This window comes from Lycorma delicatula, chromosome 10, assembly GCF_047948215.1.
Source record: "Lycorma delicatula isolate Av1 chromosome 10, ASM4794821v1, whole genome shotgun sequence".
In the NCBI taxonomy this organism is placed as follows: domain Eukaryota; kingdom Metazoa; phylum Arthropoda; class Insecta; order Hemiptera; family Fulgoridae; genus Lycorma; species Lycorma delicatula.
In genome coordinates, this window is record NC_134464.1 from 64,844,447 (window position 1) to 64,916,535 (window position 72,089).

General features: G+C 30.5%; 1 long non-coding RNA gene across 1 annotated transcript; it reads right to left on the reverse strand.

The window, feature by feature from the left end:
* Positions 1-37,344: 37,344 nt before the first annotated feature.
* On the reverse strand, positions 37,345-43,050 carry LOC142331202 (uncharacterized). The gene is made up of 3 exons (XR_012757917.1): positions 42,948-43,050; positions 37,551-37,675; positions 37,345-37,460 (listed from the first exon to the last, which is right to left on the reverse strand). It is a non-coding gene; the product is annotated as an uncharacterized LOC142331202 (long non-coding RNA).
* Between the last annotated feature and the right edge of the window lie 29,039 nt (positions 43,051-72,089).

Sequence of the window (72,089 nt, forward strand, 5' to 3'; positions counted from 1 at the left end):
AATGAAAAAAGAGATCGTTATCATTATTTAAGACTATAATTAATTGTGTATTTTATAATTTATAAATGAGAAATTAAAAATTAACGGGTTTTTTAAAAAAGCCAAATTCACGAACACAATTGTAAATCAAACATAAAGTCTTATTTTTATTTTCTTAATAAACGTTTAAGTATAAATTTAAAAAAAAAAATCAGAATTTTTTAATATTTTGGGGCGCTTGATTCAACTGGTCTTTTTATATTATCACGATTACCAAAATAATATTTAAGCATAAAAATGTTCCAATCGAAATTAAAGAAGTTTGATTTTGGGGGATCCCTTACTCTGTGGGGACAATTTAGTACAAATTATTTTAAAAAGAAGTAAACCTTAACAAAAAATAAATACATTTTTTTTTAAATTGTAAAAAAATAACTTTTATGATAATGAAAATAGTTGCTTCTAATTTTGGATCCCAGATATATTACACGGGCAAAAACTACTTTAATTTTAATTCCCCTTAAAAAGGTAAAGAAAAATAATTTTTTTTTTTAATAACAAAAATTTGATGTGGACAACACATGACTTCCTTATACGCCTATTAAATTACATTTACACTTTTTTTTTAAATGAAAAATATATAAATTTTATTTCATTAAAAACTTCTGATATTTTTTTATTATTATTATTGGATTATTATTTATCGTAATATTTTTTTTTACAGTGAGAAGTAAATAATTATTAATAAATCAATATATTAAATTAAAAAAATAAAAATAAAAAAAAGATGAAGTCTGATTCAAACCGATGTGCCTTCCCCTAAGATCCAAATATTTCATTAATTAAAATTTTATTTGGCTATAACTCTGCAACCCATAAAAATAAGTACCACTTACGATATATTGTTGAAAAGGTCTCAATGAGGGCTTTTACTGCAGTTAAGAAAAAGTTCAAAATTAAATTTTTTTTATGCTGGGATTTTTGGACACTTTTGGTTCAGTTAATTGCAATCAACAGTAGAGGTACACAACTAGATGTTACAATAGTGCTAAATCCAAAATTTCAACATCCTACGACTAATCGTTTTTGAGTTATGCGAGATACATACATACATACACGTACGTACAGACGTCCGCCGAAACTAGTCAAAATGGATTCAAGGATGGTCAAAATGGATATTTCCGTTGAAATCTGGTCACCAAAATTTTTCGCGATCACAATACTTCCTTTTCTTCGTACAAGGAAGTAAAGATTAAAAATGTTAGTGCCCTAAAACAAAATATTACATTTTTTTGACGTAGAGAATAATTCTTTTTTAATTTTCTAAAAATATTTATCTATATCTTAACATCAGCAAATCTGCGTAAATAAATTTTCTCTAAATTTAACATTACCTCCAATAAATACTCAAAAAGAAGGACAATTTGCAAAAAAAACTTTATGTGTAAGGTTCGGGGCTTACCATTTTGGAAATTGTAGACAGTTTTTGATGGCCCTACATTTAAAATCTATAAAATACAAAATATATAGATATATGTAATATTAAAACCGAAGGGAGAGAGATAAAATACAAATATATATATATATATATATATATATATATATATATATATATATATATATATATATATATATATAAAAGGAAAAGTATAAAGCTATATTTGCCAAGTAAACGCTAAAAGCTATAAAGGAAAATAAAAGCTATAATACCAAAGAACCAACAAATTTAAAAATCCTGGGAAATGAATTACGTCAAATGTTAAAAAAACTGACGATACAGAATAGATTAAGAAAATAAAAAATAGCTTTTAAATCGATAAATATTTCCGCACATTCAACTGCGAAACCGGATGAACAAATATCACAATTTTTCTGAAAAAATAGAAAGTTAAAAGTGGATATAATTATGCTTAACACAACACGACCTTATGTACTTTTTACTGTCCATAAATTAACTCTAATTTCATTTATAAAAATAAATTTTGACAGGAAAATCTTTTCATTCTTTCTTTCCCAACAATGGATAGTTAAACTATATTGGGTTAATAAGCATACCCATCGGGTTGGTCTAGTGGTATACGTGTCTTCTCAAATCAGTTGGAAGTCGAGAGTTCCAGCGTTCGTGTCCTACTATACGGTATATTTATATAAGGAAAAGTATGCTAATCGAGTTACATTTTGTATGTCGTGGTTTTTGCAATTTTAAGAACTCATTTAACCAAAAGATACTAATTTAGTAACGAAGAATTCCGGAAGGATGTTTGTATGTATGTCGTCCTGTTTTTTGCTTGACGTCTCCAGAATAAAGAGACCGATTTGGATTAAATTTGGCACGATGATTTTTTTTCTGTATGTGAGAGGCTTTGATTTAATTTTGACCGTAATTGGTCAAGGGACCAGGTCGCCATGGGTTTCAGATCTCAAAATTTTACTCAGTAGAATAATTTGTTTTACATAATTCAGGATCTATTAGCAGGCGCATACACTTTCATCGGCAGACCATAAATTCTGGTATATACTAATTTCATCAATATTTCTACGAGGAAAAAATATTATATATATTTTTTTATATTCTGCATAATGATGTTATTGAAGCTATTTAAGGCTTATTAATAATTTTCCTTTTAAGTAGTGTAGTCTGTCAGGAGCCGGGTTTTTTGTGTTTTTTTTTTTATTTATTTCTATTTTTACTCTTTATTAATATAGAAAAACTGCAAAATAAACACATTATTTATCTCTATTAATCTGAGTATGTTTTTCAAAAAATTAAAAACTTAAATAATAATTGGAAAAACTGCCACCTAAACGAATCATAAACATCAACTATATAAATGTTTTCTTTAGTAAAATAACTCAAAAAAAAAAAAAAAACATTTACGATGTAGATAATGTCTTTTGACAAAAGTCGGGAGGAAAATCACAAAGAAATATGAAGATAATGAAAGAAAGAAATATTGAGAGAATTGTAAAGAAAAAGGGGGATGATAGATGCTGATAATCATATTAATCATAAATAGGAAGTTAAATTGCTCAATTTTATCCATCACTGAACACCCTCCATTTTAACCATCATGATTTATTTGAACCAATTAATTAATTAGATTAGATCTGGGAATTCATTAAAGAGAAACGAAACAAAAAAATACTAGCGTATTTTATTTGACTTAATATTGTTATTATGCCAATTTTTTTTTTTTTTTTTAATTTAGTAAATTGAGCCATTAACATTTTAGTGCATAAGTTTATATTTTGTTATGAAAGAACGGGTATCAACAGCTACGGTTATTACCCCGGTGGAAATCGGTAGCATATGAAAAGATGCCGTGCTTGATCAGGATTCGAACTCGGGACCTTCACATGAAATAAGTTTTAATACTATTTAATAATGCATTAATAAAAAAAATCACTTTTAATTTTTTCAGTTATTATAGAATGTAACAAAGGAAAACGTTTTTTAACAGCTGTAATCTGTAGGCCACGTTACATGAGACATGAATCAGCTACAAAAAATGAAGAAACATTCTCAAGAAAACAAATCTCATTGTAATTTATTAGGAAAAGGTAGGAGTGAAGTGGTTTCCAGTCTTTTTAACAAAAAAATAAAATTGATGTGGACACCACATTACTTCCTTGTACGCCTATTAAATTATATGTACGCATTTTTTGCTGCACTTTATTTAGACTTATTTCATTTGAAAGTGAGATACGATCCTCCAAAGTTACAGTTGCTGAAATGTTATTTTTTATTAATATCAAATATTTATACAATTATTAATTCAACAATTCTTACATGAAATATTAGTATAAAGTAAGAGTCCCTTCATTATTCATATTACTAGATCAGTATTATTCGTATCTCCGTGAGTTGCTGATTAACAAAAGTTTCAGATTTCTGGTGTGCCGTATAAATAAAATTAATAATAATTAAACTATTCCGTTTAGTGAACTCCTGTATATTGGTTACAAATGTTAATTTCGACCTTACGGTGTAAAATATTCAATTTTTATTATTGGATTATTTGGTGAATAATGAAAAATGAAAAAGAAACAACCATACAGGAAAAAGAAAGATAACATGAAAAAATATATCTCAAAAAAAACGACAAGAAGATGAATACGAAGAGGAAGAAAATGTTAAGAACAAGGAAAGAATAAAAAAATTAAAAGATGATAAATATAAAGAGAAAGAAAACGTTAAAACCAAGGAAAAAACAAAAAATTAAGATAGGAAAATTTGAAAACTAGAGAACGTGTACACAAATTAAAATCAGAAGAATAATATCAAACCAAAGAGCGATTAAATGATTGGCAACAAAAAACAAATTAACGAAATGATCAACTGCGACTTATGGAGAATATTGTCCGACAATATCAGAGGAGTAATGAACTAAAAGATAAAGATGTTTTGCATTTTATTAAAGATCGGGCATCTATCCCTCACTGTATATGTTGTTCTTGTAAGGGTCTACTTTTCAGTCACTTTGTAGATAACTTTTATATAGATAAAATAAAACAAAAATTCCAGAATAATTAAAATTAAACAGAAATTAAACTAGAAAATCCAAAACAATACGATTCTAAATTATATATAATTTTCAATTAATTTTAAATAATCAAGTGTTTCACCAAATTTTTTACACACACCCATATGTAACAACGTCTATTAAATTACATGAACATGTACATAGAATTTTATTTCACTAATAACTTCTGAATTTTTTAATATATTTTTATTATTATTATTGAATTATTGTAAAAGTTTTTTTACAATCACGGGTTAATAATTATTAATAAATCAATAAATTTAAATTAAAAAAAAAAAAATTAACAAAAGAGAAGGGAAGATGAAGTCTGATTCGAACCGATGTGCCTTCCCTTGTAAGATCCAAATATTTCATTAATTAAAATTTTATTTGGCTATAACTCTGGAACCAGTGAAAATAAGTACCATTTATAATATATCTGAAAAGCTTTCAATGTGGGATTATTACTGCAGTTAATAAGAAATCCAAAATCCAATTTTTTTTTATTTTGGGCTTCTTTGGACACTTTTGGTTCAGTTAAAAGGGAAGTTACTAAGAGTAACTAGATGTTACAACAGTCCTAAATCCAAAATTTCAATATCCTACGGCTATACGTTTTTTAGTTATGCGAGATACATAGGTACGTACGTACAGACGTCACGCCAAAACTAGTCAAACTGGATATTTCCGTTGAAATCTGAAAACCGAAATTGTTCGTGATCACAATACTTTCTTTACTTCGTACAGGGAAGTAATTATATCGTTTTATTTTTTATCAGATACTAATCGATTTCATCTCGTTATATCTGGTTTTATGCGATATTACCTGGTTATATTCGGCTTTAACAAATTCTATCTGGAATCCAGTTTAATCTAAATTTATTCGGTTGTACATACTACTTAAAATTTTCCCTTAAAATTTGATTCCAATCCAAAAATATCTGGTTCAAACCCGATTAAGATGGATTACAAATTATTAATAATAAATGGCTTCCGACAAAACCAGATGTTCATATTAAATTTTAAAAATTCAGATGCTGAATTTTTCTCTTTTCCGTATTTGTATTTCAGTATGTATATTTTCATTTCGTACATAACACAAGATACAATTTATCAGAGGGAAACTTTGGACCGAAAAATTTGTAAGCCTGCAATACACATATATTGGTTTTACTTCCCAACCTCGTAGAAGACACCCGCTTTGTGACGCTTCCGGTCGCCACAACCCCCTCCACCACTGTTCCTAGCCCTGATGGCTTTAACGGGAGTCGTCTTTCGCTTTCTAACTTTTTACATCTCACAGTAATAAGCCAGATCTCGTTGGGATGCCACCGATGTAAATGCCTCGGTAGACATATACATCGGTGATTTTTAAACTTAGCTTTAGCCATCGTAGACCTAGATGCATGTGCATCTTGGTCTACGTTGTCAAACAATGCAAAGTGATACCACATAACGGTTCATTTCCTGCTCTACCATATACATTCACTCTACGATCACCAAAAACAACTACACATCCAGAGGGAAGCGAAATTAATTACTGAACGTCAAGCAATTACGCTTAAAAAACTACGACTTATTGTACCTAAGTAGAAAATTAGGAATTTATATTAAAGTTTACTGATCTAGAAAGAATTACGATACCATTTATGTATCTAGGACAACCTATTCCAAGGAAAAATGAGGAAACTACTAGTAAAGCAGTCAAAAAAGAAGGGAATACATTGCCAAAATTAAAAGCTGTATTAAAGAAAAAACTACCTTTACATGGAAGTGCCTGAATGTAAGAAAAGAAGCGAAGTTTAAGATAGTAAGGTAGTGGAAACAGTTTATTTAAACATAAAGCAGCCCATGCCATATATGATTAAATGTTTAGCGTACTACAGAAATATTAGCCGGCCTATCTAGCCAGAACGTGGATCCTCGGGGTTCAGGTCAATCCAAGCGAATCCCGGAGCCAACTAAGAAGCTCCTCGGGGCCTACTGAGGCCAAGCGGTCTTCTACCCCAGGATAGGATAGCAGAGCTCGCTTCGCTCGTCATTCCCAATTTTTCAGGGGCCACGGATACCAGTAGAGCTTGCTTCGTCGCCATTCCTATCTATCCAGACGGCTCCATCCACTGCACCCCAGCACTGTACGTTATCCTCATGGTTATGAGAATAATACTGATAAATAATAATTATAGTATTCACGCTTTATAGAAACCTGAAAAAAATTAAATTACAAAAGATAGAATAATAGTAACTATGGTAACTAAGTCACACACCTTTGATGACGAAAAGTTCATAACTTATTTCTTTGACATGGTGGCAGAAATATAACAATAAAGTAAAAGGATTAATCTACCGTTTTCTTAATGAATATCTTTAATTCATAACTTCACCCTTTTTGAGGGCGAAGAATAATGAATATTTTTAGCTACTTTCAAGCCAGCTAGTGCCTCGGTCGAGGCCCTGGCTTGAAACCTTCTCTGGGATAACAGGAATGCACCCTGCAAATTTGAAAATAATTGGTCGGTTGGTTCTCGCGTGCTGCGATAGCAAACAGATAAACTTAATTTATATGTATTTCCGAATAACAGTGATCTATTAGATCGAGAGTGTACCTGATGCATGCAAAAGTTAGCCTTCAACCTACGAACAAATACCCCGTTTGGATGTTGAAAATCGGACGATTGATTGCAGAGATATTATAGTAGCACCCCATTACATTTCCAAAAACAGCTCCCCAAAAAGCTCCCCAAGGACACCCCGTTTGTTACCAGTTGATGGTGATGATTGGTCTAGCCTCCCACGAGGTACTCGCATACCACACCACTCTGGTCTCACACGCAGTTCCCAAGGGACGCCTGTTATTATTAAACAGATTTTTTTTAAATTTATTTAATATTATTTTATTTAACGAAAATTTAATTTTATTATTTTTGAAATATTATTCATTCAGTTGATTCGAACCCTTCAGTTCAAACCCAGCTCACACAGTGATAGAGACTCATAGTTCACAGTTCATTAATTTAATTCATTAAAGTTTGTACTTCAACCGACAAATATCCACTACTACATATATATATTATATGTAAATATATGTATATTTTCGAGATGAAATATATCTAAAAACCTTCTCAGTTATCCCAAGAAACATTGGTAAAAATTTGTTTGCGATTGATCAAGTAGTTTTTTTTGTTTATGACCAACAAACAAAAACCCTTTTCCTCTTTATATAGTAGTATAGATATAGAAACCGCTAACATAACTCTTTTGTAAAAACTTTAATAATTTGATTGTAGAGTGATCCATGTGAAATGTTAACAATGTGAATATTCCATTGTATTAGAAATGGGATAATCTAAGTACAGAATTATAAAAAGTTATAAAAGAAGTTAGCTTTAATCGGAGATTTTTCGAAACTTCTGCTATAATTAAGTATATTTTTATTCGGGTTCTTTTGAATAACTTTCTTTCTTTTTCCTGTTTGGCCTTCGGGATTTACCGTTCAGTTATTACTTCAGAGGATGAATGAGGATGATATGTATGACTGTAAATGAAGCGTAATCTTGTGTCTCAGTTCGACCGTTCCTGAGATGTGTAGTTAATTGAAACCCAACCACCAAAGAACACCGGTATCCACGATCTAGTATTCAAATTCGTATAAAAGTAATTGCCTTTACTAGGACTTGAACGCTAGAATTCTCCACTTTTGAATAACTGAGTTAATTTTACAAAATAAAAGGGTTTAGATGATAAGAACAAATGAGAACAACAAAAAAATGCTATTCGTTAACGTAATATCATGTAAATTATGAATTAATACATTATGATTTTAGAAAACAGTTGATAGATGTCTTAATAGTAATCTCGCTTATTTAATATTCGTATGAACCCAGAAAAAAAAACTTGTGTCACGTTTAGCGAAATTTATTAAGAAAATGATTTTGATCATACCGGGTGAGCCACTTAAAAGCAAACCGTGACGAATTGAACAGCAATTATTTGAGGTCACTCCTTTAATGCTGCAACCGTCGCTGGAATCATAATCGGTTATGTATGTTGCTACTCTCGTCTATTGTTTTCAATTGTAAACTGTTCATGTTTCAGTGCAGACTAGTTTCATTCTTTGCAGTTAAATTTTTGTAAAATGTTTTATTCGATCTAGGAAATAGTGCTATAGCAAAAGCTTACGTACGTTGCAAAATCCATCAACGATACATTAATTCAAAATGTAAAAATAAAGCGATTGCTGAAATAAAATTCGATAGACCAGGATAGGATTTTAAGATTACATCATTCATATAGTATGCGATAACGCAAACTAACCAATCGATATCGGTGTTTGGAAGCGAGAGATAAAATATCACGTTGTAGATACCTTTCCTTCTGTTTTTATTCCAATTTATCTGCATGAAAACCATTTAATGGTATACAAATTGAAACAATACAACTAATTGTTTACGGTTTTTTTTTTAGTGATTTTGGTAGAAAATGGTAATTTTTTTTCGTTAATGCATAATTACAAAACAAATTGTGATAATAATTACAAGTAATAATTAATTAATTTGAGTTTCTTCGTACATAAATTTAAAGAAAAATAAGTATGAAAAAAACTGAAAATTGAAAAAAATTTATCACAACTCTTGTGACTCTTGTTTTTGGGAAATCCTGTATTCTATTTTCCTTGCTATAGCTGTATTGCTGCTCCAGCAGCTCAGCTATAAATAATAGCTATCGGCTAAAAAATATTGGGAATCTGGCTTATTGTAATTATAGAAATTTCAAGACCCCCTTAGTAAAAAAATCTCCGGGAGATGTATATTTATGAGTTGGATTGTATTTTGATTACTATCTCCGAATCGGCTCAACATAAATCCTTCGAAATTGCTCAAAAAACTTTTATATGGAGCATTAATGCCTTTAAGTTTTGGACACAATCAAAAAAAATGGGTAGGAATATTTTTCATCAATTTGAATTGACCTTTTGGGTAGTGGTAGTGGAAAATTGAACTGTTATAAGATGAAAATGCTTATTAAGTTAGAGAAAATTCCATAAATTTTAAGTCGATCGGATTTAGAAGGAGGAAGGATATTCAACATAATTACTAAAAATCATTTTTCTTCATATCTAGAAATAACCACAAAAGTTGAAATTTTGCACAAATATTTGGCGCTTTATATATACTATATATCCAATCTTTAGCTAGATTTTCGACTGCATCAGACAAAGGAGAATCTTGGCACCCGTATTTTTTACTTCCTTGTACGAAGTAAAGGAAGTATTGTGATCGCGAAAAATTTCGGTCTTCAAATTTCAACGGAAATATCCATTTTGACTATCCCTAAATATATTTTCTCTAGTTTCGGTGTAACGTCTGTACGTACGTATTTATGTATGTATGTATCTCGCGTAACTAAAAAACGATTAGCCGTAGGATGTTGAAATTTTGGATTTGGGACTGCTGTAACATCTAGGTGTGCACCTCCCTTTTTGATTGCAATCGACTGAACCAAAAATGTCAAAAAAAGGTCAATATCCAAGAAATTTGAATTTTGTACTTTTTCTTAACTGCAGTAATAAGCTCCCTCATTGAAAGCTTTTCGATGATGTATCATAAGTGGTACTTATTTTCATTGGTTCCAGAGTTATAGCCAAATAAAATTTTAATTAATGAAATATTTGGACTTAGAAGAGAAAGGCTCCTTTTCCCTTTGGATTCGAATCAGATTTCATCTCCTTTTTCTTCACTTTTTTTAAAATAAAGATACTGATTTATTAATTATTAACCTCTGACAGTAAAATGTTTTACGATAAATATAAATTCAATAATAACAACAAAAAATACGAAAAAATCAGAAGTTATTAATGATATAAAATTTTATATACTTTTCATTTTAAAAAAATGTGTATAAGTAATTTAATAGGCGTACAAGGAAGTAGTCATGTGATGTCCAATCAGATTTTTTTATTTTTAATAAATTATAATTTTTATTAGCGTTGCACCAAATCGGGACGACTTATTAAAGTACATAAATATTGTAATAAATATTATTTTAACCCTCAAAAAACAAGAAGGCTGAATGAGACCCGTACTTAAAATATCAATTTTTAAAAACTTACATTTTCAAGATTGGAAATCCCACTGTATTTGGTACCAATGTAGACAACGTGGGGATTTTTTTAAAAGAATTGGCTCCAATTAAATTGGATTTTAAAGAATTGGCTCCGAATTAAAAATTTAAAACATATTTTTTTATAATTTCTGATATTAACTTTTAAGTTTTTTCTACTTTTTTAAGTTTTGACATTATTAAAAATGTTACGTGAGGTAGCTTTTGAACAAGAAGGTTAAATGGAACCTAAATACGAGTATTTTGGCAATTACATTCTAAATATAGTACAATTTTTTAGATAAAAAGTGTCATTTGGTCAACCGGATCAAGTAAAACTCAAAATGTTTTACTAAGAATTTGATTTTTTTTTTTAAATTATATTTCAGATTTTTTAAGGTGATAACGTCATTTGATAACGGAGATCAAATCGAATCCAAATTTCTTTAATGAACATTTTCATTATTTTCGGAATTTTCTTTTAAATATTGCATAATTAAGTTGTTAAATTTAAAACCCATATGGAATATTTTAAATAAAAATCTGTCAAGGATAAAAACAGAATAATTATGCAACACTCTACCGCCTTATTTTAGTAAAATACAATTAAACGACCAATTTATTTTATTTTTGACCTTTTTTAGCCTTCTGTACCACTGTTAGGTGTTGCATCAGAGTATAAGATTAAATGGAAATTTTTTTAGAGGGTGAAAAATTCCATGCCTGACCGGGACTCGAACCCGGAACTTCCGAATGAAAGGCTGAGACGCTACCACTCGCGCCACGGAAGCCGGCTTTATTTTTAAATTACCAGAAAAAATAAAATTCTTTTCATTTCAGAAAATTTATTTAATTTTTATAGATATTAGCTATTCTATAATCGATACTTTATGAAGAGAAAGTTTAGTTGAAAATAATAATATGCATAATTTTTAGTGGGATAGATGATATATTATTAAATATTCTTAAACAAAAATTTAATTAAAAAAAAAAAAGATTTACATTTATTCTTCATTAGTTTTTCTAAGGTAAAGATTATTCAAAATGAATAATAATTTAAATCTTACAATAATTAAAATTAAAAGATTATTTTCGTCTTTATTCAAGTTAAATAAATAAACATATCGAGTAATAAATATAGTATCAACTCGTTAAATAAGAATCTGACTTGGAAATTTTGTTGAATTCTCATACATATTCCTTTACAACTTAAAGTAAAAGCCAAAAATTAAAATATTTTACTACCGCAACTTAATAACAGAGATATATTTTCAAACTTATTTTTTCTTTTTATTTCTTTTTAAATATATTTTTTCCTCCTTAAAAAAAATATTAAGTAAAAAAAAAAGTAAAAATTAGTAGAATATTAATTAAACGATTGTATAATGAATCCTTTTTATTTAATACAACCTTATGTTTTTTTACAATCAGTATTAGAATTTTTAGTAGTCTAATCTTAATAGAGCTATAAACGATTTTGGTGACATTTTCTGTTATTTATATACAGCTTAAAATGTATCTCTGATCAATTTTGTTGTCAAGAATCATAATTATTCTTACGAATTTACTCTTTTTTTTATTGTTTAAGTAAAGAATAGTAAAAAAGATCCAAAACTTTTTAAATACTGAAAAACGTATTCAGTTTTTTTTTATAATAAACGTAGTTAAAAAATGCCATACTCAATATCTGTCTGGTTGATCTAACGGTAAACTTGTCGCCTCAAATCAATTTTTTTTAACAGCTTATTTCCGAGTCAGAGATTCTGACGTTTAAATCCTAATAAAGATAACTTAATTTTTTTTTTATTTAAATATTTTAGACAGTGGATACCGGCTATTTTGATGATTGGGGTTCAATTAACCACACATCTTAAGAATGGTCGGTCTGAGTCTGTACAAAAGAACACCTCGTTTATATGTAATTATATTATCCCCATCTCATTGGGCCATCGGGTTGTTTATTGTTCATAAGTTCAACGTACACATTAAATTTTGTTTGTTTTCTGAAGAGGGTGGCAAAGTGAATGGAATGCTATCAACAATAAAAACATTTCATCTAGTTAGGAACACTGCGTCACCGTGGAGCTCTTCATGCAGGAAGACCCGTCGAGAAGAGGTTATTATTTCCCGTCTGCGGAGAGGGAACACTAATTTTATTCATGGAAACCTCATGAATCAGATGTGTTCGCTGCGACTGCTTACTAACAGTACACTACATCTTTATGAACTCCTTATTCGGCACAGCGTCGGAATTTTAAATTAGGAACTAACATCAGAAACATTTTAGGAAGCAATATAACGATTTTATCGAATGTTTATTTCTTAAGAACCTGCGTTGTATAGGAATATTTAATAATTACTTTAATGTGTGTTTTTAGTGTTATTATTTTTATTATTTTATGTGTGTTTACTATTTTGCCTTTGTTATTATGATTTTTGATTTTTATTTTTTATTTTTATTACTGTTATTTAGTTCATATGTCCGTGATATTTAGGGTTTGTGTTGTTGCAATAGTTTGTTTATTGTAGAAGCATTGCTGTCGGGCACTAATAACGAATCTTCGTAATGCGCTCCAAACGAAAAAAAAAAACATTTTTTCGTCATTAACTATAATTAATCAAATGATAATAATAATAACAATAATAATCAATTATTATTTGATTGGTTCGATGCTAATCACCATAACTTTCTGCTGCGTAAAACTTTTTTGCATTCAGAATATTTACACATACGTCTTGGACACCAGTTACATACGAGTATATATTACTTTTCTACAAACAAATTAAAAAAAAAAAATCCTTGATATTTTAATATATGACTCATCAAATTAGTTAAATCTTTACACAAGATTTATTGCTATGGTTCATCGTAATTGCTATGGTTTTTATCAATATTAGTTGTTGAATTATAAAAACAAAAAAAAAGTCCCTTTCGGCACACCGGAAAGAGGAGATAGATTTCACCGGTGCTAAATAGGAGATAAAAAAGATTTCCACCTTAAAGTTAAGAAAAACTTTAAATTTACTCAATACGACAATGGTTGCATGTGAAAAAAGTATCACATGTTTAGCATACGACAGGCCCCTTCTACTTGTAATTGCCAACATTTTGGTCATCCCTTGCCGTAAGGCTTGATCATATCAAAAATCGTTACAAACAAAAGTTGTACATAATGTTTAGAGGACTAACGACCACTTTAAACCGATTCGATATTGTCCCTATTTTTTGTCTTCGAAACCCCATTTTTTCTAACCCCCTGGGCCAATGGTTGGTTATATCAAAAAACTTTACTTAAATAAAATTTAGGCTCTTATCTAAAGAAGAGTAGGAATTTTAAATGAATTCGATATTTTACTTCATAAGAAACTTATAGCGATGTTTTTTTTTTCGAAAAGCACCCCCATGGTCCGATTTTTGCCACTAACGAACTCAACCGAGATTTTGGGTCGTTATATTTTATGTATCAATTTGAAAGTGATTGGCACAAAATTTCGGCAGTTATCAAGTCCACAAGAAAGTGAAAAAATATATATATAAATATATATATACAAATAAGCTATTGAACTGACAGTGATTTTGGGATCTGGGGGGAATGTGAAACGCGAAGATACGTCGAAATTTTCCGGAAGTCGAATTATGGTACCCATTACAATAGGTAGCTTTCTTATGAAATCTACCTAAAAAAAAAAATGACATGCAGAGAGGGGTTTCATTGAAATCCCTCAAAGAACTGTATATGTATATGTCGCAGGGAAATGATGAAAACGGAGATTTGATCAAATCCCTTAGGTAGATGATCAATTCACGGAAGATGTTCAAATTACAACTCTGTGGGGTAATTTCCCTAAAGAAAGTAAGTGATTTGATCAAATCCCTTAACTGTTTTAGTGAAAAGATGAAATAATATAATTAATTTTATAAAATTTAATTTTGTTTAAAGTTTAAAATTAAGTTTAGTTTAAATTAAGTTAAGTTAGTTTTGTTTAAAGTTAATTTTGTAATTAACTTTATAGAAAAAATCAACCACAGAAAATTAACGAGAAGTAATTATTGATATAAAAAAATCAAAATTAATTATAAACAACATTAATAAATAATACAAATTAAAAAAAATTAAATTAATAAATAATACAAAATTAACTTAAAACTAAACTAAACCTAACTTGAAACAAAATTAAATTTTACAAAATTAATTATATTATATCATCTTTTCACTAAAACCACCCCACACAGAGTTGTAATATTAACATCTTCCGTGAATTGATTTGATCAAATCCTCCGTTTTTATCATCTCCCGGCGACATATACATACGATTATACAGTATACATAAATTTATAATAAATATTAATAAGTACATATAAATATGAGTGTAGAAACATTGATAAAGTTCAAAACATAAAAAACAAAGAAAACGCTAGAAAATATTCTTATTAATCACACAAAGAGCAATTAAAACAGAAACAATAAAATAAATTAAAGAAGCAAAAAGAGTAAGTGGCGAAACGAAATGAAGAATTTTAACGATGTACAACAACGCAGGGTAGCTGATTCACCTCAAATCTCAGTGAATTTACAAATCTAGCATATGTAGTTGCTTTAGGCACTTTAAATCCTTACTATTATCCAGGAGGTTAATCGCGAGTCAGTTCACACGTTTGTTCAGTCTCATTTTGTAATCGCCGTATCTCCTCTCAAACGATTAGTAATCCCAGATTAATGGTGTATTTCTGTTTTTCTCCGTTTTTAATGTTATTTTAGAATACTTTAAATTAATTATAATGAATTAAAATCTACAGAATTCTGATAGTAACAACCGATCATTATCCTATGGGAAATAGAAGGTCAAAACTGTATACCGCTACATCAAATGGTCAGCAACAGATTTTTTAACACACGACGTCACATTGACGTAAGATTTATTTTTAAGAATATAACAAAAATAAAAATAGAAGATAAAATAATAGCTGACGCGGATTTTTAGGGATCGTAAAAGTTCATCGCAAACTTACAATTTTTTTTTCCTTTACATCATCTTCTCAACAACTTTTTTTTTCCTTTTACTACTAGTATTACTATTATTATAGTTCATTTAATCGCTCATTCGTCTCTTTTTCCCCTCTTACAATACAGACCTTTTCTTTATCAAATACATAAGATCAGATAATAAATCAGTTCTAACTGTTCTTTTATTTCCATTCCCTTTTTTTCTTTAAAAAATACAAAATTGATATTTTTTATTACTTTCCTCAAAACAATAAAATTTAAAGAATGTCTATTCTTTTTCAATAAAAATAATAAATGAGTTTTTTTTTAACTACGCGGTTCATTAGTTTAAGTGATACCTCTACATTTTTTTAATTTTTATTAACAATGTTTTTTTTTAGCACTTGTTAAACTAATAGAAGTTACTATATATTTTTAATTAGGTGTTTATCTTTGAAAAATCAACATTTCCTGTTGATTTTTCTACTTTGAAAAAATAATAAATGATTATTTATTATAAAAAACAAAAATTATGTATTTGATCTTTTATCAAATTAAAAGCCAAAGTTATGCATTTCACTTGACACCTACTTGAATCAACTCCCAGATTATTTTTCCTAGATGTCATTCTTCAAAATTATTCATTTTCTCATCGTCCATGTGCAATTCAAGTTTTCCAATAGTACGAACTGTTACAATTATATTTATTTCAAATAACAGAGATACTAATCCGCAATTTAAGTTCGTAATAGTTTTTCTGTTTAATGTTATTTCAACTTCTGAAGATTAAGCTTGGCATTGTTCCGGGAGAGAAATAATTCCAGATCTAAATTTTCATATTACTCTTTCCTTATTTCAACATTTAATTTCTAAAAACTTTTGAGCTGCTATGGAGAAAAACCATCTGTTCTTATTTAATTCTTCAATAAGATTATTTTTTGTTATAATTTTTTTAAACATCATACTGATCCCCGGTCACCACACCATTCCCGACGTTCCAAGCCTTGATAGGCTTTATAATTCTGGACCCCGCTGACCGATTTTTTTCAAACTTGGTAAGCAGGTACTAGCTTCGGAAGTAAAAAATTTATAAAATGTTTCCAAAATTGATAAAAAGGATGTGGGTGTTTTGTGTGAAATAAAATTTAAAATCTTTACTGGAGCAATTTAGCAAAATGTTTTGAAGATTTATTTATCGAGACTATAAATTACCAAAAATGTTTATTTAATATTCATCACCAATCGCAAAAAAATGACTTCACATTTTTTCCTTTTTTTATCAATATCTTGCTTAAAAAACTGAGTAAACGGTAGTTTTTGCTATTATTTAAATTTTATCAATAGGACTTTAAACCATTATACCTTCGATTTGTCCATCGCACTCAAACGGTCTATGCTTAAAAAAAATATTTTTTTAGCTTTTATCCCACCAAGCTGATTCTAGGGGTAAACGTGTCATCGCAAATCATTTGTTTAACGGCTAATTTTCGAAGTCGAAGGTTCTCAGATTGAAATCCTAGTAAAGATCGGTTGCATTTATACGGATTTAAATACTTGACAGTGGATAACGGTGTACTTTGGTGATTGGGATTTGATTAACCACACATCTCAAGAATGGACGGCCTGAGTCTGTAGATGGCTACACTTCACGTATATGTCATACATATCATTCTCAACTCAATGCGTCATGGAGGAGGGGTTGCTTATTGTTCACTTTCTTTCTTTTTCCTGTTTTGCCTCCGGTAATTACCGTTCAGAAAAATACTTCAGAGGATGATATGTATGAGTGTAAATGAAGTGTAGTCTTGTACAGTCTCAGTCCGACCATTCCTGAGATGTGTGGTTAATTGAAACCCAACCACCAGAATACACCGGTGTCCAGAAATTAGTATTCAAATCCGTGTAAAAATAACAGACTTTACTAGGATGCTTATTGTTCACTAGTTGAACCGATTACAACATACACATAAGGAAATATAACATTTTTTGAACATTTATAAAATCCATTTTAAATCGTCTCGCAAGTTAGCCATTGCATTTAAAATGTAAAAATCTTATTTTTTAACAGCTTTTACTCTTTAGTTTGTTTTCTCCAACCAATTTTTCAGGTACTGCCGGGTCTGGGTGGGTGTGTGTGTGTGTGTGTATATGTGTTGTTGCACTATCATTCGACTGGCTGTTTAGAAACTTTTAAATATTAATTATTCGAATTGTCTGTATTACAATTGGCGTTTAAATCATGAAAAACATAAATTCCAACCAAATTACACTTAGAGAAAAAAAAATTGTTAGCTGGAAATGGTAAAGAGGTTTATAATAAACGTAAAAAAAATAAATGCGTGATCGGAAGTGGTGGAGGGTTAAAAAGAAATTTCCAACACAAAATTTGTAGATCATTGAAAAATTTACAATTTTTGTAGAGGTCACTTTTTAACATAACCTCAAAATTTACAAAAAAAATGCGAAAAAACGTATTTTTTTCGTTTTTTATTTTTCATTTCCGCAAAAGTTTTGAAGAAACTCTGTGAAAGTATACACCTTTATGTATCTTAAATAACCACAATTTTTTTTGACGTCAACTTTCGCCTCAAATCGCAATAATACCATTTTTCTCCCCTTTTCAACTACTAAAATTAACCCTCCACCTACCCCCAATCAAGCATATACTTTTTTTACGTTTATTATAAGCCAATTTACCATTTCCACTTATAGAAGTCCAGGTAACAATTTTTTCCCCTCTAAATGAGTTATTTCGATCGGTCTGTAATTAAGACTTAAAATTTATTCATGTAATGTCCTATTAATATTGCTGATAGAATTTACGAAGAAAATCTAATTTATATTCTAATCAGTACACCTCCAGCTTACCTTAATGTAATTTCGTATCGTAATGGGTCTTATTTCAAAAGTGGAGACATTTCTTAATTTTCATTTTTTGAATTCCTAACATCGTTATACAAATTACTTATGGATTGAGTAATAATATGTAACATTAAATTGTTTACCGTATATGTCGTTAGTAGTTTTAAATTTCAATCTGTCTTATCATATTTATATCATTAGCTGTAAATTTTACTCATTTCCATTTATATTGGCGGTTTTCCCACCGACTGTCGGTAGCGTCTACTTGCCTTTTCACGCCCACTATGACCCAACTCTCCTACTCCGCGTGACCGTGTACAAGCGCTGCGAAAACAGTGCCGTGTACGTGTCTTATAACTGTGACTAGGAATGTTTCGCTTGACACTCTCTCTGCCTGGGTGTGTGTGTTCTATTGTTAAAAATGTCTAGTTTCACCTGATTTACAAATTAAGAGTAAAAACATAGTTTATAATATTTATTGTTATTTTTAAAGTTTAAAAACATCCAGTGATAGTTTACGTATTTTGCCAACGTTCAATAAGCTACAGCACATTCTTGTATTTCTCTCTTAACTGTTGAACGAATTAATTACTGCAAAGGGTAATGAGAGCGCCACAAAGTAAAACACACGTTGCAAGAGGAAATTAATTACGGCGGTAGCGTATTCTCTTTAAGGAAAATTTTTAAGGATCTAGGATTTCATTCAAAAACTGTTACGGTGGTAGATAGTTTTTAATGGAAAGGCAGGCAAGATATTGTTTCATTACGAGAGGTAATCCATCAAAAAATGTACAATATTCGAAATAAGAAAATCCTCACCCTGTTATTTATTTGGATGAAACTTTGGTAAATCAAAACCACTCGAAAAATTATATTTGCCAAAATTTGTCAAGTACACGCTTGAAGGTTCCTGTTTGTAAAGGTTGCCGTTTAATTTTGTGTCATGCTGGATCGGCCAAGTATGGTTTATTAATAATGCCAAACTATACAACGAGGTTTACAGCAAGTATGGGTCACGGAGTACTACGCCTTCCACCATACCACTGTCAATTTAACCCAATTGAACTTCTGCGGGCTTAGATTAAGAGATGTTACTGATAGAAACAATAATTTTATAATGAAAGGTATTAAAGTGGTTCTGAATGTTGCACTGAACGGTAACCAGTGACGATTGGGTTAGATGAGTTAGTCATGCTGAAAAACTTCAGGAAGACGATTATGTGAAACAAGGGCTGCAAAAATAAAATTAAATCTCCGTTACGACGAAGGTAGTGAGCCTGACGATTTGTCGAAGTTACTTTTTTTTATTTTAAGGTTGCAAAATAAATTTGTATATTTTACTTAAATTTTGTGGAAAAAGTGTTTACTTTTTTCTGTTTTTCATATACAGAACCGTTTGTACATCAGTAACATTGATATTATTGAATGTAATGTAAATTTAAGTGAACATTTATTTAACCACCTTTCAGTGAGTGTGAGTGGTCAACATCGCAGTTCCGAAGATTTACATCGAATTTCCTGATATAAAACAAAACTGTTTTGACTTATCAGTAATTTACTAAACTTATAAAAGTTCTTTAGAATTCTTATTTTACTTGAATTATTTTTAGAACAGGCCAATAAGAAATAAAGTTTGATTAATGTTTTCTTATCGTAACTGATTTCTGGTTGGTTTATCGTTCACGCTATGAAAATATTACATGTGTATCTTTTACAATCCTACATTATAATTAAACCTACAGTAGTATTCATCAAAAACTTACATGGAATAATCACATACTATAACCAAAAATAAACAAAAAAAGTTCGTAATTACAAAATTAGGTAAATAGAAAAATAAACATTGAAAATTATTATTGTAAAAATAATAATGATTATGTTACTTAGATCAGATTATTTTATTGTAACATATTTTTGTACAAAATACAAATATTTTAGCCTTCTCTTAATACTTAGAAGACTACAAGGTCAATAAACAGTTTTGAAATGTATAAATTTTGGGTTGATGAACGTTTCAGTTTCTCCTTTGTTAGAAGGAACCCATACAATGTAGAGGATAGGAGTTTGTCTCGCAATTTGGTCTTGTTAATAGCAACACTAGAAAATACACTTCCTGTTGCAACAGAAGAATGTGGTAAGCAGAGCACTGCCTTCAAAAATTTTGTAAAATTTGGGATGTTCACAGATAACTCTGTGAACTTCGCTAACTGCCATTCCCTGCCTAAATCTTCATAAACACTTCCTTCAATTACATTAGGTGACTCAGTTAATGATTCTCTTGATACTAACAGTTCTTTTGCAATTTTCTGGGCTCAACATAGACAGATTCTTAAAAGAGGATTGCAAAAATTTACCCTCTTCAAAACCTGTTTGCAGAATCAAACACAAAAGGATAGACACTTGACTTAAAATTCCTTATGTTTTTTCAATTTATTCAGTGTTCTTCAGCTGCAGTATAAGCCTACAATCTAACTCCTAAATTTACATTCTCGATATCTAAGAAAATATTACCTGCAAGAATTAAGAGCAACTGGTGAAGCCTAAATGAAGTACCCTGATACACGTGTGTCATGTGGTAGGAAAATTGCAACGAATAAAAAATACCCTTTTACGACAGGATTTTGGAGAGCATGTAAAGTTGACTAGGCTTGCTCTATTCCATCTTCTACAACACAAAAATTAAAATAAGACAGTAATGCATTCCACTGTTCTACAATCCTTTGAACATCATTCATAGACAACCATTGTATTTCAGCTAAAGTTATGACCTTTAAGATTCAATAAATATTGGATCGCTTTAAATTTTTCTTATCTTTTTGGTTTCTTTTGAATGAAATTGGATATGACACTACAGAGCTCTTCAAAAGCATTTGGAAGGTATTAACAGTGCAAGCTTCTGAAGTTTACAAACTAAAGCTGTGATAAATGCAACTAGATATATACATAAATGTTCATTCAACTCTTTAAGCGTAGCTTGAATTCCTATATGCTGTCCCATCATCACAGAGGCATTATAAGTGGTAAATCCTAACAAGTTTGTGAATGGTACTAATTTTTCAAGCAGCAAAATAATTGCTTTTAACAAAAATGAACTACTGACTTTATGTTGGTGATGCTTAGGAATGAGTCTTCTACCATTTTTGAATCATCATAATGCCAAATAGAAACGGTTAATAATTTTGTAAAAGAATTGATTCATCAAAAAGAATTTTTCTTTAGTTTTTCTGATAGATAGTTCTAGCATCAACCATTAAAGCAGTACTTATTAAACATGGAATGCAATAATTAAAATATTAAATGTGGTTAAAAATTGCAAAAATTTAAAAGCACCAACAATAGTAAAGAAAGCTACCCCTAACTTTAAATACCATTTAAATGTAAAAAAAAAAGGGTCCAAACTTACAAAATAATTAACTGATGGTAGTGTATTCATTAATACTAAAGGAAGATTGTGCTCTATAATTCTGCTTCAGTAACTTTATTATGTAATGAGGAACAGATGCCGTCAATAGAATGGTGGCTATACTAGAGATGATGATTGTACATTCTACATTTACTTTATACTAAGGGGTGTTTGCATGTCTAAGAATAAGGCTTCCGTTACTGTTAATTTTGGTATTACGGTATTTACAATACAGCATTTGTTTTTTGTTATCACTAAGCTAAATTCAAGATTTTAATAGGGTTCATCAAACCAAGCACTACTAAACTTTTGTTCTTTAGCTGAGATAGGTGAACTAGTATCTGAGAGTGAATCATTACTATTTACATATTTAGTCACATTACTGCCCTGTGTGTCAAGCAACTCTTTCAGCTAGATGATCACCAACTCTTTGAAATTACAAATATGAACTATATTTTTTCTGTGTTTTTTCCAGCCTGATTATACTGTATATGAATTTTTTATACTCACATAATACAACACTTACCACTAAAAATAATTAGTAATACTATAGAAGTCCTCCTCTATGAATCATGAGACCTTGCCGTTGGTGAGGGGGCTTGAGTGCTCAGGGATACAGAGTAGCTGGACCGAAGGTGCAACCATATCGGAGAGGTATCTGTTGAGAGCCAGACTAAGGAATGATTCCTGAAAGAGGGCAGCAGCTCTTTCAGTAGTTGTTAGGGGCGTGAGTCAGGATGACTTAAACGGCTGTATCAACATCACTCAGTCCTCTGAGTACTGCGCAGCTGAAAGCAATGGAAAACTACAGCTACTTTTTTTCCAAGAAAATGTGGCTCTCTGCATTTTCACATAGCAATAATGGAGGCGCCTTCCTTGGTAAAATATTCCGGAGGTAAAATAGTCCCCCGTTCGGATCTCCGGATGGGGACTACTAAGGAAGGGGTCACCAGAAAATTAAAAAAAAACATTCTACGAGTCGGAGCGTGGAATGTTAGAAGCTTGAAAAAGGTTGGTAGGCTAGAAAATTTAAAAAGGGAAATGGGTAGGACAAATGTGGATATAGTAGGAATTAGTGAGGTTCGGTGGGAAGAGGAAGGCGACTTTTGGTCAGGTGATTTTAGAGTAATTAACTCAGCGTCAAATAATGGGCAGGCAGGAGTAGGTTTCGTGATGAACAAGAAGATAGGGAGGAGAGTGGAGTATTTCAAAACGCATAGCGATAGAATCATTGTAATAAGGATAAAATCAAAACCTAAACCGACAACGATTGTTAACGTCTATATGCCTACAAGCGCCCATGATGATGATGAGGTAGAGTGTGTATACGAAGAGATTGATGAAGCAATTAAACACGTAAAAGGAGATGAAAATTTAATAATAGTTGGAGATTGGAATGCAAGCATTGGAAAAGGCAAGGAAGGAAATATAGTGGGTGAATACGGGCTGGGCAAAAGGAATGAAAGAGGGGACTGACTTATAGAATTTTGCACGAAGTATAATTTAGTAATTGCCAACACCCAATTTAAAAATCATAATAGAAGAATATACACTTGGAAAAAGCCAGGCGATACTAGAAGGTATCAGATAGATTATATCATGGTTAAGCAAAGATTTAGAAATCAACTCGTTGACTGCAAAACTTACCCTGGAGCAGACATTGATAGCGACCATAATTTGGTGATAATGAAATGTAGATTGGGGTTTAAAAACCTGAAGAAAAGGTGTCAGATGAATCGGTGGAATTTAGAGAAGCTTGAGGAAGAGGAGGTAAAGAAGATTTTTGAGGAGGACATCGCAAGAGGTCTGAGTAAAAAAGATAAGGTAGAAAATGTAGAAGAAGAATGGGAGAATGTTAAAAAGGAAATTCTTAAATCAGCAGAAGCAAACTTAGGCGGAATAAAGAGAACCGGTAGAAAACCTTGGGTTTCAGACGATACATTGCAGCTGATGGATGAACGTAGAAAATATAAGAATGCTAGTGATGAAGAAAGTAAAAGGAACTATCGGAAATTAAGAAATGCTATAAACAGGAAGTGCAAACTGGTGAAAGAAGAGTGGATTAAAGAAAAGTGTTCAGAAGTGGAAAGAGAAATGAACATTGGTAAAATAGACGGAGCATACGAAGAAAAGATTAGAAGCTTTTGAAATGTGGTGCTATAGGAGAATGTTAAAAATCAGATGGGTGGATAAAGTGACAAATGAAGAGGTATTGCGGAAAATAGATGAAGAAAGAAGCATTTGGAAAAATATAGTTAAAAGAAGAGACAGACTTATAGGCCACATACTAAGGCATCCTGGAATAGTCGCTTTAATATTGGAAGGACAGGTAGAAGGGAAAAATTGTGTAGGCAGGGCAGGCCACGTTTGGAGTATGTAAAACAAATTGTTGGGGATGTAGGATGTAGAGGGTATACTGAAATGAAACGACTAGCACTAGATAGAGAATCTTGGAGAGCTGCATCAAACCAGTCAAATGACTGAAGACAAAAAAAAAAAACTATAGAAGTAGTTCATCACAATACATATGCAACCCAAACACAGAACATAATGAAATGAAATGAAATGAGCTTGTGAGCGTGAGCTAGCATGAAAAATTTTAAGTTTGGCGATTCCCCTGGCAGGGCATTCATACAGTGGTGTTTAAAATTTACATGATAATCAAGTCGTTAGGAAATAAATTTGCTAATTAAATTTTACTTGTGTTTAGTCAATAAATGACATTTGATTTTTATAAATATAATGCCTCTGAAAAAAGGTACTAGATTTTTATAAAAAATACTGAACTACTAAAATTTTTCATAATTATTCATACAGCTCATGTAAAAATTAAAAAAATAACAGAAATAGTCAATGGACTAATAATGAAGCTAATAAAAGACTTAACATTAAAAGAAAGGCTATTTGCATTTGCACTTTAAGAGAGTGTACGAAGCTTCAGCTGACAGGACTTAAGTCATTAGGTTCAATGTTCAGCCACCACATCTGAAATAAATACCACAAATGATCTACACTTATTATACACTGGCTGTCAAGGTCTCAGTGACCTCAGGTAGAGGTAGAGCATCTGACTTGCATCCACATAACCCATCATCAAGTGAATGAAAAAGATATTGGTAGTAAGTACGACAATCTACCAGTGAAAAAAGCAGTAAGAGGCAATAGCTTCAAAATTAGTTCCAGAGAGCACATGCTCATTATTGGTTTAGAGTAACTTTACCTAGGATGGAAACACCAAAAATAACAATTTTTTTTTACCATATTTAACTAAACTACCTAAGTCATAGTTCATAAATGAATTTTTATCACTCTCCTTCCAAAAATAACAATTTCCGTTTTTTACCGTATTTAACTAAACTACCTAAGTCATAGTTCAAAAATGAATTTTTATCACTCTCCTTCTGCTTTGAACTTAAATAAAAGTACCAGCAAATACATATGCATACCAAAAATATATTTTATCTGAGCCAGACTTCTAGAAGTAATAAATTATTTAACATTTATGTTTCTATCAATAATGGTTTTCCTATGTTTTAATCAGATTCAAGGATATGTGGTGATATCTTGATTACATGGTATCTGAGCGGAGGTTAGTTTGTACATTGCTAAATTCATTTTGAGATAATTTCTGCATATACTTTCTAGATGGATTAAATAACAATATTAAACTTCATGCATAACTTTTACTTTTTAAATAAGATTTTAATAAAATCAACTATAAAGAAAAATAATATAGAAAAATATAGTACTATTCAAAAGTTTTTTACATTCCTAAAGTGTACATTGTAATCTGTTCATCTAATAAACAATAAGCAACCCCCCCATGGCCCAATTATATGAGGATGATATAAGTGACATGTAAATGAAGTGTAGTATTGTACCAGTCTCAGACCTACCAATCCTAAGATATGTGGTTAATTGAACTCTAACCACCAAAGTACACCTGTATCCACTATCTAGTATAAAATCAACTAGCTTTTACCAAGATTCTAATCTCAGAACCTTCGACTTCAAAAATCAGCTGTTAAACAACTGATCTGCGACTGGAAGTTAACCACAAGACTAGTCAGGTGGGCTAACACTACAAAAATGTAATGATAAAATTAAATCTTAATAATTTTAACTTCCCCAGCATGCATGAAAGCCAATTTCTGGCTTATTATGCAAATTCTAGTAAGGAAATACTGTTTCCATATACTACCTCACGTAGAGCTTACATCCAATTTAGTACCAAAAAAGAAGCACCAAATTACAAAAAAAGAAACACCAGAAGTACCAAAAAGATGCACCAGAAGTACCAAAAAAGATAGCTATTGAATCTTCTTAGAAATTGTATTGGCCACAAATATTTGTGAGTGGTTTCCAATCTCTTTCCATGGTTCCTATCTCTTTGTGTTTCCATGGTTCCTACCTCTTCAAGGGAGTAGACAGTGCAAGAGAATGATCAGGAGTAGTTAAAAGTCTTACCCAGGACCAATTAATGTAATCAATGTCAATATAACTTAATATATTTAAAAAAATAAAAGGCTATAGTTGCATACGATGCATACCCTTTCTCTACTCAATTTCACCCTTGGTATCCCTTCATTCTAATATCATAACATGTATACAAAAAATAAAACCTGTAAGAAAATATACTACTAAACTGGGTATTTGATTCTATGAGATCAACCTGTCACTAGAATTAAAAATGGTTAATTAAAAAGGGTACGTAGTATAGGCTACCTAAGAATAAGAATTTCCAGAAAACTCAAATTAAAAATTTATTTACTCTAAAATACGACAGGCCCATACATCTGATCATCATCATCTTCTTTCTTTCTCTTCATAGTACTACATTTTTTAACTGCATGAAATAGTCCTTTACTTATTCTTGCTCTGTTAATTTCTTTGAGGATATTTAGTGCACTATGACTGGGTTCAATTACTAAGTGTTTATATAAACATAATTTCCTAAGCAACATCATTAAAAGACAAGACAGCATCATATACTAAACTTTGAGTGCATCAAGTCCAATGAAAGCAATTTGGGAAGTCTATTTCAGATGACACTATTGAAAGATTCCTAAGGATTTTGGGTACTGCCATAGAAACCTTTTATGGAAATTTTTACATCTGATAGACTTTCAAAGTTCGATTTTATAACTTAAGCTACAGCTGACGGTAAATAGTGTTTTTATTGTTCACCTGTGATTTTGGATCGACTGAATTTGCACTAGAAATTTTTCCCAACAGCAATTTTTCTGCAGTCTTTGATAAATGGATACTTTATTTAAAGCATTTCTTCACATTTTTTCTAAATTGAATAAAAAGACTAAAATAATTCTGCAAGTTATTCTTTAAGCAACCGTCTCAAATGAGATCCCATTCACTTTTGTATGTGCTCAATATATTCCAGCTTTACAATGGGAACATAATCAATGTACAGCTTTCTTTTGAGTACCTAAATGAAGGCTTTGCAATCGCTACCACTATCACCCAAGTACTTTGTATACCTATTATTATTATTACTCACAATCATCAAATATGGCCACTGCACTAGCAACTTCCTTTCGGCCACTAACTCCAGTATAGTTCATCATACAACTGGTAATTTCCAGTTTTTCTTTAACATTTTTTTTAATTTTCACTCACTTGGCAGTACTTTCTAGTATTTCAAAATCTATAACCTTACCTGTGTCAACACTGGTAGTATTTATTGAAAATTAAATATTTATTTAGTAAACTTTTTAACAGAATTATTATTCAGAAATTTTAAATGACCAAATTTGATAACATTGAAAAGGAAATTGTAAAACTGAAAACAAGAAAAAAATGATATAATTAAATCAATTTATAATATTTATGAAATGAAATTCCATAAATTCAAAAATGGAAAAACAAGATGATATAAAATCTTTTTCTAATAAACTGTTGGAAATAAATGATGAAAATTAAAAAATAGAACAAAAAAATTTAAATACTAAAAATAATAATGTAAACCAGTACTCGAGAAAGAATTGTATAAGCTATAATCCAGGATCTCCTTTAAGGAAACTTTGGCATATTTTTGTTATTTTAAATAGAGTATCATCTGTAACTGGGTTTCAGTTAAATGATGTAATGACTGGCAATCATAAAATTTTTTAAAGAAATGCTGACACTTGTAGATTACATCAAATTATAGTCAAATTCAATAGTTTTTGAACTAAAATCGAGTTCAAGTTAAAGTAAAATTGTTAAACTTTCATATTGGTTGGGAGAATCAGTATAACCTTGTTTACATGAATGAATCTAAGTCTCCTGAAAAGTAATAGATCTTCAAGGTGGCCAGCCAAATCTATAGAGAAAAGTGGTGTTCCATAATGGGAAAATTTATGATCCCATAAATAAATGGCAATACATCTGAAGATAAGTTATTTTATTAAATTAAGTTATTGTTATTAAATTAATTTATTGAGTTAAATCCTTAAAGGTATGTACTGAAATACCTTAATAATAATTATTAGGTAATAATTAAATACATATGTAACAAAAACATATTGTTAAATCATAAATTAGTGAATTAAGACTTAAAGGGGACTACTAAGTTCAATTATTGGTTGTTTTTCAATTCCATTTTTACTTGTGTATTATGTAGAAACAGTCAATTACTGAATTACATAATTTAAATTTTAATTACTTACAAACTTCAGAGAATCTACAACATTTTAAGTGTAAACCTACAATTTGTTTAGGAGCTTCATAGGGGTAGTATCTTTCTCTGGATAGATAGATTGATGATTTTTTCTTTTTGGTTATGGGAATGCGTGTATGGTATGAGTGTGTATGAATGCAAGTGTGAGAGATTTGTTTTGTCTGTACATTATCGATAATGCGGATACGAGTGATACCTATGGGTGTGTGAAAAAATGGTGTTTGTGGTTCTATATATTATGCAAATTTATTTTTACCAGTTACGAGAAATGAATTTTTAAATTCATGTTAATAATAATGGGAGGTATTTATAGTATATTGCTGTGCAAGAGTGATAATAATGTAAACAATAGCTTCTTAATGAGTCAGAATAAACTAGAAGATTATCTTTTTAGCTGAGATATGCATTAAGTCAGTCGATGAGGCTTCTTATAATAGGCAGACTTTTACAGGAAATATTTTATTCCTGTAAGGCCTATGGTACATCCTTTCAAGATATGTTTCTTTTTCCAACCTAAGTTCTTTAATTACCTGTCTGTTAGTGTAAGAAGTACCTGTAATCTGAATAAACTTAAAATAGTGTTTTTTTCTACTTTACAATTGTTAAGGTGGAAGCATTATATTCAGTGATGATTTAGTCTAAATGAAATAGTTGTCAATTTTAAATTTAATTTGTATCTTTTTTAACTCTGACAAGGTACAAATCAAGTATGCTGTGTTGTCTGTGTGAGAGAAAGATAACTGAAGAAAACAAGTGTGTGAGAGTGTGAATGTAGTTTATCATTTTAATGTTTTAATTGTAATTGTTAATCTGGTATTTCTATCTATGGTCAAGCTCTTTGTAGGTAGCATATTTTCATATGCAACTACAGTAATATTTTTATCAATAACTGAGCAAATTTACTGACATATTACAACTGATTAAATATCAGTACACACTAAACAAGTGCTTTATATTTAATACAATGCATTGTGTACTATCTCTTGTCTTTTTCATGTGGTTATTATGTATTGTAGTTGAAAATAAATTTATTTGTTATTACTATTGTCTTGTATTTCAAATGCTCCAGTTTTTTTTGTTTTTTTTTATTTTATTTGCGAGGAACTAATAAAATCAGTTATGAAATTGTACTTACATTCTTGAAGTTTGACATGACATAACCTAGAAATGTCACCTCAACTTATATCTTAACTGGCACAGAGTCAACATATTAACGCTTCCTTCTTTTTTCATTTATTCCTGTGCCACCTGCAGGATTTTTAAGTATATTTATATGGATTTTCAGGCCTTTTTTGTAATTAACCACAAAAACAAAATAAACGAATTATCAACTCAAAATTAATTGACAATCCCAGAGTGTTTACTTGAAGCTGCACTAATAACTCTAGCAATGATGACAACTGCCTTTTTAACTTAAAATATATATCCGTACAAATGTATTAAATATTACTTTAGTACTGTTCATTATTCAAAAAAAATGTTTAGTAAAATACATCGGCATGTAAATGTTCGCACAAGGTAATCTTCGGTAATAGGAAAAAATGAAAATCAAATTGCTAAACTTTTGTGTGACTTCTAATACAAAATAAAATTTGGATATATATTGGTATTACAAGTTGTAAAAATGCTACACTTCTAGCTGAGAAGTATTCCGTATTTTTTTATGTAAATCTATTCAAAGGATAAATTTACCTTCAATTATTTGAGATGCGTTTTTCTTTCAAAAAAATAAAAATACCACATAGGCTAGGGAAATTCAAAGCCCTTCTTTTCCAACCCCCCACCCAACAAGTCTCTCCCTCAATTTACAAAAAATCACAGTATTGCATTGATAAAACTAGGTTCTCCCATGAAAGTAACAAGGTGTAGCATTGCGCACAGTATTCGGCGCGCATGCGTATATGCTCGTCCCAAAATCTCATTTTCTACCGGGTTATTTGAAAATATAAGTAAGGGATTTTGGGACAAATGTTTTTAGTTGCACAAAAATGTTACAAAATTTTAAATACATGATAATGATTAAACGAGCTAACAATCGAATATTTATTAAATAAAAATTTTTTTTTAATAATCCTTAATAAAAATAAATATTTTATACAAGTTTATGGATTCTTAAGAGTATTGAAATTGACTGTTAATTAAGATAAAATTCAAAATAATGAATGAAAACCTAAACAAAAAAACAGGGGACACATCTTATGAAGTGCAACTTCAAAATTTTATAACTAAAGATCTGATATTTATTTTGGTCAATCTTCAGAATTGATGATTTTTTAGTTTAATTAAAAATATTATCACAAAACATTTTTTGAAAGAAATTGCTTTTAATAATCTAATTTACACGGGAAAATGAGATATTACTTATTTTTTTACGGATACCAAAATGAATATTACTTTATAATACTGAAATTAAAATAAAATGTTGTTTAGTGAAAAATAATTTTATATTCAATAAACATTTTTCTAATGAGTCAAATGAAATTCAAGGGATTTTCTAGGTAAACCATTTTAAACCTAGTGCAATAAAGAGAACAATTGTTCTGCATTCAGGTTTGATATCTTATCCGTTTTGTTTTACAACTCTAACTCACTTTTTTACCTGGACGAAGAAAAGAATTTTCTCTCGGATACTTGTTACCTTCATTGGTGACACCTTGTTACTTTCATCATGGGTTCTCCCTCTATAAATTATGAGACCTTGCCAATGGTGAGGGGCTTGAGTTATCAGTAATACAAAGTAGCTGGACCGAAAATGCAACCGTATCGATTCCTATAGATACTGAAGATACTTCTTATAGATACTAAAGATAGATTCCCGAAAGAGGGTGCTGCCATATCATAATCACTCAACCTGAGTTCTACGCAGCTAAAAGCAATGTAAAACTACAGCTGCTTTTTTCCAATAAAATATAACTCTGTATTTTCAAATAATAAAAATGGAGGTGCCTTCCTTTTTAAAATATTCTGTTGGTAAAGTAGTCTCCAGTTCGAATCTCCGGATGGGGTCTACTAAGTTAGAGGTCTCCAGAAAATTAGAAAATAATATTCTCACATCAGAGCATGGAATGTTAGGGGGGAAATGAATAGATCTGTAAATTTAGTTTAAGGTTCGGAGGGAAAACTTTGTCAGGTGATTTTAGAATAATTAATGCAGCTTCAAATAAAGGACAGGCAGGAGTAGGTTTCGTAATGAAGAATAACATAAGTGTAGAGTATTTCAAAATGCATAGTGATAGAATCATTGTAATAAGGATAAATTAAAGTCTAACCCGAAACAATTGTTAATGTCTATATACCCACAAATGCTCATGATGATGATGAGGTAGTGTGTATTCGAAAAATTGATGAAGCAATTTCTTACACAAAAGGGGATGAATATTTAATAATAGTTGGAGATTGGAATGCAAGATGTAAAAGGCAAGGAAGGAAATATTGTGGGTGAATATGGGCTGAGAAAAAGGAATGAAAGAGGGAACTGACTTAAATAGTTTTGCACAAGTATAATTTAGTAATGACCAACACCTAAGAATATACACATTGAAAAAGCCAGGTGATACTGCAAGGTATCAGATTATTATATCATGGTAAAGCAAAGATTTATAAATCAACTCATCAACTGCAAAGCTTACCCTGAAGCAGACATTGATAGCGATCATAATTTAGTGATAATGAAATGTAGATTGGGGTTGAGAAACCTTAAGAAAAGGTGTCAGATGAATCAGTGGAATTTAGAGAAGCTTGAGGAAGAGGAGGTAAAGAAGATTTTTGAGAACATTGCAAAGGGTCTGAGTAAAAAAGATTAAGGTACAAAATGTAGAAGAATAGGAGAATATTAAAGAGGAAATTCTTAAATCAGCAGAAGCAAACTTAGGCGGAACAAAGATAACTGGTAGAAAACCTTGGATGTCAGAGGATGTATTGCAGCTGATGAACGAATGTAGAAAATATAAGAATGCTAGTGATGAAGAAAGTAAAAGGAATTATCGGCATTTAAGAAATATTATAAACAGAAAGTGCAAACTAGCAAAATAAGAGTAAATTAAAGTGTTCAGAAGTGGAGAGAGAAATGAACATTGGTAATATAAACAAAGCATACAAGAAAGTTAATGAAAATTTTGGGGTGCATAAATTAAAATCTAATAATGTTCACACAAAGATGCTATACAGATTTATAATACAAAATTTGATAAGTGGATGGAATATATTGAGTTATACGGAGGAAATTAGAAAGAAAAAGGTGTTATTGAGGAAGAAGAGGAGAGGGGACAAAACAATACTGAGATCTGGATTTAAGAGAGCATTACGATTTGAATGGCAGAGAGGCTCCTGGAATAGACGGAATATCTGTAGAATTACTGTGCAGTGCAGGTGAGGAAGTGATAGATTATACAAACTGGTAATATTTATAAAAAAGGGGCAGTTCCGTCAGACTTCAAAAAGAGTGTTATAGTCATGATACCAAAGAAAGCAGGAAGCAAATAAATGTGAAGAATAAATAACAATTAGCTTAACTAATGCATCAAAAATCTTTCGCACATGCACTTAACTGAAATTCTGTAAAGAAGAATTGAGGAGGAGAATGGAAGAAGTGTTAGGAGAAATAATGAAGATTGACCACTGAATGTAAAAATAGTAAGAGAAAGATTATGGAGGAAGAAAAATTTTGTTATTTGGGAAGTAGAATTACTAAATATGGGTGAAGCAGGAGCAATATAAAATGCCAAACAGTACAGGTGAAACAAGCTTTCAGTCAGAAATATAATTTGCTTACATCAAAATTAATTTAAATGTCAGGAAAAGATTTTTAAAAGTATGTTTGGAGCATAGCTTTATCTGGAAGTGAAACTTGGACGATCAGTGTACCTGAGAAGAAAAGATTGTAAGCTTTTGAATTGTGGTGCTATAGGAGATTGTTAAAAATCAGATAAGTGGATTGTGACAAATGAAGAGGTTAGCAGAGCAAATTGATGAAAAAAGAAGCATTTGGAAAAATATAGTTAAAAGAGACATTTAAGGCATCCTGAAATAGTCGCTTTAATATTGAAGGGACAGGTAGAAAGAAGGATAAAATTGTGCAGACAGGCAACGTTTGGAATATGTAAAACAAATTGTTAGGGATATATGATATAGGGGGTAACCTAAACGAAACTAGTAACACTAGATAGGGAATCTTGGAGAGCTGCATCAAACCAGTCAAATGACTGAAGAACAAAAAAGCTTTGTTTTTCAAAAATACTATTGCCTTAAAAAAAAAACTAAAAATCATGCAGAAGGAAGTGCATATGTTGACTCTAGTAGATATTGTCCTCTAAAGAGAACAAGATATCATATTACTTTAATGACAAAGTCCAATAAGAGCATCCCACAGGATTTCTGAGATCTGTAGCAATCTATACAAACCTGAAAATCACTTCCAATTAATATTTTACATCCAGCGATTCATCCTAATTTGATACTTACACTTAACACCGTAAACCAGAAGAATACACGTCCAATAGCTGCTTTCAATTAATAAACCTAAGAAAATGACATTCAATTTTTTTAATAAATGTATTTTACCCTTATACATTTTTCATTAAATGTAATCATAACAGCAAGTCTTCTCTTAAACACAATTGATATAATAATTAAGATTAAAATAAATAATAGTTGGACAAAGATTTACGTGTGGTCTACAGTAGTGATTATATATAGTGTTCAAGAACCAATTAATCGTACTTCAAGTACTGATTCAGGACACGAGATTTTTAAAACATTTAATCCAGCAGTAGGCTTGGCACCATAATGTGAGATAATTTTTACTAATTTATTAATATTAATAATTTTTATTACATTAGTGGAGAAAATAAAACAGGCAAAAATTTTCAGCTTGCATTATGGTGCACAACTGTACTCGATTGTTTGTCAACGGATTTTGTACAAAATAAAATTCTTAATAAATTTTGTAATAAGTAAAAATTGATCAAACAAATAATTACAAAGATACTGAATATAAAAAAAAAAAACTGACTGCTATTTTTTATTGTGACGTTTTCAAAATTTTTATTTTGTAAAGACACTAGAATTAGATTCCGAAATTTAATTAAAATAGTTATACTCGTTCCTGTGAAATAATTTTTTATTGAAAATCCCAAAATGAAAACAAAACAAAATAAGACTTACCACGATGTCAACGTTTTTACTCATTTTGTTATCCTGAATCAGTTCCTGAAGTTCAACTATATGTCCCGGAACACTACATATAATACCTTATTACAAAGTGTAGGATTAAAGGTATTTTAAAAGGATTTGTAATCCACTTTGATAATGGTTATATTATTGATGATGACTGTAATGATGATTGTGAGGATGATGATGATGAAGGTGGTGGTTGGTGATCGCTGAACAATGGCATTGATCTGACCCAATCGGTACCCATTGAAACGTGATCTGTGATCTAATCGGTGCTCATTGAACGGGGATCAAGCATTCAATGAACGGTGATTTATGACCTGATCGGTGCTCAATGAATAATGGTGATCGTGATCTGATCGTTGTCAATGACAGCTGATTGGTGATGGTGGTGATTATTTATTGTGAGTGTTATGTTAATGTACTAATACTAACCTAAAGTTTGTTGTGTATTTGGGATTGCAATGGTTAAATCGTCGATAGGAATTGCAATTATAATTTGTAAAAATGTTTGACTTAGCACGCAGTGTATTATATTTTATTTGATAATGTAAATTTATTTTATGAGCTCTCGCCGCTTTTTGAAATCCGCAAATCAAATTTTGTCATCAAATATTAAATGTATCTTACAACAAATCTTTCCTAAAACCCATTTGATATAATAACAGACATTTTCACCAGGAATCTCTGTGAGGACACAGTAGTCATGCACAACCACATGACATGAAATGTACCTAATTATTTTAACAAGATTTGTAATCCATTTTGATAATGATTAGATTATTGATGATGATGGTGATGATGGATGATGGTTGGTGATCGCTGAACAATGGCATTGATCTGACCCAATCGGTACCCATTGAAACATGATCTGTGATCTAATCGGTGCTCATTGTACGGGGATCAAGCATTCAATGAACGGTGATTTATGACCTGATCGGTGCTCAATGAATAATGGTGATCGTGATCTGATCGTTGTCAATGACAGCTGATTGGTGATGGTGGTGATTATTTATTGTGAGTGATATGTTAATGTACTAAAACTAACATAAAGCTTGTTGTGTATTTGGGATTGCAATGATTAAATCGTCGATAGGCATTGAAAATATAATTTGTAAAAATGTTTGACTTAGCACGTAGTGTATTATATTTTATTTGATAATGTAGTTTTATTTGATGAGCTCTCGCCGCTTTTTGAAATCCACGAATCAAATTTTGTCATTAAATATTAAATGTATCTTATAACAAATCTTTCCTAAAACCCATTTGATATAATAACAGACATTTTCACCAGGAATCTGTGTGAGGACACAGTAGTCATGCACAACCACATGACATGAAATGTACCTAATTATTTTAACAAGATTTATAATCCATTTTGATAATGATTAGATTATTGATGATGATGGATGATGGTTGGTGATCGCTGAACAATGGCATTGATCTGACCCAATCGGTACCCATTGAAACGTGATCTGTGATCTAATCGGTGCTCATTGAACGGAGATCAAGCATTCAATGAACGGTGATTTATGACCTGATCGGTGCTCAATGAATAATGGTGATCGTGATCTGATCGTTGTCAATGACAGCTGATTGGTGATGGTGGTGATTATTTATTGTGAGTGATATGTTAATGTACTAAAACTAACCTAAAGCTTGTTGTGTATTTGGGATTGCAATGATTAAATCGTCGATAGGCATTGAAAATATAATTTGTAAAAATGTTTGACTTAGCACGCAGTTTATTATATTTTATTTGATAATGTAATTTTATTTTTCAGCTCTCGCCGCTTTTTGAAATCCACGAATCAAATGTTAAATGTATCTTATAACAAATCTTTCCTAAAACCCATTTGATATAATAACAGAAATTTTCACCAGGAATCTGTGTGAGCACACAGTAGTCATGCACAACCACATGACATGAAATGTACCTAATTATTTTAACAAGATTTGTAACCATTTTGATTATGATTAGAATATTGATGATGATGGTGAGGATGAGAATGATGATGATGGTGATTGGTGATCGCTGAACAATGGCATTGATCTGACCCAATCGGTACCCATTGAAACGTGATCTGTGATCTAATCGGTGCTCATTGAATGGGGATCAAGCATTCAATGAACGATGATTTATGACCTGATCGGTGCTCAATGAATAATGGTGATCGTGATCTGATCGTTGTCAATGACAGCTGATTGGTGATGTACTAAAACTAACCTAAAGCTTGTTGTGTATTTGGGATTGCAATGGTTAAATCGTCGATAGGCATTGAAAATATAATTTGTAAAAATGTTTGACTTAGCACGCAGTTTAATATATTTTATTTGATAATGTAAATCAATTCAAACAATAAATTACTTCAAAATTCTCATACAATTGGGAAAGAAGAGATGCTGTGAGTGTTGAGATGTATGACTAACACTGTAATGGTGGTAAGAATAATATTCTGCTTTTTATTTTAAGGGACTTTCAAACATCAACTACACAATATGACTATGCCCAACTTTCCCACCCTGACTCTCAGAGAACCAAAAATAATCAAAGAATTTTATTGAGGAAAACTATGAATTATCTGGGAAATTTTAAAAATATCTTAGGGAATTTCACCTATGCAATTAATATTAAGTTTTCTTACCTTTAACTTTACCTTTTTTTCAGATATTGATTCTTTTTTATGAACATTTACAGATTACTTACATTTTTTATATATCTGGGCATGTTATTTTAGTTTCTGTTGGTGCATCACTTCTGTCTGGAAAATATAAAAATAAAAATTTACTATAATTAAAAAGCAATAGAACAATGTTAAAGCCTGACAGAAAATTGTGTTAATTATATTTACCTCTTCTATGAATCATGAGACCTTGCCGATGGTGAGCGGAATGAGTACTCAGTGACACAGAGTAGCTGGACCAAAGGTGCAACCACATCGGAGAGGTATCTGTTGAGAGCCAGAAGGAAGGATTCCTGAAACATGGAAGCAACTCTTTCAGTAGTTGTTAAGGGCGTAGGTCACGATGACTTAAATAACCGTACCAACATCACTCATTCCTGAAAGCAATAGAAAACTTCAGCTGCTTTTTTTTGAAGAAAATGTAGCTCTCTGCATTTTCATAAAACAAAGATTGAGGCGCCTTCCATTGTAAAATGTTCTGGAGGTAAACTAGTTCCCCGTTTGGTTCTCTGGGTGGGGATTAATATGGAAGGGGTCACCAGAAAATTAAAAAATAACATTCTACGAGTCGGAGCGTGGAATGTTAGAAGTCTAAAAAAGGTTGGTAAGTTAGAAAATTTAAAGAGAGAAATGGATAGAATAAATTTAGATGTAGTAGGAATTAGCGAGGTTCGGTGGGAAGAGGAAAACTACTTTTAGTCGGGTAATTTTAGAATAATTAACTCAGCTTCAAATAATGGGCAGGCAGGAGTAGGTTTCGTAATGATCAATAAGATAGGGAAGAGAGTAAAGTATATCAAAACACGTAGCGATAGAATCTTTGTAAGAATAAAATCAAAACCTAAACTGATAACGATTGTTAACATCTATATGCCTACAAGCGCCCATGATGATGATGAGATAAGAAGAAATTGATGCGGCAATTAAACTCATAAAAGGTAATGAAAATTCAATAATAGTTGGATTGGAAAGCAAGCATTGGAAAAGGCAAGGAAAGAAATATAGTGGGTGAATATGGGCTGGGCAAAAGTAATGAAAAAAGGGACCGACTTACAGAATTTTGCACGAAGTATAATTTAGTAATTCCCAACAACCAGTTTAAAAATCATAATAAAAGAACATACATATGGAAAAAGCCAGATGATACTGCAAGGTATCAGATATATTACAGCATGGTTAAGCAAAGATTTAGAAATCAACTCATCGACTGCAAAGCTTACCCTAGAACAGACATTGATAGCAACCATAATTTGGTGATAATGAAATGTAGGTTGGGGTTTAAAAACCTGAAGAATAAATCTGTGGAATTTAGAGAAGCTTGATGAAGAGAAGGTAAAGATTTTTCAGGAGGACATCACAAGAGGCCTGAGTAAAAAATATAAGGTAGAAATTTAGAAGAAGAATGAGAGAATGTTAAAAAGGAAATTCTTAAATCAGCAGAAGCAAACGTAGGCGGAACAAAGAACTGGTAGAAAACCTTGGATTTCAGACGATATATTGCAGCTGATGGATGAACGTAGAAAATACAAGAATGCTAGTGATGAATAAAGTAAAAGAAACTATCAACAATTAAGAAATACTATAAACCGGAAGTGCAAACTAACGAAAGAAGAGGGGATTAAAGACGAGTGTTCAGAAGTAGAAAGAGAAATGAACATTGGTAAAATAGACTGAGCATACAGGAAAGTTAAGGAAAATTTTGGGGTACATAAATTAAAATCTAATAATGTGTTAAACAAAGATTGTACACTGATTTATAATATGAAAGGCAAAGTGGATAGATGGATGGAATATATTGAAGAGTTATAAAGAGGTAATGAATTAGAAAATGGTGTTATAGAGGAAGAGCAGTTAAGTCAAAGGGGATGAAAGGAGAGAAACAATACTGAGATCTGAATTTAAGAGAGCATTAAAAGATATGAATGGCACAAAGGCTCCTGGAATAGACGAAATACCTGTAGAATTACTGCACAGTGCAGGTGAGGAAGCGATTGATAGATTTCATAAGTTGGTGTGTAATATTTATGAAAGAAGGAAAGTGCCATCAGAATTCAAAATGAGTGTTATAGTCATGATACCAAAGAAAGCAGGAGCAAATAAATGTGAAGAATAAATAACAATTAGTTTAACTAGCCATGCATCAAAAATTTTAGAATTCTGTACAGAATAAATGAAAGGAGCGTGGAAGAAGTGTTAGGAGAAGACCAATTTGGTTTCAGGAAAAGTATACGGGGCAAATGAAGTGATTTTAGCATTCAGATTGATAGTAGAAGGAAGATTAAAGAAAAACAAACCAACATAATTGGCATTTATAGACCTAGAAAAGGCATTTGATAACGTAAACTGGAATAAAATGTTAAACATTTAAAATAAATTAGGGTTCAAATACAGAGATTGAAGAACAATTGCTAACATTTACAGGAACCAAACAGCAATAGTAACAACTGAGAACATTAGACAGAAGCCATAATAAAAAAGAGTCAAACAAGGATATTCCCCATCACTGTTACTTTTTAACATTTACATAGAACTAGCAGTTAATGATGTTAAAGAACAATTCAGATCTGGAGTAACAGTACAGGGTGAAAAGATAAAGATGCTATGATTTGCTGATGATATAGTAATTTTAGCTGTGAGTAAAAAATATTTAGAAGGAACAATCAACAGCAAGCATGATGAAATACTATGCAAGAAAATAAACAAGAACAAAACAAAAGTAATGAAATGTAGTAGAAATAACGAAGATGGACCACTGAATGTAAAAATAAGAAGAGAAAAGATTATGGAGGTAGAAGAATTTTGTTATTTGGGAAGTAAAATTACTGAAGATGGACGAAGTAGGAGCAATATAAAATGATGAATAGCACAGGCGAAACAAACCTTCAGTCAGAAATATAATTTCCTTACATCAAAAATTAATTTAAAGGTGGAAAATATTTTTGAAAGTATATATTTGGAGCGTAGCTTTATATGGAAGTGAAATTTGGACGATTGGAGTACCTGATAAGAAAAGATTGGAAGCTTTTGAAATGTGGTGCTATAGGAGAATGTTAAAAATCAGATGGGTGGATAAAGTGATAAATGAAGATGTGTTACAGCAAACTGATGAAGAAAGAAGCATTTGGAAAAATAAAGTTAAAAGAAAAGACAGACTTATAGGCCATATATTAAAGCATATATTACATTAGGCATATTATAGGCCAGATATTAAGGTATGGGGTATACTAAAATTAAACGACCAGCACTTGATAGGGAATCTTGGAGAGTTGCATCAAACCAGTCAAATGACTGAAGACAAAAGGATATATTTTATAAACAATAATTGATTTATAAACAATTACAAACAATAAACAATAATTGGTCTATCCTCCATCCACTATTTATAGGCACCAAATATGATAAAAGTTAAAATTAATGTTAACATTGTCCCTTATAATGGTTACAAAAATTTTTTTTTTAAATTTTGAGATTTTCAATAGGAAAACAAAGTATAGGTTTTTCCATAAGTCTTACTTAAATTAGTCCTAAATAATTCTTAATTAATGTTTATTTATTATAATTGAAATACTAATTGCAATATACTTAATCAGAATATATTTGCTTTAAAAAAAAAGGTATTCTTGAGAATTACTACAACACAATTTTCAAAAATTATTATTATTTTATATCCGGTTATAAAAATTAGAAAACCTTTTTTTTTCTTTACATAAAAAGTAAAACCACTTGTTATTCAATTTAAGCCAGTTAATAACAGATCTTTATTAAAGATAAGAATTAAGAACACATGTTAAATTTAAAATATCAGCTGGTTTTTTGAGAGAGTTAGCTTTGAAAAGATTCACATATTTCCACCATAGATAGTTTGAAAACAATGATAACATAAAAATCACAAACAATATGTATTGGTAAAAAAAAGGTAATAATAATAAAAGTACAAAAAAATTACAGATCTGGAATTAATAGTTAATTTTTGTAAACTTCCTAGGTGATAGAAATAAATGTCAAAAATAAAACAGTAAAGATAATAAAATAAACATACTCAAAAGTTAAATTTTTGGGTGGAATTTCCAAACCCTTTGAAACTATAGTGAGAAAAAGTAATGGTCTCTCACCAAAACTATTCAATTGCACTATGGAAAAGTTAATTGAAAAATATAATAACATAATACAAATACTTAATAAAAATGAAAATCTAAAAATGGGGGCACAACATCTAAATGTTTAAATGAAAACATTTTAGCATTTGCTCATGATTGTAACTTCAGTAAAAGACAGTAGAGAATTCAAGAATTAGGAAAAAAATATGCAAACAAAACCAAGCTACAAATTTCATATAATGTATTTTAATAATAAAAATTGAATCCAAATTATGAAAAAATTCAGAATAAGAATCAATCAAAATTGTCCAAAAGTTTAAATATTTAGGTTAAATAATTACCCTGAATGTTTTTTTTTTTTTAAATAAAAAAAAAAGAAGTAAAAGCCAGAAAACAAAATATGAAAGTGGCTTTCATCATAAACAAAATAAAAAATTCTTATTCAAAAATGCTTAAAGACTACAAAAGCATATTTTTACAAGTGTTGGGTAGTACGTAAGGTCTACAGAGTTTTTTTAGGAAAAATCTAGTAACTGTTGAAAAAATTACTTTAAAAAACTCTACAGCCAAAACTCAAGGATAATATTTATAAATTAAGCAAATCAGAAGAGATTTACCAAAATTTTGAAATGTTACACAAATAGAAAATGAACTCAAATTTTATGGTCACTAAATTGAATAGATGAAACTAAATTAACAAAACAAATATTTAATTTTATTTTTTAATAAAGGAAAACCTAAATAACTATGTTAAAAGTTTTTAAATGTCTGTTTCAGATTAATAACACTCTTTCTTCCAAATGCCTTATGCAAATAATTATTTATTTATTAACAGCATACACCAATTCACAAAAATACAATAAATATACACATGACTTACAGGTCCAAACAGGTAAAATATATTTTTTTTTACTTCATTCCTATTTACTCCAGGAAGGAGATGATTTTAGGGAGCTTCAAAAGACTTTTGCTAGAAAAATTCTAATTTGAAAATAATTTAATAACTTAGGTATTATTTCTTTTATGCTGTTAAATGAATAAATATACTGTACTATGCATTTCACATTTGTATTATGTCAAATTTGAGTTTATGAATAAAAATGTTTGTAGCTTAAATTTAAATCATTTGTCTCAAAGTAAACGTTTACGGATTTCTTTATGTATAAATGTTAAAAACTTAAAGCAAACCATTAAAACAGACAGCTAGAATAGGGAAATCGTTAGTGCTACTTAATATTCAGCAGCAAAACCAATATTTAACTGATAATATTGAATAATATCTTTAACACAGTGATTAGAACTGATAAGCATAAATAATACAAAGTAACTTTGTTCATGAGCAGAAAATAGAAAATGAGTAAAAAAAAGTTTCAGATAAAATGCACGTAAAACGTTGGGTCTAAATTACAGTTTGGTCCAAATTAAGTAAAATGTTACTTCTTTAAAATCACTTATATTTTTAATTTACCTAGATAACGATTTATCAAGTAGAACATAAGTGTACCATGAGCTTAAAATATTATTTTATCATTCACAGAAACCAGTCGGTAAATCTATCAAATAATTTTTCGTATTAAGCATTCAAGAACTACACAAACAAACAAACCCACGCCATTACACTGATTAACTATTAAGATAGCGTCCTTTCAAACGCTATCTTTGCAACAATTATATCACTATTAACCGGAAAAAACTTAATCGACCGACATTTTGATTTTTGAAGTCTACGCGGGAAACAAGCCAATAATTGTAAGTCGTGAATGTAACGTTAACTAAATGAATTAAAATATTACTCCGGAACACTTTATTAAAAACCTAGTAAAAGAGAAAATTTAAATTAAAATATTATATTTATAATATATTATTAATTCACACGAATTCATAATCATTTTTTAACACACATACATCTTAATTTTTTTTCTATCGACAATCGCAGTTTAGAATATTAACTTGGAATAATCTTTAATAATTTTAAACTGGTAGTTTGTGTTGTCAATTTGGATTTTATTATTGAATCTAATATTGAAAAAAAAAATTGATATTATTTTATTTCCATCAAACTGTTTAATACAAATTAAATACATATCTGTTTCTTATTCTTTTACTGATAGTTTTTAATGATGAGATCATATTAATGTAGTCTTCAGACTACATTGATTAGTACAAAAACCTTTAAAAAAACTTAGCCAAAATTTAGCAACGTTTTACACACACACAAGCCGGTGAGAGCTCACTCACTCCACTCATCTAGCCTGGGGGCTCCTCCCTTGGACTCCCGATATGCTTATTATCCTCATGGTTGTGGGAATTAAATATTTTACAGATATTCATTAAAGAATAAAGTCATGTTACTAAATTATATTTCTGCTGTCACAATGACAGAAATATAATGCAGTAAAAGGATTAATTTTTGTTTCTTTAATGAATAGCATTAATGTATTAAACCCGCCCAGGGGGCTAGGGCCTCAATCTACTACTTAAAACCTTTCCTGGGATAAATTACTCTAACATAAATATACTCTAAATTACCCTACAGAATATGTTCCAGCCCCAATCAACTTCTAATAAAGTATTTGTGATCTTAATTTACCATTCCATCTTTCCTAAATTGCTCTTAAGTTCCCTCTGATAATGTTTAAGTACTCATGTTTACTTTCACAAAGGTTGCAAACAAAACCAGTCTGAGGTATCTGGTAAATCTGAACCTTCTCCTAAAATCTTCAATATAAATCCTTTTAATTCAACTACTTAAATATAAAATACTATAACTTCTGATATATAACATTACATAATTATTTAATTGTATTAAATTATATTTTATCACATTCTTAGATAAATATTTAATAATGTTTCTCCCTTTCTATTCTACAAATAACTGAATTTCTCATATTATAGCCTACAGTTCTTCATTTTTATAATAAACATGTTTATTTTACAACTATCAAGTTATTTTCTATACTTAGATTGTTTGTTTTTCTTAGCAATGAAATTTTCTCATCTGCTTTTTAACTTTTAATTCACTTCATTTTAAATTTGGATATCAATTTGGTTTTCTATTCAACTTGTGGATCCTTTATTCCTTTTATCAAATCTTTATAACAGAGATACGAGGTATTTAAATAAAAACCTTTTACTCTACAAAACATTTGTTACCTTTTTTCAACATTACTATGAGTCAGAGTTTCTTCTAAATTTTAGCTTCTGCCTTTTACTTAGAACAAAAGAGAATTCCATAATAACTTTACTTTAAGATAAAATAAATTTTTAGGCATATTGAAATTTTATGACTGATATTAACGTTTTCAGCCTTATAGAATTTACTTTCAAACATGAATTTTTTTGTTAAAATTTTTTTCTAATAACTTAATTAGGAAGTAGTTGTAGTTAATAGTTAAGATCTTTTCTACTGTATTTTTTCAGTTTGTATAAATGTTTTTGTTTTTTTTTAAATTGCAAATATTAATTAAAGTATTATTAAATATTGTAATACTGTACTAAATCCTTTCTTCTTCTTCATGTTAATCCTTTATTCTAGTTCATGAATTGGGTATTGAATTATGTTGCTCTCCATTTTAATTTCTTCTGAAACAGGAGAAGTTTCTTCATTCTTTCTCAGTTACTCTCACCACTTTTTCATACCTCTTACATCCTCTCTCACCTTAGCTATCCATCACTTTTTGTGTTATTCTTTTGGTCTTATTTCTTCTAAGTATATTACTACTATCTTCTTGTCATTCTCTCCAAATTATCTGTATCTATGAATACTTTCCCAAACTTTTCCATACTAGTAATTTACCTAATTTTCTCAGCTTGTTTGCCCATCATAAATATTTACGTAATTAATCTTACTTTATCTTAAATGTCATTATTTTCTCTTTTGGTTTTATCTATTTTAAAACTGAATTTGTAACTGACCAACTTTAGAAAAAATGGGGAGATTTAAATTTATCATGTATTTTTTATGTATGTTTAAATCTCATCAAATAGATGTAATTCTTTCATTTGCTTGTAGAGTAAATTTCTCTAACAATCCTGTTGAAGATTTTTTTACAAAACTAAGTAGAAAACTTTTCAATGAATAATTATATTGTCTAAGTAGATTATGTAACCTTTCCCTTTTTTTTTGTCATTATCATTCCTAGTATTGGATGGTTATAATGTAATGATTTATAGCCTAATGTAATAATGATATTTAAAGCATTTCTGTATACAAATCTAAGAAACTTCACTGGGAGAATCATTGGGAAAAGCCTCCAGCAATCACCATCAGGTATTACTTCAGAGGACGAATGAGGATGATATGTATGAGTGTAAGTGAAGTGTAGTCTTGTACAGTTTCAGGTTGACAATTTCTGAGATGTGTGGTTAATTGAAACCCAACCACCAAAGAACACCGGTATCCACAATCTAGTATTCAAATCCGTATGAAAGCAAATGCCTTTACTAGGATTTGAACGTTGGAACTCTCAACTTCGAAATCAGCTGATTTGCGAAGATGCGTTTACCACTAGACCAACCCAGTGGGTTTCATTGGGGAAACCTAAGGAAAAAATAATAGACATTCCTACATTATAAAAATTTCTTAACTCTTGCTCATATACTAGTTTTATTATGTTATTTCGTCAAATTCCTTTTCTTAATTTTATTAGGTTGCAGGTTTTTTCACTAATATGTTTCATTAAAACATTCTTTTTTATAATATGGTAGCATTTTTTGTTAGGCCAACCAATTTTTAAAAAAAAAATTTTAAAACTAATATGAAATAAATTATCTTTAAATATATATATTTTTTTTTTCTTGAATTTTTGTTGGCTCTCATTTTTTTATGTGGTTTTTTGAAGACAGCCATTAACAAATTAATGTTCCATCTGTTTATTAATTAATTAATAAACAACAAATTATTCTGCCAACATTTTATTTCATTCCATGTTACCAGATGATTGTATTTTATTCTGAAGAGAATTGAATCAAGGAAAAACAATTTCTGATTGTAATTATTCCCTTCCCCTACCGTTTTAACACATTTTTCCTAAAAATTATTAATATAACATCATCAAATACATTCTAATGATTTATAGCTTAAAAGATAAGAAAAATAGTGGACAATTCAATTTCAAACTTTAAGGAAATTATTCTTCCAAATACTTCCTGCAAAAATTATCAGTTCTTCCTTCAGCCCAGTTAGTGGTGGTAATACAGTAGTGTCATCTATCATAAAAAACTTGAGTCTTTCTAGTGTGTAGTTAAACAATAGATTTTATCTATATTATGTTCGTTAATTAGATATCTTCTTTTTGTCATGTTTAGTGAGGTTATACATTTCACAATTCTTCAAAGATATTCTGAACTTGATTCATAGTGATTTGTGTAAAATTTACTTGACACTATAAACTATTTACATATGTGTTTTTATGAATTAGTTTGCAAAAGTTTAATATGTTAATCTGTGTTTTAGGACAAAACTGGAATGTAGTTTTTACTGTATTTTTATTTACAAACATTTTTCTAAAAAGATGACTAGTGAAATTGAAATGATACCCGTTGATAGATATGAAACTCATTGTCATGGTGATACTCCAAGATTTCCATTGACCATAAGCACTGCAAGATGGTTTTCTAAGAGCACAGACAAAAAGCTTTTCATCAGTAATAAAAATATGAAACCAAATAAAAGGCTTTACCAAGATAAGAAAAAAAAAAAAATGAAAATTAAATCTTTTTGTTGTTTACAATATTTAAAATATTTTCTAAAAAATCTGATGTGAACACCACATGACTTACTTATACGCCCATTAAATTACATTTACTCATGGACGGTAACACCCCCTTGTGGGCGCTGGAGGCCTTCAGGAGAGCAGTAGAAGGCTCAAAGAAAAATGGTGGCGTTCTGGCGCGCTAGGAAGGTGATAGCTAACCCACCGAGTTGGTCTAGTGGTGAATGTGTCTTCCCAAATCAGCTGATTTAGAAGTCAAGAGTTCCAGCGTTCAAGTCCTAGTAAAGTCAGTTATTTTTACACGGATTTGAATACTAGATCGTGGATGCCGGTGTTCTTTGGTGGTTGGGTTTCAATTAACCACACATCTCAGGAATGGTCGAACTGAAACTGTACAAGACTATACTTCATTTACATTCATACATATCATCCTCATTCATCCACTGAAGTATTGTCTGAATGGTAATTACCGGAGGATAAACAGGAAAAAGAAAAGGAAGGTGATGGCTGATTAAAAAATATCTTTTCCTGTTATTTGAAACTACAATTAAATACCTACCGCACTAGCAGAAAAAATTAAAGATATATTTTGATAAATATTGACTTTATGATAAAAAATTATTTTATTCAAACTACTTTAACTTTGCAACAAAGAGACTTAGAGAGAGTAATAAAAAAAAAATTAAAGATTGAATACTCTAATTTTTGACAGTATACATTGACAGATTTAAAAAATAATCATGTTAAAAAATCAGTGAGAAGAAAAGTTTAAAAATTTGAAAGTTTTTCCTCGTATCTGATCGAACGCATGTTGGAAACGAAATTTTTTCAGTAAACTGCAAAATCATTTAAAAGCTTAAGACTTTAGCTTTAATTTTTTTTTTTATTATGTCTATGACTTTTCTGAACCGAAATATTCCTTTTTAAAGAGAAAAGACCAAGTTTTTTTTTTTAAAAGAAAAAGCAATTTTAATCAAGATACTTCCAAATATGATTAAATATATGTTTTAATTTCTCTCATTTAAAATGTAAGATTCAACTCAGAAATAGGATATGCCAAGTTTAAAAACAATAATTGTTAATTGCTGTTTTTAAGAGCGCATCTTAAAAACAGGAAATGCAATTATTATGTTTAACCGATTGTAAGTTTAAACATTTTGGGGGATGCGCTAGAAAATTTTTGATTTTCAATGTGGGAGGTGGGCGAAAAAATTTGAGAATCAATGACTTAACAGTAAATAAAATGTAGTTGTAAAAATTTTAACTTTTGCAATATCTGGATATCGTTTATCGAACCGTTAACAGACGATAAAATATTTAGTTATAAACGTACTAAATAATATAATATGAGTTCAGGAAGCGATTTCACAGGAAAACTTCCTACACGATAACTGTGAATTTGAAATAAAGAAGATTGCTTAAATTAACAATTTATATTTTTTGTATAATTATCTTAAGTCTATATTAATTATGGACCGAGCTCCGACGCTCGATGGTTTACTTCCACACGTGTGCATGCTTTTTACTTCCTTAATCTGATTTGTCAACTTAAATAATTTTTAAATATACATAGAGCGCCTTATGCCCACTAGTACCAAAACCTCATCCGATACGAAATCACATCTAGATATATGGAAGAAAAAATGAAATTATGGAAGAAAATCAATGATAAATTGACCTCGGACTTCATCCTCTAAAATCCGGTGTAGAACTTACCGCCGGAGTAATGAAGCTACAACGACTTTTCCGATGCCCAGTTGAAACCGCTTGGAGTCAATATCAGTAGAGACGAAGGGAAGGGAAAACTCCCGCCCGACAATTCCCCTTCCGGAAGCAGCGCAACTTAATGCTATAAACGAAGAGTAGTAGCATATTATTCCGGAAGAACTGCGAGTCCAAAAAGTCCCAGAGGACCTTATTTAGAACTGTATGAACCAACCCCTATTCAACAACAAAAATCAATAAATTAAAGAAATTATTTTCATGTTATAGAAAATAAAGCTAAAAAAACTAACTTATCTATTATTATTAATAGCCTAAAAATTCTCATTGATCGGAAATAACATGGTTTTATTTCCCGGCTATAGAAATATGTGCTGCTATAGCAACTATAGCTACATATTTAGTGATTTTTTAGTCCTGCTACCCAATTTTAAATGTAATTTAAGAAAGGGAAATTTAGGCGGAATAAAAAAATGTATTTGTTACTTACAAAAGAGATTTAATAAAAAGCTATTACTTACATAATTGTTAAATAATATGCTCAAAATGCCTACCCCTTGCGGTTATACACGCACGGACTCTTTTTAGCATATTAGCAGAAACCTTTTTAAGAGTTGCATTGGAAATATTCGTGATTAGAACTATAATATTGACTTTAAGTTCATCAATAGTGTGAGGATTATTTTTGAAGGCCCCATTTTATTTATAGCCCCACAAAAAGTAATCAGGAGATGTTAGGTCTGGGGACCTTGGAGACCATAAGCCCTTGCTTATTATTGGATCATCAAAGAACTCTTTCAGAAAATCCATGGTTTCTCGAGACGTGTGGCATGTAGCGCCGTCTTGCTGAAACCAGCAATATATTTCTTGAGGTTCCAGTAGGGACACAAATTAGCGCATAATATTCCTGTATACTTCACCATTTACTGTCTGTTCGAAGAATATGGGTCCGACTATACGATGACGAGATCGCACACCACACACCAAGTTTTTCAGGATGCAAATAGCCTGCAAAAGCGTTAGGATTTTCAACCGCCCAATTCGACAGTTTTGACTGTTCGCATAACCGTCGAGATGGATCCAAGCTTCATCACTAAAAAACACTGTGTTTAAAAATTAGATTCCGTTATCGTTTACGAGAGACCTAAACCAACGGCAATATTGCAATCGCTTGTTTAAATCTGGCTGAAGCTCTTGGACTAATCGTACGCGATAAGGATACAATTTCAATTTTTTAGCGGCTTTCTGAACACTCGAATATGACAAACCGACTTGCGTGGAAAGTTTTCGTAAACTTTTCCGTGGAGAATTGAGTAATCTTGTTTTCACATTCTCTAAAACTTCATCTGTCAAGCAACCACTACGTTTTCTGTCGCAAACACTACCTGTCTCTCAAAATCGGTTTGCTAGCCTAGAAATTGACATTTTTTCTGACAGAGGAACACCAATAGATTTAATTTGAAATTTTACACTCGCGTACGATTTCGTAGCAAAATATTTTTCAAGAATGAAAACTCGTTGTTCTATGGTAAAAGACATTCTGTTCGTAACACGACCGGAAACGGCACAAAAGTTTACACAGCTCAAGGAGAATCAACTAACACTGCCGTATCTATACAGGTTGAGTAGCGCTACCAACTTCGTGTTACAAAACAAAATTTCCCTTTCTTAGAAAAAAATTACCAGACATTAACAATTGGATAACAGGACTAAAAAATCATCCTATATAGCGGGAAAATATATGCATTGGTCAAAGAAAAAAAAAAAATCTAAAAAGTTGTGTTTTTTAAATTGTATGTCTTTAGGGTACAGTTTTTAAATATTTTTTAACAAAAAAGAAAATAAGATTTAAATAGATTAATTAAAAAATTAAATTAATTAATTAGTTACAAAAATTTTATTACAATTCTCCCAAGTCCAAAACATGTATTTTTTCAGATGGATGTTTGTACGTACGTATGTTGGCCTGTATTTGGTCGTGTAACTGTAGACCCGTTGACCGATCTTTTTAAAACTTGTTAGACAGGTACTACATTCTAAGGGAAAGGATGTATTAAATTTTTACAAAGATTGGAAAAAGGGTGGGGGTGTTTTGGCTGAAATAAAATTTTACATCTTTACTATGGTACTTTAACAAAAAATAATTCTTCAAAAGTTGATGTTTTTTTATCAAGATCATCACAATTTATCAAAAAATTAGTTGTATTTTAAATTTTATATATTTTTCTCTTTTTTTAGCTATATCTTGCTTCTGGGAAGGAATTAAAAGATCGATTATAAGAGATAAAATTTGTAACATAAATTAAAAAGATCAATTCGATACTTTTATTGGTATAGTACTTAAATCAGTAACTCATTACTTAACATAGACGCAAAAGTTTTCTTTTATTTCCAACACAAATAAAGATTTATACTGTTTTATTTAGAACTTCTGCTTTCATTAATAAAATTGCTACATTTGGCAGATTTTTCCTTGTCATTTAGAAAGAGGGGTTGAAACTGAGACTCAAATTGGTTACGCTACATCCCATTAAACAGACATCATTTGTAACACAACTACGAAACATCTACCCGACGTACGCGGCACCATCGTTCCCTTCCGTTATCCGAACACATCTTCCTCCCGACATCACTCTTTTTCATTGTGTGTGTGTGTGTGTGTGTTCAATAGAAGCAAAAGACTTTAGGCTTACATTTAAACTTAGATAAGTAAGAAAAAAGAAATTATAAAAGATTAAATTAACTGAGGAAAGGAAAAAAAGAAGAAACGTCGAACAAAAAATAAGTATCGATTGTTCTTTATAACTTAATTAAAAAAAAGAAGAAGAAAACCTTTAGAAAAAAACAGAATAGTACACCCCAGTTACTTATGAAAAACTTAACTTTTTTTGTCCTTTTAATATAAACTTTTTTAATGGCCAATAATTCTAATTAGTAAGTATATTACGAGTATAAAAGTGTGACAATAAAAAGTTTTTTCCTTTATCATTCCTAAGGTTTTTTTTTTGTTAAAAATAAAATAGAATGAACTAAATGTATTCACGATTACAAAATCTTCATTTTTTTACCATTTGATTATATCTTAATTTTTGTTTATTTAAATAATAAAATATTATATTATTTCGTTTGACTTCGAACGACTCTAATAGTTATTGTTAATCTTCCCTCGAAAGTTTGGTAGCTCCAGGCCTACCTGAAAATATAATATTTTAACACTATCATTTCTGGACAATCTCCCAGTCATAATCACCATTATATTAAAACCAATTATCACCATCGGAATCGTCTACAATATCCGATTCGGTTAACCTGCACTAGACTACCGAAATATCACACCAATCAATTAGATTAAAAATGTTAGCACCGTTATCCCTTCTATTCATCGTTTTTTCCTGCATTTCATCTTCTTTAGAGCCAGTACAATTCTACCGCATTATATAATGTTTTAACTCTTGTGCAATTTCTTCCAAGTGATGGCGCGAAGAATAACAGTGCAGTAATATTGCCTCCATTTTTTTTTTGCACACATTTTCTTTGCATGTAATTGGTCGATTGGTTCGTCTCCTGATATCTATCGTACGGTTACTGATAAGGTTATTATAAGGTACAGGGCTTCGATCTTTTATTTTCCCGTCTAGGTAGCGCTAAAGCAAAGGGAAAGTACTGTTATCGGTCCAATTTGGGCATATGCGTTTTTCACCGGATCTTGACGTTTTGACACCTAAGGAACCCAAACAAAAGAACCGGATGGAAATTTCCGGATGTTGATGTTCGTATGTACGTGCGTGTGTTCGGTATTGGCCTCTAAATCACTTTATATCTCCAGAACTACTGAACCGATTTTGACCAAACTTGGTCAGATTATTTCTATACACGGAGGACTGGTGCCATTAGATTTTCAACTTAAAAGGAATTAGAGGTGAGGCAGTAGAGCAAGGTCGCCCTTAGTATCTCGAGATTTCGCCTAATTAAGGTCTTATTTTCTTAGGCGCATATGTTAACGATTAAAAAATATCAATATCTGCAAAAAATAACTTTGCAAAATCGCACCCCCACCCTAAAAAAAAGCTTTAAACTAGTGGCTAAGTGAGCATATTGCGTCAATAGTACCCCTGTCACCACAAGGAGTGCTAGTGTCGCAGCCGCCAATATGAAATTTCCCTTTTTCCTTGTGGGAAATTCCCTTTTCCCTCGTCATCTTGGACCGGGAAATTTAAATTCCTCAGGGCTGCCAAACAAATTATTTTTTACACTTTAAATATTAATTATTTATTTTAGTTAATATTTCAAAGGTTGCTAGCGCTGACGTACAGCTGTTGTAGTCGCCTGCTATCTTGTGACGCCGCAGGTAAACGGTAAAATTAAATAAATGAATAATATTTAAAATGTAAAAATATACTCGGCCTGGTTGGGTCTCGAACTCGGTACCTGGTGCGTTAAGCCTCGCGGCTACACCAGTTTGCCGACTGTACAAGAGAAATTTGTTTTATGTAAGTTGTGAAATTACATTCTAGTACCGCCACACCCGCACGAATTAGATACGGTATGAGCGCGCGCTTTAATTAGAATCATTAGCCGACCGAATCATTGTTAGCTACACCAATCTGCCGACCGTACAAGCGAAATTTGTTTTATGTATGTTGTAAAATTACATTAGTTTAGTTAGTACCTACCGCCACCGCTAGTACCACCACACCTGCGCGAATTAAATACAGTATCAGTGCGCGCTTTAATTAGAATGATTGAATCAAATAAACGAAAAAATATTATATTTAAATAAAATTATATATATTTTAAATGAAGTTGTTTGTGTATGTGTGTGTAAGCCGTGCATCAGAAGCATCGTGCAACACCCACATTTGTAGAACTTACTAGGGAAAGTTTTATAACTATTATCAGATTTTTTGTTATATTATTCGTTGAAAATAATATATAAAAATAATTCTTATTAATGTACTTATTGTAAATAATTATTTCCCAATTTCGATTTTTTATATAATTCACAACGATTGAAAACATCCTATGTTAAATAATAATCACTTCCTTGATTTTTTTTTAACCTCCAGTACCACCGTTAGGTATTGCTTTAGAGGATGAGATCAACGATTTGTACCGTGTGTGAAAACGCCATACCTGACCGGGATTCGAATCCGGGACCTCCACATGAAAAGACGAGACGCTACCACTCGCGCCACGGAGGTCGGTGTTAATTGATTAATTAGTCTCTTATAAGTCAACGATTGTGGTGTAGATGAGTTATTGATGAGTTATTGAGTGTAGATGAGATATTGATTACCAACATATTACTAATTAAAATAAATAATCTTAACAATAAAATAATTAAAAATCAAAAGAAAAAACCATTCACTGCAATTAGAAATAAAATAATACCTATTTTGTATACACGTAATTAATCCTCGGTATGTTGATATCTTCGTTCGCTGGGAATGGACAGACGGTCGGTGTTTCTTCATGGGTTAGTAGTATTTTATAATTCCTATTTCAAAGAACAAAAACATCATTAATATATTAATTATTACTTTTTAATTCTTATTTGTTTTTATACACTATTTCCTCAATATTTACTAATGATGATCTTTTGATATTCGAAATCGGTCGTCGAATTTCGATTTTAAGAGAACTCTTACTATAAATGTTATTTGAGTATTCTCTTGTTTTCTGTTTTATTATCATAATCGTTTATCATAGCTTTTTTTACATTTGTAAAATATAATAAAACACTTAAAATAAATGTCAAGGTGATTATCAATCACCGGTTCTTTTTATTTAATTTTTATAACTTCTGGCTTAGATCTCACGTTCCCTTATAAATTATGAATTTATAGTAGATACTTCTTTCATCTACCAAATCTTCTGGACCTGTCGTCGACTTTAACTTTATGCGGTACATAAATTAAAAAAAAGTAATGGAAGTCATTGAAATTATTTAAAAAATTAATGGGATAGAAGGTTGTAGATCTATAGAATGATAAATGATAATATGTAAATTTACCAAATACTTATGAAACTAGCTATAAAAACAATAAACGATAGTAAAAAACCGGAAAATATAAAAATTGTGCTATAGAAGTATGAAACACACGTCGTTTAATGCTGAATATTAAGAAAAAATAATGCGCAACTGTGCTCTATAGTCGCGCGTGCGTGTGTGTGTGTGTGTATGTGAGTGTAAGAGAGATTAAGATGAAGGGATTCATGTGTAAAAGGGGAAAAATTGGAGAAATATGAGAAAGAAAGTACGATGAAGGGAGAGGGAATGAGTGAACAGTGGATTTGGTTAGGGTGGAAAGAAGAAACGAAGGGAAAAGGGTGATAGGGGAATGGCTAGCGAGAGAGTTTGGTTGTACTCAGTACTGATGCGATGGTAGTGGCGGGATACATAAAAGCTATGAGCGTAACATTCGCCCCATGTATCACATTACAGGATGCCTCTTCGCTAAACAAAGGGAATATACTATATATATATATATATATATATATATATATATATATATATATATATATATGTATTATACAAAGAGTATAGAAAAGACCATTTCTTACATACCATTAAAAGGAAATGCACCCGGAAAGTAGCAAAGATGACAAATTTTTACGATGACACAATATACAATAGTCTTGATTCCTGTATTATATACTACACACAACATAATGGATGTATCATTATACGATGTCCACTGTTTTCCTTCCAAGAAACAGCTATCACACTAAATTCTCCAAATTCCACCGTTATCATTTTCGATAAATATACCGTTCGCTATAACGAAAAGAAAAAAGCTGACAACGCAATCGTAGGACTTTCCCGTCACGCCGCTAAAGATCCGTTCTGGGAAAGCCCTACAACTGTGGATTGTTTGTTCTAAATATTTATCATTTTATTTAAATATATTTTTTCGTTTATTTAATTCAACGATTAAATAAAGCGCGCACAAATACCGTATTTAATTCGCCCGGGTGTGGTGGTACTAACGGTGACGGTTGGCAAAGTCTAAACTAATGTAATTTCACAATATACATGCAACAAATTTCGCTTTTACAGATTGGTGTAGCAGCGAGGCTTAACGCAACCCAATCGGGTGACCGAGTTTGAGATACCGCCAGATCTAGTTACTTTTTTACTCTTTAAATATTATTATTTATTTAATTCTACCGCTCATATATGACGTCACAACATAGCAGAAGACTACAACAACATTTTTTGGGGTAGAGGTGCAATTCAGAAAAAAACATTTTTGCAGAAATTGTTATTTTTGTAATTGTTATCAAATGTACCTAAGAAAAATATGATCTTAATTAAGCGAAATCTCGAGATACTAAGGGTGACCTTTCTTTACAGCCTCACCTCCTTGACCTTTTAAGTTGAAAATTTAATGGCATCAATGCTGCATATGTAGAAGTAATCTGACCAAGTTTGGTCAAATTCGGTCCTGCAGTTCTGGAGATATAAGATGATTTAGAGCCCAATATCGAACACACGTACATACGAACATTAACATCCGGAAAATTTTCATCTGGTTTTTTGGGTTCCTTAGGAATCAAAACGTCAAGATCCGGTGAATTCCGCAGATGCTCAAATTGGACCGATTACAATACTTTCCCTTCTAGAGCTATAGCTCTATCTGACGGAAAGTAAAAATGTAGGAAGTTTTGAAAAATTGTTACCACCACAAAATAGTACCATAACTTAAATTATTTTAAAAAATAGTATCGTTAAATATATAAAAGGATAACGGAACGATTAATTTGCTGTGTCATGGCTGAAGGTTTATAGATTCTGATATACGGATGTATTTATGAAGATTAAAAGGGCTAGGTTTACCGGATAACAAAACGGTCATTCTAAGCCACAGATTTGAAAAAGGTGCAGAGATATTTTCGCATTCGCTGTTACCCTGGATCAATGGGAAAACTATGCTTACTGAACCCAAAAAGTATCATCGTGGCAGAAAGGATTAAGAATAATGAAAAACAATGATTTACCTAACAGGCAAATATAATCCACTTCAAAAGGAAATTCATGAAGTCGTATCAGAGAAATCAGCATAGGTTTTAGTTACAATCATTCAGGAGATCGGGGTATCCTATATTCAGGATAGGAGCGAGCGGATCTATTCAACGATTTCACATTGATATTAAAGAGATAATGAAAAGCCGCATGAAAACAGAATCCAGTTACCTTTAATTAAACTTCTGCTCAAAAGTATGTGGCGTATAAGAGCACCTAAGAGAAATATAAATCGTTCTACAGACCCTCATCCTACGAGTAAAGTTTCCTTTAATTTTTTTTTTTTAGAACTGCACGCATAAAAATCAATTGAGCCAAAAAAATGATTCAAAAATCAATTTGAGCCTTTTTTTTTTTATTGTTATTATATATATGTATAAATTATATAATACATTCACATATGTACACGTACTTTAAAAAAAATAATTTGTTTTTTTTTCAGATTTTAAGAGATTGAGGAAACATTTTTTGGGATTTATATACAGATTGTCCCACAAAGAAACTTTCAGGTTATGTTCTACTGGTGAAAATAATGAGAAATAAACATAGGTCTGGAACTCTTTGTTTTCGGTTTAACTCAGGTGAGGTCAGCTAGTTGGTGGCGTTAAATCAGGTAATCCTGATGGCCAACTGATTGGTTCACCAGTCCAATCCAATTTAATAAATTAGCATATAAGTGACTTCTAGCTACTGAAGAAAAAGTCTGACTGGTTCTATCTTAACTTTTGTCTTCTGTTTTTCATAGAAATCTTTTCTTTTTAAACTTAATTTGTATTTACTTTTTGACCACTGGCTAAATGTAATTAAATTCTCATAAGGTCACCCAAGTGTTCATTTTCGAGTCTGTTTCAGTATACTGTTTTTATGGAATTCATAATAGAAAATCCGCAGTCTGCGCTGGATTCTTGAAAAGTTCCCATAAAGTTATATACAAAGGTTAGAAAATTCAGGGATAGTGTTGTATCCCAACGTTCGAAATATCGATGGAAGCCGACTATCGAATCAAGGATTGGAGTGATGATGCGAGAGGATTATGTTCAATTAATTCATTATGTACTCAATAATAAATATTGTTGAAACTGTGCACATCATCATTCCAGTCTTCGATTCGATAGTCGGCTTGCATCGACATCTCGAACGTTTGGATAAAACAGTCTCTCACGCTTATTTTTAAAAAATGTATATATCTAATATGTGTATAAAACATATTTTCAATAAGGGTGGGAGACTGTTGTATCCCTACGTTTGAGATATCGCTGCAAGCCGACCATCGAATCGAGGATTGGAGTGACATGTGGACAGTTCTAACAAAATTATTATGTTTCACTTATTCAATATGTTCTCATTAATAAATATTGTTTTATAATTCGAAAACACGTGTGCTTATTTAATTAGAGACATAATATATAGTTTGGTCAAAGGTTAATATATCGCTAAAAGTCTTGAACAATCCTAGTTTAATTTTCTCAAGAATTGTAAATTTCAATTCAGAATATTAGTTTCATATTTTAGTCACATTAACATTTTTATTTGCCATAAATTCTGAATAGTTTTTGGAAGCTGTATTATATTTTTCTTTTCGAAATCAAAATTGTTTCCTGAATTTATAAAAATTTCATCGTTAAATTCTTGCTAATCTTTTAATTTTTCATCTGGTAATCTTGTCTCTAATTGCGAACATACACGTTCAATGAATCGAATTATAGCTGACGTATCGATATCATTTTGACGTTCCATAATATTTCTCTTACAGCAGTGATTCCCAAACTGTGCGCCGCGGCCTCTTCACAGGGGCGCCACGAAATACTGTAAAAGCTTCATAATTAATTGAACCAAGACATCTATAATTATTAATTTAATGTTAATAAATTTAAAAAATAACGAAAACACACAAGTTTTATTTATTTTTATCTCTTACGCGTAGTCATAATTTTCCTTAGGGTAGGGCGCCATAGAAACATTTTAATTGAAAAAGGGCGCCAGAACTCGGAATAGTTTGGGAACCACTGCCTTACAGTATCACTCCAAAAGATTTCGTGTCTCAAATATTGAATTTTTAATTAAATACTGAGTTTATTAATTTGAAGTTTTACATACGATGAGCATCAATAATTATTAAATCACTTTTTTGTACATATTGTACAACGATGTAACCTCGTCTAACACATCTTTCAGAGCAAATATTGCTACCCGATATTGTGAATTAGGATTTTTTCACAAAAAAAAATATTTTTATGCTTTTGATATTTATTTATATTGATATACTTTGTATATATATTTATTTATTTGGGATATTTTTATACTTTGTTATTATATTGTAGCTATCATATAGGCTTATATGATTAATAGGCTAATAATGATTAATTATTAAATTATATCGATAATTTAGGCGGTGGTGCGATGAATTCCCGATAACTAAACAGAATGTATTTATTGTGTATAATAGTTATAAACTCCCGTAAGTCACAATGCATGCTACTCCGTAGTTTGAACTAAACATGTCATTGAGTATACTTGCATATTTATAATAGTTGATTGTAGATATGCGGGAACTAATTTTCTCTGTGTAACTTATTGCCAGTGGTTCTCAAACTTTTCCGATTCGCGGCGCCCTTTTTCAATTAAAATTTTCCATGGCGCCCACCCCAAAGTAAAAGTATTACTACTCGTAAGTAAGAGATAAAAGTAAATAAAACTCGTGTATCTTCATTATTATTATTTTTTTTTTTTAATTTATTAACATTAAATAGATGTCTTGGTTCCATTAATTATGAAGCTTTTACAATATTTCCCGGCGCCCCTGAGAAGAGGCCGCGGCACACAGTTTGGGAATCACTAACTTATTAAAATACCTCCAAAATCATTGCTCGACCGCGCACCCGCGCAGCTTTTTTTCCTGTTTAGCCTCCAGGAATCACCGTCAGGTATTACTTCAGAGGATGATATAAATGAGTGTAAGTGAAGTGTAGTCTTGTACAGTGTCAGGTCGACAGTTTCTGAGATGTGTGGTTAATTGAACCCAACTACCAAAGCAAAAAAAAAAAAAACTACCAAAGCACCCCGATATCCACGATCTAGTATACAAATCCGTAAAAAAGTAACTACCTTTACTAGGATTTGAAAGTTGGAACTCTCAACTTCGAAATCAGCTGATTTGTAAAGACGCGTTCACCACTAGACCAACCCGGTAGGTGCACCCGCGCAGCTTAGATGGAACTATAACTCTGTCTATGACCTCTATCGAGAACGATAGAAGTCTAACGAGTAGTATTACAGGACATTTGAGTAGATAATTAAATTTTAAAGTTTTTTTTCTACGTTTTGTTTACTGGTAGACCGAAGTTTGTAGTTAGATTTTAATTAACAATATATTCTAGATTGAAGAGACTAGGATGTAACAAAGTACGTACATACTGATAAATTCTAATTAAATAAAGTTTAACAAGCTACACCAGACGATCATGGATTATTATTATATGACTATCTCACTGTATTATTAATATAGTTCATTGTATAAACAGAATAAGGTAATAATACATCCATCTAATAATCTGAGTTAGTTTACATTTGATGTTACACTGACCGTGCAATTATTTAACTATAGCTTCATATGAGGATATATTTATAACTTTTAACCGCATAAGAGAACAGTTTTTTTTCTTCATATGATTCGTAACTTCATTGTGATTAAATAAATATAAAAATAAATCTGTCTGCTACACCCTAAATTTTTTTGTATGATTTTAACCGAAATACTCCACTGTTTTACAAAGTGATAAATAGCACAAATTTTCATTCAGAAAAATGTTACCGTTCATGACATTGCCATGATAAAAAAAACATTGGAGCATAGTTATACTATATATAAGATTTTAAGTATAAAACCACGTCTGGGCTGCATAGTAGAAGAAAGCCATGAATCCTGTAGATTATACTTTGGGTATTTTTGTTTCGTTATTCCTAGTTTCATTTTTTACAGGTATTGGTAGATTGAATTCTCGGGCCGCGAGTAAAAGACCCAAGAATTACCGGTGAATTTTACCGAGTAAAGTTTTTCGATCGGCCTCTCGTTTTCATTCGGATTCCGATATACGAATTCTCGCGACCTTGAAGTAATATTCTTCCCTCAAAAATCGACGAACAACAATTCATTTAATACGGTCATGTGAAACGAATGGAGGAAAGTAGAATACCTTGGGAAATCTAGTCATAGACTCTCGATAGACGAATGAAGAGGGTGAAGTTCAAGGCAAGAATGGATGAATAGAGTTGTGGAGGTCATGGAGAGGAGAGTCCTAGTGGACGATAATGTTTTTGACGGAGTAAAATGACGTTTTGGGGCTTGCAATAAATGTCTTTGTGCTGTAAACAAAAGCCGCTAAATAATAATAAATTGTTTGCACGTATACGTTCCATAAGTTACAATATTTTTATTATTGCTAAAATAATAAAAATATACTTAAATTATGATTTCTAGGCTTCTTTTTACACTTAACAAGTTCTACATGTACATTTATCTCATTTTATTTTCAAAATAAAGGGACATTTAACAACAACAAAGCTTCCATTACAACTGATACATATTTATACATAAGTAAAAGTACTGTACAGAAATTCTATTAAATTATTTATCAAATTTCCTTCCGTTAATTCAGAAAAGAATGTAACTCTTTAATAAACATTTTAATTAGTTTTAGTATTCTCCGATGGAAAATTGAATCGCTAATGAAGTGACTACAACTCATTAATTTCTCTTTGTTTTTATATTATTAAAGGAATAATTCTCTTCAATAAAATAAAGTTACGTACTACAAATTTTAACTTTTTCATTTATCATTTTTATCTCTCAATATTTGATATTCATAAATTAATGAATTACTCATTATAAACTCTATTTGTAAAATAATAATGGAATTTCTTTTGTATTAATATCTACTCAAAATTTTCCTGGATTTCATTTTTTTAAATTAATAGAATTAAATACAACAAACAAATTTTATATTTTTATTAGCAGACCCGGCAATGCTTCGCTATTGCTGTCTAATCTACTTCTATCTATATATATATTCTATAATATACTTCTATCTATATATATATATATATATATAGAGAGAGAGAGAGAGAGAGAGTATAAATGATAAATGAACACAATTTAAAATTTGGTAAAAAAATTAAAAACTGAACTTCACAAATTTTACCTTTCACTTATTCTCCTTCCCCTTTTCCCTTTCCAAATTCTCCTTTCATCCTTCTCCCTCACCCCTCTCCCAGTTTCCTTTTTACTCTTTCCCGTTTTCCCCTTTTCTCTTTCCCCTTTTTCCCTTTTGCCCGCGCGTAAACCGGTCCATTAGTTTTTTGGTCTTTAGCGGACACACATACGAACATGCCTTTTATATATATAGAATAAAAAAGTCTGTTTGTATATTTGTTTGTTTCGTAAATATCTCGACACCGGCCCCACCTAGCGGGTATAGTTTTTGCTAAAATATTTCTTTTCACGTAACTAATACATATATATTCTGAATATGAACCAAATCGGCCCATAAATATAATTTTTCTAAATAGCTCAACCCCAGCGCCATGTAGCGGGTTCATTTTTTGCAGACATAATTCTTTCCATGTAAGTAACATGTGTTTTGAATATGAGGCAAATCGGACCATAAATACAATTTTTCGAAATATCTCGACGCCAGCGCCACCTAGCGAGTCCAAACTAATTCAGAAACCTTCCCTTGTATGCGTCTAACCATTCCCCAAAGTTTCATCGCTATCGTATGAACGGTTTAGGAAGGCATAAGAGACATACAGACAGACAAACATTCATTTATATATATAAAAGTTTGATAAAACATTAAAAAAGTGAAAATTATGCAACTTCACAAAATTTAACCTTTCCCGTTTTCCCTTCTTCCCTTTTATCTTTTTTCCTTTCTTCTCTTCTTCCTTTTTCCCTCTCTCCTTATTTTCCGTTTTTATTTTTCGCATAAATATTTATTTTTACGTAACTAATATATATTCAGAATGTGAGCCAAATCGAACCATAAATAAAATTTTTCGAAATATCTTGACGCCAGCGCCAACTAGCGAGTCCAAACTAACTCAGAAACCATCCCTGCCACGCGTCCAACCATTCCCCATAGTTTCTTCGCTATCGGATGAACGGTTTAGGAAGGCATAAGAGACATACAGACAGACAAAAGTTCATATTTATATATATAGCTGATAAAATTAGAAAAACCTTCCAGAAACGAGTAAAATTACTTGAACTGATTATTAATACTTAAAATAAAAATTAAATTTAATTAGTCCATCCATATATTATATATAAATATATTTTTTAATTCTCATTTCCTAAGGAATTTTGATTTAAGCTATAAATCATGAATTAGTAAAAATTTACATTAATTCAATATCGGAAATATCCTACATGAAATATACTCGAAGATAGAAATTATAATTAACCTTTCCAGATGTAACAATAAAAATCTCTTAATTATTTACATGATGTGATTATTTAATTAATATACTAAAGATTTAAACCAAATCAATTAGGGCTACTACACAATAATGATATCTGAAGGCGGGCAGTAGTGCGCTGTGGCATCCGCTTCACTGTTCTTAACATCATTCAGCGACTTCTTCTCACACCAGCCAAAGTAGTGTATTCTAAAAGTCACATCCATTCATTTGCAATGACTTGCACCGTTATCTAATTATGATGTCACTATTATAGTAAAGAAATATGTTCTAGTAATTTTTGTTATTACAAATAAAGTTATTTATGCCTAATATTTTGTTTAAGATGTGTATGAAGTAATTTATTTCTTGAAAGTATACGTTTCTTTTAAGTATTTTAAACTATTGTTTTGTTATAAATAAACAGTAACAATGACGCAATACAAAAGTATATGAAATCAGTTGTTTATTTATTATAAGTTGTAATGTTATGATTTTCTTTGAAGTGGCGTTAATTACGAAAATTATTTCTAAATAGCACTTACGCACCAATAACTAATATTCTTTTGAGCTTAGTAGGCCTACAAAACTACAAAATAAAAATATTAAATTGTTCAAAAAAATACGTAAATAAATTAATTATTAAAGAAAAGTGAGTAAAGATAATATAATTATAATCATTATATATTTATTCCAAAAAGAAAAATTATGAATATTAACGAGATATTAAGTTCCCACCATAATAACGTAAAAATAATTTATTAATTGAAACGTTAATTCGTACTATATTTTATAAACGTAAGACATAAAATGATTCATACAAAATAATTTATATAGTAGATCAGGGATTCCCAAACTGTGCGCCGCGGCGTCCTGAGGAGCCGCGACCTCCACAGGGGCGCCCGCGAAATATTGTAAAAGCTTCATAATTAATTGAACCAAGACATTTATTTTAATACAGTACATTTAATTTTAATAAAGTAAAAAAAATAATGAAGTCACACGAGTTTTATTTATTTTTATCTCTTACTTTCGAGTAGTCATACTTTTACTTAGGGTAGGGCGCAATGGAAAAATTTTAATTGCAAAAGGGTGCCGTGACTCGGAAAAGTTTGGGAACCATTGTAGTAGCTCAAATTAATATATTAGAATAAATAAATAACAGATGAAATAAATAATTAATAATTAGACGACAAATTTAAATAAATATAGCAAAAATAAATGAATATGGTATAATCAACAATAATAATAAAAAAATAAAAATAATAATAAATACAAGCAATATCATTTAGAGGTCTTACTTTTGTAGCAACCAGTAGTAAGTGTTCCGCATGCATAAAGAGTAAGGCTAAAGGAGACAAATAGAGGCAGATTATAGGGAGGACCCGTCTTTAGATTTTACATACACTATAAGTATTTAGTTATTTAATCATTGTAGTGAGCATTAATAACTGTGCAAATATCGTTCGAAAATCTCACAAAAATATTATTATTTTACAGTCTATTTTTACATGAAATCTGAAAATTTATACGTATTTCTCTATTTCCATATGGACAAATTTAAGAATTTTTTTTAAATTTAAGAATATGGTACATTAACGATTTGACAATCCAATTTTTAACAATCCAGAGTATTTTGAAATTAAATTAATTTAAAAAGTCTATAGTTTTTCATTTTTATCAATTTTTTTTTTGTTATTCACATAATATTCTGAAATTCTTTGGACATATAATGCAACTTTGTTGATTCGAAACTCGGAAGCAGCTTGCATTACTTGTTCACGTAATGATTGTAACTTTCTATACGGATCATCAGGTCATAAAATATCATTTATCATTGTTCAACAACAGAATTGTGGTAGAAGACAGAGTTGAACAACCGTTAACTAGCCAAGCCTCGAACTATGAGCCTCCCACACGGGTAAGAGTAGATTGCAGTCAATCTATAAGTAGTAACTACTACGTTATATAATAAAATACCAGTTATTATCGAATAATTGTATACTGTAATGTCGTAGTATTCATTGACATATCATTGTCGTAGTATTCACATGACAAATACAAATATTTTTTAGAAAAAATATTATCCAGGATCTGCATCATGGTATTAAAAAAAACAAATTTATTAAAAGATATTATTTTATTCACTGCATAAACAAAATACGCTTGAATTTTAGGTAGTTACATCATAATTTTACCCGATTTAATAATAAAAATGAATAAACAATAAACAGAACAATTCCGCCAATTAAAATAATAATGTATTATTCAAAATGTATAAATAAATTTATGGATTAATAGATTTTGTTTTTAATAAAAAAAATGTATTTGTTACGTACTTAAGGAATTTGTATAACCGAAGCGTTATATATTTCTCATATGGAATAAAGATAAACTGGAAGATCACGGGTTCGTTAGCCGGGCTAGGAATTTTCAAACGCTAAAAACATTCAACCCACTCGTATCGTAAAAAACAGTAATTGTAATTGAGAATAAATTTGTTGTTACCAGAGAATAAATTCTTTTTGTAATAAAAGTAACAAATGGATCCAAGGATACCTGCGTACATCATTCGCATACTACGTAAAGAATTCTTTGACTTATTTGACGAGCGATTGAACTGAGCAATGGTCCGCACAAAATAATGTATTATACAATACAATGGAATCTGACTAAAATACGTCATATTTATACACGTTAACGTGGAACATAAAATAATTTTATTATATATAATACAAGGGGAAGACACTTGTTATTCTAGGAAAATAATGGATATTATGCGAGTACTTTAATTTTATGATCAATAAATATAAAATACATTTAAAAATGTAAATCAAGCTTTATCTTATGAGCCCCCCCCCCAAAAAAAAAAAATATATATGTATACTAAAGTAAGAAAAATAAAAAAGAAGAGAGTAAAATAATGTATAGGGAAAGAACGATGGAAATTCTGAAGGTAAAATAAGAGAATTGATTTCTAGTCGAGTTGTTTATTAATTCCAGATGAAAAATTTTCAAACATTTATCTATCGTTAACACTTCAGTGCAAACAAATTCTTTAAATGATTTTATAACAAACAACAAAATATTTTATTGTATCAACAAGGAAGGAATAATGCATCTGCTTATCTCAAAACCACGGTGACCTCGTCCTTTTAACTTAAAAAAAAGAAGAAATTTATTTTTAAAAATCTCCAAAGTTAATACAATAAAATAAAATTATTATATTATCTCAATTACATAGTTTATACTTCATCTTGAAAAAAAATTTCCTGAAGCGAAAACTGCTTGGCGAGATTAATTGTTGCTATGGAAACATGCAACACAAACAATCGCAACGATTAGTCGCTATATGTTTCCATAGCAACCATTGCCCCACCCTTCACAAGGTTCCTCCTATCCGAGTCGGTTCTTTAGATATCACCAATTAAAACCGAGAATAATATAAGTTTCAAAAACACCTAAACATTTTTATAATCCACAAACTTCTTTCCCAATGTACGATTAATGTCCCATGATAAACCCTCCCGCGAAGGAATTTCATTCAACCATTTATTAATTTTCCCGTATTTAAAAATATATTAACTCCATTAATGCTGAGCATTTAGGATTAGTTCGAAAAGTGTGTTGAAATAATTTCCGCCTTGGTGAAGTACCTCGGTTAGGTTTAACTATTTATATAGTTGATTATTTGCTGGTTCATTTGAATAACTAAAAAGCTTTACTTGATTTATAATATAAATTATTTTTATTATACTCTTAATTATGTAATTCACACACCCGCGCGCAAAATATATATATATATAATTAATGAGTTGTAACAAAACAGTATGAGTTTTCAAAGAATTGACCGAAATTGCTGGGTACTAGTGCGGAGCCGGCTTATATAATGTGGATGGAGCCGAGTGAGCCGCCAGGAGCTGTGTCTCAAAACACAGTGGAATGTAAAGAAATATTTTTAATTTTTCCTATATGTAGGAAATGATCTTCAGATGTGCAATTAAGGTCTTAAATATACAGTAGCCGACTTGTCAAATGCCGGTAGGATGAAGGTTTAAAAAAATACTGCGCATTCTGTGATATTCAGGATTTAAATTAAATATTTCTCTTCATTATAATTTTCCATGAGCATGTCCTGACCGAAGTAAACCCGGTTTAAAGGATTTTAGGAAACGGGTAATATGCAAAACTTTCCAGGCTCGACTAAAGCATTCTATAGTAATGTCGAAAAACATTTGTTTAATTCGTCGCTTTTCGATTTTAATAACTTACTTTTACAATAAAGTAATTCAAACCAGAGAATCTGACCCAAGCTTTCATGTTTTCTGGCTTTTATGCTTTTAGTATTTGTTCTATTTTTATGTTTTCTGACACAGAAATATATCATTTTTGCTGTGCTTCATGCAAATTGTGTAAAGAAATATCTAGTATGTGATGATTTAACTATTAAATTTCAATGAAGTATTACTCCTCTGGTTAAAAAATTATTTGAACTATATTCTGGGTGTAAAATAGATCAGAACAAGTCATGGTTCCCTCATATTTGCTATAATACTTCTGTATATTTATTACGCCACTGGCTAAGTAGGATGCCGCGACATTTATCTTTCACTGTTAAAAAATCTAAGGACCACTCGACAGACCGTTATTTTTGTACCGCAAAATCAAAAGCATTAAAAGCAAATTCACGAAATCTTTTTCATATTCTTTGTTTTTCTTTAGCCATAAGGCTTATTCAACATAGTAAAGAATTAATTGTTCTAGTTCTGCTAGAAACATGGAGTTTAGAAGAAAATTTTGACAATGAAGAAGGCTGTGATTGTTAAGAAAGTAATGAAAAATATCTAAATTCCGAGATGAGAGAGCTGACCTCAACCAAAAAACTACTCCATTATAACTTAATGATCTGATTCCTAATCTTAATTTGTCTAAAATTGAATCAGAATCAAAAAGTCTTTAAGGTAAAAATCCTGGAACCTCCTCTAAAGTGACACTAAGATAGGATTTTCCATGTCAGGCAGCAAGAATTTCAAGATAAATAGTGTACTCCAACGATGTAAATTCTTTATTGGATTTACTAGAACAGTACCACAATCCTATGGAATGGAGATTATTCATAGATTCCTCTAAAACGAGTCTGAAACCCGTCCTCCTTCAAACACGGAAAAATGGAACAATGAGACTTTGAAAAAAATGAAAATGGAGACTTTTGACAATATGAATCTTTTAGTGACGATGATACAGTATGAAAAGTATTCTTGCCACATATGTAAAGAATAAAGGTAACAACCATATTATTAGGACTGTAGCTCGGTTACATTAAGTACTGTTGTTTCTTATGTGAGTGGGACAGTATAAACAGAAAAAACACTACATTAAAAAAAAAATGGATGAAGAGATATGCACTCATAGCGGGCAGGAGAAATGTTATTTGTCAAACTCTTGTGTATCCGCAGAATGTGTACTTTTCTCCATTTCGTATAAAACTTAGCTTAGTAAAAACGTTTCTCAAAGCAATGGACGGTAATGGTTTCTTATATCTTAGGAGCAAGTTTTCCAAGATCATTGAGGCAAATATCAAAGAAGGAATATTTGTTAGACCATAGAAACGTAAGATAATGAACGATTTGAGATTCAGAGTTTAAATGAATCTGAGAAAGCAGCATGGAGATACTTTTAAGTTATTCCTGGACAAAAAAAAGAATTTTGTTGAACTAGAAAGTAAAATCTAGAAACCACATAAAACTGGGATACAATATGTCTCTAAAATTCATATTTTGCATTTTTTTCAACCTAAACCTGATGGTGTACGTGTTAAGCACAGTCAAAGCTTTTACCAGGGTATATGAATGATAGAAACACGCTACCAGAGAAAATGGAGCCCGAATATCCTTGTCAATTATTGCTAGAGACTGAATTGGGACATTTCAGAGGGTGAGTACTGATGAAAGACAAAAAAGTAGATTTTAGGTAAGATAATATCATATTTTAGATTCCTTAAAAAATCAGGCTTCTTTCAATCCGTTTTACTATAAAATCCTGCCCCCCATTAAATTTTGGTTTGCAGATTTGAAATCAGCGCAAAAAATTCTTTAAGACACACCTTAATGAATGCATGAACCAGAATAAAATGTTCTTTTTTGGGTAGACCAGTGTTATTAATCACGTTAATTTTTTTTTTTTTTTAACACGATAAATTATTGTTACATAAATAAATTTTGATTACACTGATCGATACACAAAATTATCAAAGACATGACGTCAAAGCAAATTAAAGGGAAATTGCAACCACTGATCTTTAAATTTTAGAAATATATGTGAACATAAATTCCGTTACTAATTGGTGTAACATTCTCAAGCCCCTTTAGGATGGGTTTGATTGTCAGCAACGTATGGTATGTCTAGATGACCATTATTGGTTTGAATATGTACCACTACCGCATAACTATGTGTCCAATCAGTCTGTGATTATATGTCGGTCACAGTAGCTCAGTCTATAAAAATACTACTGACTGACGGCTAACAACATTCTATATTTGATTTCAATTATATTATATAAGATAAATTCAAAAATATACTTTTTTTCGATTTTTAGGATACTATAACCAAGAAATTTTCAAAAATCATTTAAAAATTATAAACGAATATCGTATAGAAATAAAGCTGAAATTTTTTTCAAAAGTAAAAAAAAAAATTTCGATGTATAATAATTGGAAAAAAATGAGTAGGTATTTTTGTATTACAATTATTAGAAATTGAAAATCTCTTTAATCATCTTTTATTTTAACTTCAAATTTTAGTATTTTTTGCCTACATATACGAGTATGATGTCTTATTTCGATATCAATTTTACCGTCATTTTTATATTAGACAGCTATGTAATCGAAAGAAATTATAAAAAAATTAATTAAAGAAAATGATTACAAATACTGTATATTAACATGAATCTACGTATACTAATTGTGAGAACACAGGTTAAAATTCATAAAGAGAATTTACCGATAAGACCTATAATAAATTACACGAATTCGCCAGCATATAAATTGGCAAAATATTATATTAAAGGACATGGGAATATTGAAAAAGAATATACAGTAAAAAATTCAATCGAAGGAGCAGAAAAATTAAAAAAAGAAGAAGAATAACAGAAGACTGTGCAGAATTGTATCATTTGACAAAGAAAATTTATATCCATTTATACCATTACAAGAAACTAAAAATTTAAAAAAAATAATAATAAATAAGGAAAAGATAAATAATAACTCGAAAAATAAATTATTATAACTTTAGAAACAGTTCAACAAAATCAGTTTAAATTTAATAATAAAATATATAAAACGAAGGATGAATTAGGCACGGGCAACCCACTGTCAGCGATATTAAGCAAATTATTTCTATAGAGTATGGAAGAAGAGAATATAACAAATATCATGAAAAAACACTTCCTTTCGGCATACCGGAAGGCGGAGGTAGATTTCATCGGGGCAAAATAGGGGTAGGCGAACTCGGATTGTACGAGCTCGTATCAAACATTACTTTCCTGTTTTACGAACACTACGTTTTCTCATTAGAATAAAAGCTATTGCTAAATTAATCAAGACTTCCTTATGATTTCCGTGGTTATCACGGAAGGTATGATTCTTTTTGTCCTTGAAACCCCATTTTTTCCACTCCTTGGCCCTTATCCAAAGAGTAGTAGGAACTTTAAACGAATTCAATGTTTTACTTAATAAGAAAGTTATATCGATATTTCGTTTTTTCGAAAAAGCCCCCCCCCCCCCATGGTCTGATTTTGCCTATTAACGAACTCGACCGAGATTTTTGGTCGTTATATTTTATGTATCAATCTGAAAGTAACTGGCCCAAAACTACGACAGTTATCATGTCCACAAGAAAGTGAAATATATATATATATATATATATATATATAAACCTTTGGACCGACAATGGTTTTTGAGGGTCTGGGAGATTTGAAACGCAAAGATAAGTCAAAATTTTCCGGAAGTCGAATCATGGTACCCATTACAATAGGTAGCTTTCTTATGAAATCTGCCTAATACAGATGTTTAGGATATATTAGGTACATGGATTACACTCTAATATTAATTAAAAAAGAAATAAATAATAATGAAGAAAATATTGTCGAAGAAATGAACAAATTCCACCATAACAAATATATGATGGAAAAAGAGAAATAAACAATTCATTTTTTAGACTTAATAATAATAAAATGAAATAATAATAATTTAGTTTTTGAAATATACAGAAAAGAAACCTTTATAGATAAAATCATAGCTTACGATTCGAACCACCCAATGGAGCGTAAATTAGTGGCTTTTAGATACATGCTAGATGGACTACATAAATTGCAATTAAAGAAACCAGTACATAAAAAAGAAATAAACTGTTTTTCAGATAGCAGAAAATAACGGGTATAAAAAAGAAATGATCAGAAAAATAAATAAAAACAGAAATAAATTAAATGAGATTAAAACAACAAACGATAAAGAAACCTTTAAATGGAATAAATTAACAATTACTGGGAAAGATATTTACCCCATTAAACAATTCTTTAATAAATATAATATAAAAATTTCTATAAATACAAATAATACACTAAAAAAGATTTTTAATAGCAAAACAGAAGAAAAAGTTATATGAAACAGTAGAAAAATGTATATACAAAATAAAA